Source organism: Aulonocara sp. 'chitande type north' Nkhata Bay, linkage group LG19 (assembly GCF_057382095.1).
Source record: "Aulonocara sp. 'chitande type north' Nkhata Bay isolate Kocher_YH1m ecotype deep benthic linkage group LG19, A_spYH_male_GT1.1, whole genome shotgun sequence".
NCBI classification, from domain to species: Eukaryota; Metazoa; Chordata; class Actinopteri; order Cichliformes; family Cichlidae; genus Aulonocara; species Aulonocara sp. 'chitande type north' Nkhata Bay.
Window position 1 is genome coordinate 30,187,279 of NC_141362.1, and position 65,182 is coordinate 30,252,460.

The 65,182-nt window shown below is 42.4% G+C and overlaps 3 protein-coding genes across 7 annotated transcripts; 1 reads left to right on the forward strand and 2 right to left on the reverse strand.

Moving 5' to 3' along the window:
- Positions 1–756: 756 nt before the first annotated feature.
- Positions 757–11,605, reverse strand: exoc5 (exocyst complex component 5). The gene is made up of 18 exons (XM_086274495.1): positions 11,267–11,605; positions 10,788–10,882; positions 9,389–9,536; positions 9,056–9,250; positions 7,567–7,631; positions 7,333–7,361; positions 6,055–6,164; positions 5,848–5,892; positions 5,613–5,753; positions 5,456–5,538; positions 5,153–5,362; positions 4,916–5,063; positions 4,705–4,813; positions 3,530–3,650; positions 3,358–3,444; positions 3,148–3,256; positions 2,756–2,971; positions 757–1,965 (listed from the first exon to the last, which is right to left on the reverse strand). Exons 1-18 carry the CDS (start codon positions 11,291–11,293, stop codon positions 1,777–1,779), a joined length of 2,127 nt encoding a protein of 708 aa, XP_086130621.1. The 5' UTR covers positions 11,294–11,605; the 3' UTR covers positions 757–1,776.
- ap5m1 (adaptor related protein complex 5 subunit mu 1) lies at positions 10,837–16,932 on the forward strand. 3 transcript variants are annotated; one of them, XM_086274497.1, is made up of 10 exons: positions 10,837–10,953; positions 11,403–11,526; positions 11,639–11,731; positions 11,837–12,488; positions 12,582–12,809; positions 12,885–13,024; positions 13,362–13,447; positions 13,554–13,666; positions 13,811–13,907; positions 13,992–16,932. In XM_086274497.1, exons 3-10 carry the CDS (start codon positions 11,664–11,666, stop codon positions 14,072–14,074), a joined length of 1,467 nt encoding a protein of 488 aa, XP_086130623.1. In that variant the 5' UTR covers positions 10,837–10,953; positions 11,403–11,526; positions 11,639–11,663; the 3' UTR covers positions 14,075–16,932. The 3 variants fall into 3 exon arrangements, with proteins under 3 accessions (XP_086130623.1, XP_086130624.1, XP_086130622.1); XM_086274498.1 differs by lacking the exon at positions 10,837–10,953 and having other exon boundaries at positions 11,519–11,731; positions 11,837–11,955; positions 12,106–12,488; XM_086274496.1 differs by lacking the exon at positions 10,837–10,953 and having other exon boundaries at positions 11,519–11,731.
- A 4,005-nt stretch (positions 16,933–20,937) lies between these two features.
- slc35f4 (solute carrier family 35 member F4) lies at positions 20,938–37,480 on the reverse strand. Of its 3 annotated transcripts, none has more exons than XM_086274520.1 (7): positions 37,020–37,480; positions 24,214–24,514; positions 23,780–23,999; positions 23,562–23,687; positions 23,281–23,473; positions 22,538–22,627; positions 20,938–21,988 (listed from the first exon to the last, which is right to left on the reverse strand). In XM_086274520.1, the coding sequence occupies exons 1-7, from the start codon at positions 37,246–37,248 to the stop codon at positions 21,747–21,749; spliced, it is 1,401 nt and encodes a 466-aa protein (XP_086130646.1). In that variant the 5' UTR covers positions 37,249–37,480; the 3' UTR covers positions 20,938–21,746. The 3 variants fall into 3 exon arrangements, 2 of the variants coding, with proteins under 2 accessions (XP_086130646.1, XP_086130647.1); XM_086274521.1 differs by lacking the exon at positions 37,020–37,480 and adding an exon at positions 28,520–29,037 and having other exon boundaries at positions 20,939–21,988; XR_015126364.1 differs by having other exon boundaries at positions 21,934–21,988; positions 22,538–22,742; positions 22,855–23,473.
- Positions 37,481–65,182: the final 27,702 nt, after the last annotated feature.

A 65,182-nucleotide genomic window follows, 5' to 3' on the forward strand; every position in this document is an offset into this window, starting at 1 on the left:
AAGAGCTGCTCAAACTGACGAGTAAGAGAGGACAGTCTTATCCAGCTCTCCAGTGTTGACAGTTTTACTAATCCCCTCCACCTGCTCAAACACCCACCCCAAAAAATACATCCCTCCCCCTTTTCCATGTGCCTGTGCTGGGAGTCCCTGGGGCCAGGCTGCGCCTCTGCCTTCGTCTCCACACCAGTTATCGTCTCTGGCCTGGCTCCGCTCCCCTAACCCCTTCCCGCGCCACACACATTAATCGGCGCAAAAACAAATAGTTTTCAAATGTTTGGAAAAGACCCACTGTTTGCATCAGGGCCTAACAAAATAATTTTTACAAGCTATCCAGTTGTGATTAGGGCTGAGAGAATTGAATTTATGTGGCATTGATAATATTAATATTAGCCTAATTAATTATGTTGTTTGAACTTGCACAGCACCGTGTGTACCCTCTACACAACACTAACCAGCCGGCGCTGGAACTGAGCTTTCAGCCATCTCTATCTCCCCAGCTCTCCCCCAGTCCATGACTACTGCACACAATTCATCAACTCGTAGATATCTAATCCCCTCTGGCTCTGCTCACTTCCTGAAGTCTAAGAAAGAACTTTACTCTGGTGGCAAGAATTCCTATGAATACTTGATGACTTCTATAGACAGACTGTTTCATCTCACTTTGAAAGTCACATTTGAAGAGAACTCAGCAAACTTTCTATTCACAGCTCCCCAATTTATGAAGGATATTCATAGACGGACAGTAATAAAATGCAACAGATTTTTATTGGGTCACTAATTAAGGTAAACAGCAGTACAATGAGAGCGACTTTGTATAAGAGACAGTTTTGGGCATTAGGTACACGACCCTTCGTCTTTCTCAGTGTAGAAGCTCCCTAATAAGCCCTGTGTGAAGAAGTCCCTTCTTGCTTGTTTCCTTAATCATTAGAGGTCCACACTGTAGTGTCTCCTGACCCAGAAACACTGCAGATCAGACTGACAATGTCTTTGGACTGTGTGCCCCACTGGATGAGCAAGTGTTGATCTGTGCAATTACAGTGACACATACTCAGTGACCCATCACACCAATCATCTAAGCCATAAAGAGACCACCCAAACCTACAGAGAGGTTCTCAGACCTGTTTGCAGCTCGGATCACACTACTCTGAGATGGCCTCTTGACCTGTAATTTGTGGTCAAGGGTCAAAGGTTATAGAGGTGGTCATGTGTCTCTCTTAGCCAGACAGACCTCAGATCTCATGCTTAGTCAGGCTGTCTCTGTCTGGTTTCCTACAGTTCATTACAAGGGGTAGCTGTCTGCAATGCACAGAGTGACTACAGCCTTGACTTTACAGTGTGATTGTTGACAGATTCCCTTTAAAGCAGCTTTCGGGTCCACTTCTGTGCACAGGTGCAGCCACAGAATTTATATTTTTGGCACAATAAAAAAAAAAAGTGTTTCTTTTTAGATAACCATAGAAATGAGTAATGTCCATTTACTTAGATTTCAGATATCTTTGCCATAGATTAGTATTTAAAAACAATTGAAATTAAGTCAATAGACATTTAAATTTCTTCAGCTTGGAGAAATAAACAATGGGAAAAAAAAAGGTAAAATGCACACATTCAAGGAGCACTGGCCCTTGTCTCCATGACGCACAAAGCAATCCCAGTACAGTCTGTATGCTAGGGCCAGACTGATGCATTCACTGAAGCAGTAATGGGTATCTTCAAGATGCATCATCTCATCAAAGCATAATTTACTGGACGGAGCTCAGGGAGGTGTTGAAACAGTCATTAACTGAAGTGTCTACCGAGTCGAGCTGAACGGTAATCCACTCTGAGCTGGACGAAGGCGTGCAGGAGGTTTCGGTCCAGATTGGTTAGCTGCTCACCCGAACAGACCTGCTTCAGGTTATCAGGGGCAACCACCAGGAGGTTACAAAGGGCATGGAGTGTGTCAAAGAGCTGCAGCACCAGAGGGACCTGAACGACAGTGAAGTACAAGACTGTTTACATACTTTAGGTTTTTATACATTTAGATTAAATAAAAATGTCTAATATTTGCAGACTCTCTGTGAGAATTGCCAGTTTTTCCATATAATATAGTTAATTGTGAATAGATTAATTTAATTTATTTATTTGCTACATAACATGATACAAGTTTTTTAAACCTCTACATCAGTGTTGTCCCCCCCAACCTTAACCCTAGTCCCCATATGTTTTTGTTTGAGGTAAACAAACTGCGAGCAAGTCTACAAAAATGCCAGATTTAGTAAAAATGACACAAATTACAATAAAATGCATACATGCAAATTTATATTTATAAATGCATATTCTTTTTTTAGTCATCAGAAGGTTAAAAAATCTAATTTTCTGAGAATTTTTAATGGTTCATCCTTTACGGGGTTAAATAATTAATAATTAAAATGAATTGTCTTGTGGACTTTTAACAGCTGTTCTGACAAAATAAGCAAATGTACACGTTAAACACGGAAAATTTACAATGCTGTTGGTCCATGTATGTTTAGACTGAATGTTTAACAAAGGAAAATAAGCAATCAAATAATCAATGATGGAAATAATTCTTATTTGCCACCCTTCTTGTTTGTACTGAAAGATTAACAAAGGATGCCAGAGCCTTTATTTTGGATTGGCCTGACCAGTTTATTTAATAAAACATCCCAGGTAGAGCCTTTGTAGGAAAAGCCATGTTTGCCCTGTGACCAGTGCATTCTGGACCTATGCTCCACCCCCCACCCCACCCCACACTCACCCTGAAGTCCTTGGCGCATCGTCGGTATTCAGCCACGTCGCAGATGGCCAGCATCCCTCCCATTGAGCTGTAGCTGTATTGCTGTAGATGCTCATGGATGAGCCGGTGGAAACGAATGCCCAACTCCGTCAGCACTGTGTCCACATTTTTCCCATCCATGGACTTCCGCACGTGCTCCACCTGCCGACTGACGTAGGCACATACCTTGGAGCAGGCCTGTCAAGGTGGGGGGTACACGAGGAGAAACATGGAAAACACGTTCAGTCCGACACACTATCTGTATTTAGTCGAAGAAAAACTAGGTGTGGATTTGATTTGCAAGTTTCCTTTGCTAATTTGTTTCGTTTTGAATGTGAGCTCCTTAAAGCGAGCTGAAGATTTTTCTCTCTTACTGTAGTGTACTGGATCATGACATTGTTTTCATCCTCAGGCCTGAAATCTGTCTTCTTCTGCTCTGTTGCCAAGATGTGCTTCATCTGGCCCACCATGCAGTTTAGTGTTCTGTGTGCAGCAGGGAGAAAGATTAAAAACAAAACACCCATAAATGTCTTTTAAAACTACTTGCTATTTCATTACAGACAAAGTATTAGAAACACACAGACCTGTCGATTCCTGTGTCCAGTTTCACTTCCATCTGCTCTATCACCTCTTTTTTCTTGTGCAAACACTCTGCCAACTTTGGAGATGAGCTAAAATCAGATTAGGAAAGATAAATTCAGGAAAATCTTTTTACTAGATGAATAAAAGGTTCATCATCTTTAACCCTTAACTGACCTTATCAGAGGCATGAGCTGGTCATTAAACTGTTTGTCAAACAAATGAAAGATAGAGTTCGCCTGCTGAACCACATCCAGGAAGTACAGGTTGGCATTCTTTGCATCAGGTGAGGGAATTGCTGTAGAAGAGAAAGAGAGAAAGCCAGACGATAGGAAAAAAAAAAGTGGGTGAAAGCATGAATCAACATGATTCACAAAGAGCAGAAAACCACTAGTGCCTGATGTCTACTTCTTGGCATTAGAGAAATATAATGCATGAAGCAGAAATTCTCAGTAATGCTCTATTTCAGTGTCAGACAGTGAGGAGAAAGTAATCAAACCACAGGGACATCAATGATCCATTTCCTTAATGCAGAATGTACCTAACGAATTGAGCACTGGGATGTACCAAATGCATGTTTAGTTCCACTGTAGCTGGCTGAAAATGATAAGCTGCTCCCTTATTATACAGTCCCATAGAAAATGTAAAGAAGTGCCAAAAGCGCAGCCTGCATGGCATCAAGGTAACTTGGATTTTTCACTTTTTCATATGGAACAGACATTAATGGGCACATGTAACCAACCGCAGTAAGTGATGTCAGAGCAGGTGTTTTCCTCTAGGTGTCGAATCAAAAACGGAGGATGTGGCCTGCCAGGTAACATACTTGATGGTTTCAACTCATGTGGAGCAAGGAGAATGATGATGGATCTTCCACATGCGGCTAAGAAATTGGGATTTCTTTTGTCTTTGATAAAATGATTTGTGTCTGTCACTATGTGTTAGTTCAGTGATAGACTGGTGCCTTGTCCAGTGTGTACCCTGACTCACCGAATGACAGCTGGGTTAGGCTTCCCGCCAGCACTGAATTCGACGTGTTTCCAGCTTCCTTTGTTAGTGTTTTGTTACAAATAAATGTAAGACAGAAATATTGTATTCATCTGGTTTTCCACACCTAATCTGCTCTGGTTCAACAGTTTGAGAACCACTGGACTAGACCATTATCAAAGTTTCACCAGGATGGCTGCTATTATTTAACAGTCTGCTGGCTGTTTGATTGAAAAGCTTTTCTTACAAGATGGCAAGGAAGACCTGGATCATCCTTGCCAGTAAATTAAAAGTTTTAGTTTTAGGACACAGCTATAGTGAACACTGCAGACAAACATTATGGTTTTAATGAGCTAAGTTGGATTTACCTGAGAGGCCAATCTCTAAGGCGTAATCAATGTGTTCTACACAAAGGTGGTCAACCAGTAGCAGGAAGATTGAGAAGGCATTCTTGGGCAGGTCAGACGGGTCTGAAAGCTGTGTAACATCAAAGAAAAATATGCATTTAAACTTTTTCAAAAAACACAAATGCAGTACAGTTAGCGCACCGCTAGTAAACATAGGGCAGAAAAGCCTCACCCTGTGGCATCTCTCAAAGGCATGGCGTGTCTCCTGCAACAAATTGACAACCAGCTCCGGAGAGAGAAAAGTCTCTCCGTGGGTGTCAATGCTAGGGCCCAATGGAAGATTGGTGCGTTGTCTGATCCGTTCCTTCAGATCTTGAATACTGTTACAAAAAACAAAACTTAAATTATGTTTTGTTTTTTTACCAGTTAATCTTTTCTTTGTGTAAAATCAAATGTGTAAAAGTCTGACCTGCCAGCACCCACTGGCCGTTTCTGGTGATTCTTAGAGTCGTAGTATCGCTGCAGAATCATGGCACCTCGAGTGCGAAGGTATTCTCTCTCCATGTCAATGTAACTTTCCAAGTATGAAGAAAAAATGCTCTTAATCAGCTTGGAGAGGAACGTATGCTTGTCTGAGCCCAGGTTGAACTCTGTGAGCTTTGTGGCTAATCCTGTGGTCCTTCAAAAGGGAAATAATCAGAGTCATAAACAAGAACAATGGTTTCCGGGTACCCATGAAGTGAACTGAATTAAAAGTCAGCAAGTTAATTACCTGGTGTAAAGGTCATAGAGATTCTTGAGGTATTGTTCTACATCTGAGTGTCGAGTTTCATCCAGTTTTTCTTTAACATGTGCCTTCAGACACAAAGCCAGTTAAATATAACCAAAGACAGAGTAATACATCAAACTCTTCATTTCAGTAGAAATACCTGTAATTTGTTCTCAAAGATGTTCTGGATGAGTTTGGCCATGACAGTCTCAGGACTACTGAAGACCTCGCCCACCTGCTTATTGACCCTCTGGCAGAGGACTGCCGTGTCCTCAAACACGTCATTCCTCACGTAGGCACCCTTACAAAGACAGATGACATCAGCAACATGTAAATGTCTGCAGATATTACTTGAAGCAATACTACCAAGTGTAAGAGGAACTTTACACACTCACCTCCTGACACTGCTTGATGTAGACGTCCACACAGTGTGCATAGCCCTTTTACGAAAAGACACAAGCATTACATCGCTGTGCAACATTTCAAGGAAGTGCTAAAAATTTAAATCATACATGATTAATATGAACAGAATGGGAATCACAATTATCCAATTAATTTGACCAAAGGTCAAATGTGGACACTGAACCCATTTTCTAGGTTACCTTGAAATGTAATAGAACTGCTGCAACCTCCCGCATACGTCCAATCTCACCCCTGCGCTGAGCTGCAGTGAACTCCTGGATTAACTGCCGCTCCAGGTCATGGTATTTACCTGGTTAGAAAACCAAACAACCACCAATAAATTATTAGATTTTATATTATATTATTACAAAGGATTACTAGGATTTCTGATTTGACTACTCATAAAATGTGGCCTGATATTCATCTAAGTCACAGACACCAATAAACACAAGCTGATTAAATTAATGATACACAAACAGTTGTACTTCATGTGATTTAAAAATCAACACAGTGCAGGCTGGAAAAAGGAATTAAACTCTTAAATTTAGTTATGCATCTTAATGGCAAAAACCTCCATCAGATGAGGATGGTGTGCATCAGCACACATCAGCATGCCCCCATTCGGAAGCCAAAAAAAGTTTACAGGTCACATCCTACAGCATAAACATAAGTCAACTTACATAAGTCCCATTTTCCTCAGTTTTTCCACACTCCACAGTTTCATATAGAGACACCTTTATTGTGAAATGTCATTGTTTCCCCCTAGATTGGGAGACATCCAGGCCCCGAGATAGAAAAGAGTATACCGATGATCTAAGGGTTGAGTGCTAATGTACTTTCCTCTTTGCACAGACTTTTGTGTGTATTTGTGTTTATTATTAAAAAAAAACAAACACCAAAAAAACAACTTCTTTCTCATTAGTCCAGGAAACACTGATCAACAAGTGTTCTGGGATACCTAAATGGACTTCAGTAACCTTGACATATTGCACAAAGTTGTTTTGTGAGGGCAGAGGTTCCATTTGTCCTTCCATCAGCACACTGTCATTTACTGTTTTTCTTAGACTGGAAATAACGTTACAGAAACAAACATTTTTGCAAAGTTTTGATATTTCTGCAGGTGTTTTCTGTAAGCCTTGTTTGGTTTTTTCATTCTTTATGTACACACACTTTTGCTCCTGGTCTGAACTCTGTAGTACATTCACTACTCATGACAGCAGCATCAGGCCTGGACAGATGACCACCCGGGTCTTCAGAAATACTTTTACAGGCTTTTTAATGTTCGGACCCATGAAAGTTGTTGAGACTGAGGGATGGTTAAAACAAACAGTGTTTGTTTAACTTTAATAAGGTTTTCTTCATTGGAGCAGTGACTCAATATTCAATGTTCAATAATGTTTCTTCAAATGAAGAAAACTTGGTCATTCCAAGTAGTTTACAATAGAAACACTAAATGTGGGTGACTGTCAAAAACTTACTTGCAATTTTTGCCTTGACATCTGCAAACCTGGCAGAGAAAAACAGTAAATCAATATCAATGACATTTTAATCTATATACTAGTAAAATAAAAAAGTAGACTATTTTTAGAAATCACATGATGCTGTAAAGATTTAGTGTTGCGATTACACTGAGAGGAAAAAAAGTAATACTCTGCGTTCCTCTTGTATGTCACTGCTTTTGTCTAAAGCTGCCTTCAGGATGCCTGACTCACCTGTCGAATGGCAGCTCCTGGGCAATGAGATGCAGCTTCTGAATGATATCAGCAGCTTCCTTAATCTGAGGAACAGAGAAAAAGTGAGAGTGGGTATGTATGTGTGTTTATGAGAGAGAGATATCAGGTGATGGAAAAAGAGTGAGAGCACAGCGGGACCATGTGAAGTGGACATCCAGAGAAAAAGTGGGCAGGCCGCGGGCAGTGTTTCCCCTTGGGGGATCATCATCTTAAAGCAGCCCTCCTCCACCTTCCCGTGTTGAACAGGGAGCTGATAACAGACAGGCTGCGCTCACCTGGGCATCGGCAGCAGCAGCAGTGGAAGTCCTGACTTAGCAGCACATCCAACTCTTTATTGGCATGCCTTTTCTGAATAGGCTGTAATCCCACAGGAGTCTAAATCGCCTTCAATAATCTGTCCGTCCAGGGATATCTGTCTAAAAAAAGGGGGCCCTGTCGAGAGCCGCCCCACACCCCCATACACACCCCCACCCCTCCTGACATACACGCTGGCTGAAAAAAAAGCCCCAGACCTACGAAAGGCCCGCCGTCCGCAACTCCTCTGTTCCCGCAGATGCCTGCCTCAGCTAACATCATTACTCTGCTCCCGTGAGAAGGATCCAGCCTTTCTGCTCGGCGAAGGTTTTCTAAGTATCTGTCCCCCAGCTAAGATTAGCTAAATCCCATGTAAGTAATGTAGCCGTCTCCCTGCAGTCAGGGTTTAGCAGCACTTGTCTCCACGCTGGCGGCCCAGCCCTCCCTTTCAGAAGGATTAGCAAAGCCATCCCCCTTCAGCTATTCACTTGCAGCTTTCCTCTTTTCCCCCTCATATGGAGGTATGCTCAGGAAAAAGGAATCTGGACAGATATTTCTGCATGCCTTTCCAGAAAACCAGCTCCATCTCCAGCTTTCGTTTCTGGGATTGACCCCCAGACACACTTCTCAGCATCCGCTAATGACATTCCTACTAACAAGAATAAATCTAAAGCATCTCAGTCGCTCTGCTGTCACTACAAAACTGCAAAATCAAACTTTTGGCCACTTGTCTAACATCGAAAAGGCCTCTGTGTAGACTGACACTGGGTAAAAGTGTGCATATCTTTTCCCAGGATGTATGTCACCAGTGCCCTTGCATGCACCACCTTGCTACAAGCTCTCTTCTGCTGTAACGTGACACAAAGCTGAGGGCCATCCAAATTCTCTCTCCCAGACAACCTACTGTAAATGCAATTAGTTTTGACATGAGCATGTTGACATCCATGCTAGTCAATCAGCCAGCTATTGTCAGACAGCAAATGACAGTTTATTAATCCAAATTAGTCGAGGGATCCAACTAAAGGGATAAACTTAACAAATTAATATGGATGGTTTACCTCGTAATCCTGTTCATTCTCACCTCCAGCAGTATCACAGCAGGGGGCCCCCGACAGTGGTCACGCATACACACCTCCACTGATGTGAAGGGAAAGAACATGTGCAGCATACTTACCTTGTCTGGGTTGTTAAATACATCGCTGCGTAGGTCTCCATCCAAGAACTCGTTGAAGTAGGTCATCAGACGCTGAGCTTCTACAGCTCTCTGGCGAGGCGTGTTCACCCCCTCCAGCTGGTCCCCCAGGTGACAAACCTTAGTGGCCACATAGCTGATGTGCTCGTCGAGCTCTTGGAAATGCTGAAAGGCCACCTGATATCATGCAAAACAAAGAGGATGTGAAATAAAAAACACACAGAAAAAAGTTTTTGGAATGACAGATAATATAATCTTTGACAGCTCAAGGGCTTTGCAGTGGGTGTGATTGGCTCCTTTCACCACACAACACACCTGGTTGCTTCTCTGCAAGTCTTGAACTTTGTGGGCAAATTCCTTGGCCTCACGATGACACTGATGCTCAAGCTTCTCCACCTTCCGCTGGATCTTCTCATCCAATTGCTTCAACTCCTCAATGTGGTTCTGAAACTCCTCCAACAGCCTTTAATGGGGGAAAGAATGCATGTAAGTTTCCACTTGGTAGTTCTTCAAAAAAAAATAACAGGTAAAAGATGCAGAAAATGCCCTTAGTTCAGAATAGTAATTTGGTACCGCAAGGTTAAATCTGTCCCACTGACCTCACAGTTACAGTTAATAGTTAAAGAATAGTGCCAGATGCTTAATTCCTGGGTCCCCAGGCTTAAGAAGCTCTGAAAACTAGCAGCTTCGTCAGCTGCATTTTAAGTGCCACCAGGACTGCAGAGCAAATGTTCTAAGTCAGCACCACATTTCACAGAGTAGGAAACATCCCAAAATGATGAGTGTATAATCTTCTGACTAATTCCCTCAGCACTGGCTAGAGCTTAAAGACATCTCCCATCCTTTCCCAACAGACACTCATTCCCTGGCTGGTGACTCACAGTATGGTGGCCTCCACAGATATGTTGTCTCTGACTTGTAGCTAAGAGTATCCGAGGAGGTGGCGGCAACAGTTTGTGTAGTGAGAAGATAAGCAGGATGCATCTGTGGCACAGTTAAACTGCTGTGGCATTTTTGCTTACGAGATGCAGGCCTGTCCCCAAATATAAACATCACAACAAATATGGGGAAAAAAGATGCAAAAGACTTTAATATTTATTTCTTGTTTTTCTCCAACCCGAAACTTTAAATGAGTGGAGAGGAGATCCAGGTGAGCTTTGTGAAGGACAGCTTCTTTAGAAAGTCAGTCTGTTGACTGTTATAAAATAATACAATGACATAATGTAATTGAAACACTAAAATCTAAAATATAATGAATTATTTCCAAGTATTTTAACAGGAAGCTTACCCTAAATTATTATTAAAATATGTTTACTGAGAGAGAAGAAGATGGTTTATGTGTATTTAATGGCTACAGAGAGAAAATGGTCTTGATTACAGTCTAATTAATTTAATTAACTGCTCAAAAAATGAGTGGCACTATGGCTAGAAAGACAGTATGCATGGTTAATGCTTTCCATTTGTAAAAGTTGAAATATTAATTCATGAATAAGGCATCCTTTTGAGAACATATTTATTATTATAATAACTAAAAATAATCAATTAAATTTTACTTCCTTTTCAATAAAGATAATGGATGGAAGGAGATCTTATACGCTATATAATCTAAAACTTTGAGCTAAAATGTGGTGCATGTAATTCTTATAAACTACGACCTTATATTAAGGATAAGAGAGATGCTACTGCATATGTAAATGACAAGTATCTATAGTACCTTTTGGGGTCAAACGCCTCGGCTCCTCCTTTGGAGCCTCCCCCAGGAGTCCTCCATGCCAGCCTTTCAATGTACTCATCTGCGTCAAAGGGCTCCTAAAGGGGGGAAAAAGCAATGGGAGAAAAGTCACTTGGCCCAAAATACTACAGTCGTCTACAAAAGGATGGTAAAAGATTACAATATCGGGTAAATTGTAAAAGGTTACTAAAGTTACCTGTGCTGATTTTATTGCACACAAACAGCCAACAACATTGCTATTTCCTCGAATAAGCGAACTCATACAAATTAGACAATACGTGTCCTCTTTTCCCTCACTTTAACAACAAGAAACCAACGTTTCTCCTCAATGCTTGAGTTATTATTAATTCTTAATTACGCACTCAATTGATAAATACGGTCGGCACTGTTAGGGTACCGTTAATTGTAGTTAGCCCCTTAGCTAGCCTGAAAGCTAACACAGCTACCCGTTGTCATTTTACCTCGAACAGATGAGCTGTCGTCGCCATGTTAAAGATTCAGCTGGCGGCGCGGTGAAATAAAACCTAGGAGATGGAACTCAAAGCCGACTTCTGCATTGATTTGGTGGTTTCGTACAGTTTTGCCCTTTGTTGACAGCTAGCTGGTTGGCGATCCAGCTTCCTGTATGGGAGAGAAGGGTGGGGACAGCCGCTTGGAAGTGCGCAAGCGCATTTGTCAGCTGATTGGACGTGGTTGTCACATGAAACAACAAAACCAGGAAGTAAGTAGCAAGCATCAGCGATGTTCATACAGCGAGGCAAAAAATGAATTTAACACATGCACAGGGAGATTTAAATATTAGATTTTGACGCTTTTGTTTTTCCCCCATAAAGTCGGGAGTTTGCTGTAGCCGGAGAAATGACTGTACGTGGTTTGTGGATTATTTCTCACGAGAATGGAGGAAATCTGTCAATACGCTTTTCTAGGTTTGTGACTTCTAATTATTGTCACATATATGCTAACATAACATATTTTTTTCGGATTACTTATAGATCGCTGTGTTTTGTCATGTCTTGTGTCTCCTTCATCAGGAGGTTTTCCACCGTGGAGCACCGTGCAAAGAGCCTGGCAGGTTCCTCATATGTAGCAGTCCCAGAGGAGAGTACTTTCCTGCAGCTCCTGCTCACTGAGCTGGGGCTTTCAGACTCAGGTAAGAATTATGTAGCCCTCAGAGATGACTGTCTTTACCGTCCACGGTCACCAGCCCTGGAGCTGCATGTGGATGGACCTGCAAAAGGAATACTTTGGCCTGTGTTGACTGTCTCGCAAGGGCCTCTCATTCTGGCGTGTCTGCCTTTAGTGGATGTCCCTCCTGATCCGCGGCCACCTCTGGCCAGTCTGCTGTCAGTCTCACAGGGTCTCACACTTCTGGCAGGCCTACAGACTTTTCTCCTTGGCTCAGGGAGTAAGCCTGATAGTGAAGGGCTTGGCTCTCGTCTGGCAATGGTGCCCTCAGTCCTCCTGCAGGTTTGTCCACTTGGCACACCCCTTGATGTCCCCCTACCTGGGACACCCACAGCGCCCACTTCTGTTGGAACTCAGAAACAGCCAGCCTGGAAGACAGGACTACACCGAGGTCGAGCTGTGGTTAACGTTGGACTGATAGAAACAGTGCGGTCCATGCAGTATGGTAATCGAAGCAGACAGGACCTCTGGGATGTTTATGGCACCGTGACATGCAAAGTAAGTCCGCAATGTAAAAAAAGTGATTAATGTTATAACTTCTGGAAATGATTTATTTAGGATTATTCTACATTTCTACCCTTCTTTCAACAGTGTGAAGTGGAGGGGGTGCTCCCAAATGTGACAGTGACTCTATCACTGCCACCAAATGGTTCTCCACTGCAGGACATCCTGGTCCATCCCTGTGTCACATCTCTGGATTCGAGTATCCTGACTGCCAGCAGTGTGGATAATTATGATGGCTCAGCTTTCTCCGGGCCATACAAGTTTCCCTTTTCCCCTCCTCTAGAGCCCTTCAGACTATGCAGCTATACTTCTGAGGTATGCATACAAATTCCTTGCAGATATGTTTTCATCTTGTAAATGATTTCTGCTAAAATCTTAATTTCTCACCAGGTTCCTGTTCCACCCATACTTGGTTCATACCAACTAAAGGAAGAGGAGAACCAGCTTCGCGTGTCAGTAACCCTCAAACTTCATGAGAGTATAAAGAACAGTTTTGAGTTCTGTAATGCTCACCTGCCATTCTTTAACAGGTAAACTACACAAAGTTCAAAATCACTATTTCCTCGTGCTTTATGCTTTCTTTACAAGCATAATATGATCCAGTCATAAATATAATTACTGAGAGCCCTTTTAGGAGTTTAGAAATTGTTGAAAAATCAAATGCACATATGTGTGCAGGAAAATTTTTTTTAATGGAAAACTCTTTTAAATGTTTTTAAATCTAATTTAGCAGAGTTATAGTATCTTGCTTGTGTGTGAGAGACTATTAAACAAACTGCACTGTAATTCAGCTGTGTTCTGTAACCTCTGTTAAAAAAATCCGATTTAATTGATTGTCTGCATACTGTCTCTGTGTGCACTGTGCAGGGATCAAATGGGTGTTGTAGATATGAAGGTAAGCTCTGGACAGTTGGATGTTTCAAAAGAGAAAAACCTGCTTGTCTGGGTCCTGGGTAAGCGTTATGCTTCAGACTCTCCCTATAAGAGACAAAATCCCTCTCACTGCATCTGCATACTTTAAAAAAAATGGATGACTATTTTATTCTCAATGATATGTAGGGCAAAAGTTCCCAAAGTCTCGTGAGGTTACGATGGAGGGTAAGATCAACTTTTCTGGACCAACACCAGGACCTTCTGACCCACTCTGCACAAAACTTACTGCTTATGTCAAAGTAAGTTATTATGTTTCATAATTACCAGTAGCCAAGGATCGTCACCCATACTTACTACTTTATGGTCTTCATGTACTACTCACATTAATGTAAGACGAGATAAAAAGATTTATTACTCCTCATCAGTGGCTTTTTTCTTCACAGTTGCATTTCAAAGTGCCTGACATGACGTTGTCTGGGTGTTATGTTGACCAGCATTCGGTGCAGGTTTATTCTTCTGCCAAGCCACGGATTGTAACATGTAAGCTTACAGTAAAAAAAAATTTTTTTTTATAAATATTTGTCTCTTGGGTGACCCTAACAACTGTGTCTGTCCTGCCCTCAGCCCGAGAACTTCAGTCCAAAGAGTACTACATATGGAATTCAACAGGTACAGCTCCGGTATCTTCTGGACAGATGATGATGTAGGATGGATTCACAAAGAGGGGCTTTGTGGACACTGCACTGTGTATTAAAGAGACTGAAAATACTGTAACGCACACACAGTGATGTACGACCCAGGACCCAGGTACAGCTGAAAGTAAAGAATTTTGACCCAGTTAAATTATTATTATGGTACCCTGTTTTACAGGAGAGTTATTATCTATTATCTACTCACATGTGCAAAGGCACTTCACAATATGCAAAAATCAACTGGATTACTGCTTTTAAAGAACTACCTGCACCTGCAGTTCAACTTCTTTTATCCCCCAGTCTGCCGCAGATATATCCCATTGCAGACACAAGGGCCACCCCTTGCTCTGACAGTCGCACTTCAGTGACTCTCCATCAGCCGGATAATTAGCAGCTGGGGCCTTGTCATCAGCTGTTGTAGGCCTGGAGTAGAGGGGCGGCTGGACTGTGAAAGGGAAGCCTGATTCGGCCAGTGTCTTGGCGACAAAACCTTCTCTTTTGAGCTGGCAGGAGTCCACACCCATACCAATCACTGGCCCCCACCTCTTTTGACCTCAGCTTTGCCCTGTCAACTAGTAGCTAGCTGAAACACACAAACTCTCCAGCCTGACTGTGATTGAGCGCTGACCCTCGGGCCCTTTGAGACTTGAAAGCTGTCGGTCTCATTCTGTGAGCAGGACCTGCCTAATTGGTGAAAAAGTCACAAGGATGGTAACTGTTGAGTTGCCTCTCGAGGTTACAGAGGAGGTTTTTTAACTAATTTATGGTGCAGCCTGCTGTAAATGATTTTGATCTTTTATTGATGTAACACAATCATCAGAGTAGCCCTCTATGTATGCTTCGATGCATAGATAAAACGGCTCAAATCGGCGTTTGGTTCCAAATGCTTCCCTCAGTTTATCAGCACATTACCTGAACTATGCATGTAACATTTCTACTACACAAGCTCCACCTCTGTGCATTAAGTTGAATGAATAACTAGCTGATGAAGGGTTAAACCAGAGGAGATTGTGTCCCAACTATTCCACAGCAGCCAGACTCCTCTGAGTGGCCTCATTGTCTGCCATTGGCCTCTTGTGCCCCTTGCTGGTCCAAATGCTACATTCTCACGTGGATTTCCACTCAGAAGGCTGACCATGACCAATCCTCTGTCAATTGGAACCAATTGCTCACACGGCATCCTTCACCTTCTTTTTATGTAGCAGTATGGAGTGGCAGACACCGAGACCTCTCGGCTCTCCCCCTCCACGATGATTTGGCTTTAAGGCCCAGTGTGTGTGGTTAGCGAACTGGAAAAGGAGAAGGGTTTTTTTTAATTTTTTTTTTTGAAGAGTTGGGCCACTCTAAATCTCCTCAGTGTCGCAATATGTGGTCAGTCTGGCTCCTCAAGTCTGCAGTTAGTGGCCTCTCACTGGCAGACTTTGCTTTGTTGATTGAATAGCTTGCTAAGTAGATGGACTCATTTAATGTGTTGCTCTGCTCCAGTGCCTTCTGTCCATACCTCTGGGCATTCAGCTGAATTGTTCATTTATTTAAAATGTGTTTACTCTTGCATACATGCATACAAGAAACAGATTTACACTTTACTCCTGTAATAATCAAAATAAAGATCATGTGGGCCAAACGCAGCATTTTGGATTGTTACAAATCGTTTAAAACATCATGAAGTTTGGATACTAAAATGTTTTTGCACACCCACAAAAGAATTTGCAATTAAATGCCAAAAAATGCTTCCCACTTCTCTGTGGATGTTTGAGTTACTGTGTGTCCCTCAGCCCAATAATGACACCCAGTGGCAGATTACAATAAAAGTCACATTAGCATGTATTTATGTCTTTAATACATTTAATAAAGTGAATTTCTTCTGTTTAAATAGTTCTACCCAACCACTGCAAGATTATCACTGCTGATTAAATTCCTCCTGCTGTGTAGTGTTCATTTAACACGCTGGGCCTGGGGACCAAGCAATTGAAAGCTTCTGTTGTTCCAGGTGTTTGGTAGGAGTCCAGTTCCTCTCAGCCAGTCTAAGTCTGCTTAGAGTCGGCCTCAGGGAGGCCACTTCATAAATAATGGTAGAATTACTAGCTTCCTGTTTTCAGTCTGAGCGTGCATTTGCTTTTAAATAACAGAATATATCTGCAGACTGAAAGGTTGTTGTTGTTTTTTCTTTTGCACTAACTTTTATCCCAAATGTCTAATAATGGACCAGAAACCTAAAAAGAAAAAAAAAAGTCGATTCAAACCTCTTTTAGCTAAATAGTTCATTTTTGGATGTTTGTTGTCAATATTGCAGGGAGGCTGAAGTCAATGTTCCAGCAGTTTTTCTCACGTCATCGCATTTCTTTCACCAATAGAGGGCGCCATAAACTCAGTCATGAAAGCCAGAACATGCAGTAGCTTCCAAACATCAAAAAGTTTCATCATATTGTTAATAAAAGTTGGTTCCAGAACACGCATGGCAACTTTGTTATCATTTCTGAAAACTGAAATTTGGTATGATAGCTTAAAGATCCCGCTTCTGCTTCTTATCCTGCCTATCTGACCGTTTCATCCTGTGACCTCTGTGCACTTTACTTCAGTTCTCTGCATCAGTTTCTCTTCAGTTGTCCAGTTTTCCATTTTGTTTTGCTGTTTTCAAAAACATCTGCCATCTCCAGTTTGTTGTGTGTGTTTTTTCCTTTAGTCTGTGCTACATCATGAACTCTTTCTTCTTTGACTGTATGATCTAGCTTGCGTTGTAGCTGTTTTTCTGGACAGGTTACACTTCAAAACCAAAGGAAGGGAAAGATATTGGCTCCAGAAGGCAGCCGGGGTTCCCATTTCTTGTGGTCTCATTCCAAAAGATGTCTCTCTCAGTGGGTTCTCACGAGTTTCAGCTTCTGGATGCCTTCTGCATTTGGATCTCCATCGAAAAGGACAAATAAAAGAAGGCAAGTTAGGTTGGAATACACCGCATTCAAACAGAGTATGTATTAGATCAACAATTTCCAAGCCTGAGGTTAAATGTGTAGACTGTATCTTATGTCTTCTCTGCTGCCTGACATTTTAGAGGTGAGCTTGAGAGGCAGCTCTCTGAACCTCCAGAAACCTGCCCTAGAAAGGGTTAAATAAACTGGATATTGAAATCAACTAAGTTCATTTACTCCAGCACTGTAGTGAATTATAATTATGAGTTATTTGTACTTTACTGAAATATTTCTAGTTTGCTTTGCTGCATACTTCTGCTTCACTGCCAGGAAAATTCCTTTAATGTCTCTACTACTTATGTGCTATTAAATGCTCAGTATTTTCATATTGTCGTAAAGATATTTATAATTAAAGGAACTGACCCATCAGTTTTCATTGGAATTGGTGTTTTGTAGGTAATGGAAGAGTGGATGCTGGGTTTAAAGCCAAACACTCTAAAAAAAGAGAAAGAGTAACACAATTGTGGAGTCTATGCTTTTATTTGTTTCTGCAAGTTTGCATCTCCTGGTGGGAGCTTTTCTGTTCTCTGTAGCCTGAAAATAGATCCCGTTGAGGGCCAGTCATGGCTGTAGACCACCCCACTTTCCACTCTACTGGCACTTTAATCAGATCCACTGGGAGACAAGAGGAAGGGCTCAGACTCACAGCTGCCTCTCTCTCCCTCCTTTCCCATCCACCCCATTTTTTCTACCCTCTCCCACTCGCTCTTAAGCACCGTTGCAGACTGTTAGTAAAAATGTATGATTTAAATTATTGATGCTAAAGATGCACTTCACCTCTTCCATACTTTGTCAAGATGCTTTACTTTGCTCGTGCCTTCTTGGCAGGTTGTAAAAAAACGGTGAATATCCCCATCTGTGAGGTCCCTGTCCTATAAAAAAAAACATCAAAATTCCTTATTGGAATCGTTTGACATAGCATGAAGGTGACAGTGGGTTAGCAGTGATATTTTTATTTATTTTTTTATTACTTTGGCAATTTGATTGGCAGTGCTTGTGTGGCCAATTTTAAGGGCCAGCAGTTGCAGTGCCTGAGGAGAGATAATGACGGGATGTCTGGGTAATAATCACAACCAGTCAGAAACAATAATGAATGATGTCTCCCAGAGTCCCAGCGCAGATGTGAAATGTTTTAAAAATGAACCAGGCAGCACGACCAGTCTGTTTTAGTTAAATATATTAGGCAGCTAATTTTGCCAAGCTAACCCAAGGTCTTCTGGGTGGAGGAGAATAAATGATGCTTAAATTGCACACACAAACACAAAATCAGTAACACATAGTGATGAGTAACAAAACAAATAAATCATAACTGGGAATGAAATTTGGCGCAGACTGACCTGAAAGCAAAGAAAGAGTTATTTCCTGCTTCAGTGGAGGAAAGGTTGTGCTTTTCTCTCCCACAGATCCTGGTGGCAGCTCCACAGCGTGTGGCAGTGCAGGGACTGTCCATTGTGGTTTTGGCTTCTGAGTCTTTTCTTGCAAAATATTACATGGGGCCACTTTATGCAATCCTGGTCTGGAGTGTGTAGAGCCCATTGTCCTGCTGTCGGTCCAAGAAGCTGACACTTGCAAAATACTTCTCGGTCCAAGCTATTTATGTAAAGTTTAATGGTTACAATATCTGTCTTAAAGTTGGGTGTTACAAATGACCTCAGTCACATGATGGCTCTGTGAGCGTAGACCCACTTGTGCTAATATTTCTTTTCCTTTTTGCCCTGTCCTATAAAAATGTCAGTAACTTCACTTTTAAAGGAGTCTTTTCAATTTGCATCATTTGCTTCAGCTGCTTCCAAGCAAACCCAGTGGTCTTCACATCCTCAGCGGCTTTCAAACTTATGATTTGTCCTGGAGCGTTGTTGTGTGGCACCCAAGTAAAAATGTGGTTAAAAGAGTAGGTGTACACTCCATCCCAACCTGACTTTCACATTATAATGAGCTAGGTTTCTATGGCAACTCTCCCTACAGGTTACTTTGTAACTCATAAGTTAATGCTTGAAAGAGCCTGTTATTTTCCTGCACCCCCTTTGCTATCTGAAAGCCCAGAGGGAGCAGAGAGGGAAATTGTTTTCTGACTGAAAAATATGACTCCAGTAGAGCTCATAAAAGCACCGGGGTAGGAAAAAACTGTTACAGTCCTGGTTCCTATTACACTGCATACAGGAGTTGTTGTGCATTTTTTTTCTGTGCTTGGTAATATTTGGAATTTTTTTAAAGACTGGTATTGTTTTTGTTATCATGCTAGCAGCATGGATCTAGGGATGGCAGTCCCAGTCTGTCAGTGTGTTGGTAAACTGCTTTCACCTGACTGAAATATTGTGTCAAACAACTACCCAGTGTGATTTTGCAAAGCCACTTGCGGTACCCAATTGCATGATTATAGCGCCACCTTGAGATGGATAGATGTTTAAATAAAAGGTATTGCTAAAATATCTTAGCAATCAATGACAGCAGGTGCCCGTGTCCCGTGGCTGCTAAACAAGCCCAAATCACCACCCCTCTACCACCGTGCTTGACAGCTGGTATGAGGTGTTTCAGCTGACATGCTGCATTTCTCTTTTGCCAAATGTGGCGCTGTCCATTATCACCGAACCCCTCCACTTTGGTCTGGTCTGTCCAAATTGTCCAGTTGTTCCAGAAGTCTTGTGGTTTGTTCAGATGTAACCTAAGCCATGCGACCAGGATTTCTCCTGGCAACCCTTCTAAACAAGCCATACTTGTTCAGCGTTTTTCTAACTGTACTGCAATGAACCTTAATATTTAACATGCTAATCGAGGCCTGTAAACTCTGAGATGTAGCTCTTGTATCCTCGGACAATTGTCGAATTGTATTGATGCACGCCTGAATGCTCCATACAAGCAAAACTGCCAAAACTTGTGCTTTTATAGAGGTGCTCACACTTGCTGATGATCAAACAATCAAGTGCGTGTGAATAGCAGTACCTGACTGCTACTTACCCTCTTTATTTCAATACAGGCATTATGGGTGTTTTCACAGGACTGCATATAGTTGTACTTTTTTAAGCATGACTGTATGTATTTTACAAAATACTTTTTCTGCAGCTAAAGATTATAAAAGATCCCTCTGATTAATGTGTTTTATCAGTTTCTAGCTGGATACCAGTGACCATTATGAAAGTACAATTTGAACATTGCATTTTTTTCCTTTTGCTTCTTCGACATCATTTATTTTAATATGTTAAAATGCCACCACAGTCGTTTAGCTGAAACTGTCATCTCAGCAAATGCTTCATTAGAGGTTTCAACTCACTGACTGTGCTCCACCATAACAGCACTGTAGTGTGACTCTTGGGATTGTCTGTTTTTCAAATAGTCCTACTGATGATCTCAGTAGGACTATTTGAAAAACATGTTTCTCACCATGTTATGAGATATTAAAAAAAAATCACAGTGACAAGATCATAGCATATGGTCTGTAGGAAACCATGTCCCGTGAGCTTTGACCATTGTTAGACATTTTCACCATTAATTGTGTGTATCTGTGAAAAAGGAAAAATTACAGTTAACTGTCAGTTTTCTGTGTATTGTGTATTTGTGTGTGAGAAAGCGAAGAACAGCACGGAAAAGCATTGTAATTCTCAAAGAGAAGAATTCTGGAAAGTCATCACTGCTGAATCAGAGCAACACAGAGAATACTAATACTGAATGAATCACACTACTTAATTTTGCTAAAAATACTTGTCCATGAGCAGTTAATGGTCAAAGGGACAACAGTCTGCTTTAGTTCATTCTGATAGGTGTGTTTCCATCTTTATAGACTAGCTTGACTAATATTATATATTCAGTAAATAATTTGTAATGGCAGAGAAGATTCGATTAAATAAAAAAATGTTTTAATATTACTCTGCTGATAATGTGATTCAGGGTGCAGTCATTTGCTTTTTTTATTTTTATTTTTTTTACATTTATTTGTGTCAAATAAATATACAGTCAGTTTATCAGTTCTAAAATATTAGTCTAATATTAATACCAAAAATGTGACCTCATGTCAGAGCTTTGCTTAGAAACAGTGGAGCCGTTGCTTTGGTCTTTGGGATGTGAAGCTTTTCCAGCACCATTATCTGTATATAAATGTATACGAATGCTTTTCAGTTATCCAGGCAATAAAGTTCTGAAGCTAGAAGTTTTTCCAAAAATATTAGAAATACATACATGTGATTCTCAGTTAGATGCAGCTTTTTTGTGGGTTTTAAGACTTTTATTACAAAATCAAAAGATCCTGTACATTAAGCATAGTATAATCATCATTCTTCTATATAACGCTATTCAGTAAGATTTAAAATTATTACTCTTATTGATACAGATCTAAATAAATATCATAAATATGTGTAAGACTGAGCCAAACTGGCCCCGCTGATAGTTATATTCACAGAATACAGTCTGCAGAGCATCTCAAGGGGAGCCAGTCAGCTCTTGGTTTGGGTGCGTGCGAGGGATGGAGCGCGGCAAGTATGTCAAGAAAGTAAATAACACTTTCAGCTCTTTCAAGTTGCATGATCCATAAATGTTTTCAGTTTCCCCTGTTGTTGTGAAGTGATAGAAACAGTGCGTCTCCAGAGTGAAGTTTGAAGTTCAAGACGTTACTGCCTCACTTCCTGATAGATGAGTCCACAAGGACTGAGCGTCCCACCACACCTCCAGTGTGGGCTCTGGAGAAATGTGGAGTTTCCAGACTGGTTAACAGAGGTTACTATCAGAGCATGTCATGCCAAGGGAATGGAGACAGTGCCATTTGCGCGACTGCGGCTTCGAGTGTGGGTGCTGGAGTCTGTGAGCTCCTCGCCGTGGTCCTCTGACTTTTTGTCCGCAATGGTGGCCAAGAAACGCAGAGTGACTGAGTCCCATTCCTCTGGTAGCAGCATGAGCAGGAAGCCCAGGCAGATGATGCAGGTGGCAGCCAGTCGCACCACACTGAAGATCACCTCATGTTTCAAAAGATCTACAGCTAGAGTGAGAGGGGAATAAATATGGGTGGGAACAAAAGAGGGAGCCAGAGAGCAGGATGGGGATAGAGAGTGTGAAGGATGAGAGAGAAACACAATCAAATCGAGATTAATTACATAAAGTAAGATAAACCACAGGACAGTGCGGCTGTAGGGGGATTAGTGTAACAAATGCAGCTTATAATCAGCACAAGCAATCCACTTTATCCTCTGTGTCTTTGTGGTCTGGAGCCCTGGGACAGGTTCCCGTAACCCACTGACCTTCATACAGACCATTAAGGAAAAGAACTCGTCTGCAGGCATTTGTGTTGCCTTGGGAATCTGATCCTCCCTTAGCAAGAGGATGGTTGCAGGATCTGTGGAGGCACACTGATGATTGGGTTTCCGGGACAAAAGAGGCAGACTTGCTGTGTAATCTGTTTGCTACAGTGGCCCTAAATGCTGACCTCTCAATACAGCGCCACAGTATGTGTGGCCGTTTACTCCATTTTTTACAATCATATTATTTTACATCAAAATGATCAGTGAATGGCAGATAATAGAAACCTTACCTGCATTTCCCGGCACACTGAGCAGTGTCCCTATAGAGATCAGAATGGGGTAAGTCAGTACCACACCAACATGGACCAGGATGTTGAACACTGCAAAAGAAACAGAAGACTCTGTGAAGGTTCTCAGTCATCCAGGTCATCGTTGTCTAAGGAGCTTGGAAAGAAAAGCGTCTGGACTTCTTTAAGTTGCTTGAAGACGTTTCACCTCTCATCCGAGAAGCTTCTTCAGTTCTAAGAGTCAAATGGTGGGCATAAATCTGGGACTGTCCACCACTGACTCTAAGAACCGAAGAAGCTTCTCGGATGAGAGGTGAAACGTCTCATCTGGGAACCCATTAGCTTAGTTATCTGACCTAGCCACTGGGGATGGCGGCCAATATTTTGTAGCTTATGGTCTTGCCAGGTTATCTGGAAAGTGGATAATGGAACACTTCCTTCCACTCACCATTATTTATGAATACACATATATTTCAAAAAGCGAATAAAAAGCTAAATTGTTGTCAGTCGATAGCTAACGTTCCATTACTGGGGCTAAAAGCAGACAACAAACGGAAAGTGGAAAATTTCCGATACTTAAAATAATGCCCTTTGCCTACAGATCCTGTATTCAGACAATATAAACATCATATCCACCGAGTGGTAACTATAAGAAATGAATCCCTATAGTTATACTAAAAGCCTTAAAATGATCCAAAATGGTTTGTACATGTGGATGAAACCATCCGGTGTATATGCACTCTCACCCAGCCACAGTCCTGCCAGTCCACACATGTATCCCCACGGCAGTGAGGAGAGTGAGCCCCAGTGCTCTACCCTGGTGAAATACAGGATGAGGGGCACACAGGAGATGAAGATGAGGTTGAAAAAGCCCATGGTGGAAAGAAAATGAGCCACTTCTCCAAGGTTGGCGCTGCCTAGGAACATCTTGAACAGCACCTGGATGGTGAGAAAACAAAGAGTTGACACGATGCAATCAAAAATCAAGCATAGCTCAGACTGGAACGGGCTTATGAGGAAGTCTGACCTTATAAAGAGCTGAAGTTGAGGCTGAGCCCACAGCCAATGCCACACCCACAAAGGAATCACCGTGGAAACCGTCAGCATAAGCCATCATGACAATACCTGTGATGGCCATTATGGCAGCCACAATCTGCACATAGACACATAGATGACACATTTTGAAGTAGTAAAAGCTTGTGTTAAACAGGTAATAAACAATCTCCTTCTTGTTTTCATACAGACCCGAACACCCATGAACCGGTCCTTGAGGACAATCCATGAGAGGAGAAAAACAAAAGCTTTGTGGCAACAGTAGAGGGCAGAGACATCAGTGGCGGTCAATTTCTTCAAGGCTAAGAGGTACAGGTAGTTGGTCAGTGTCCACAGGATTGAGAAGGGTGCTGTCCTCTTTACAAAAAGCTTGAGAGTCATTCCATCCTCCCCAAAGAGCTTGCTGCACTCCCTGTTAGAGAAAAACACCAGTAAAGTCTTCTGAATGGAAATGCTTCATTGTTTGGAAGACTGTGTTTAGAGAATGGACATGATGGTTGTTTGGCTCTCACAGGCTTGAGGGTGGTTTAATACTGGTTCCAACTCACCAGAGGTAAAATGATAATAGATCGGAACCTCCTCAGATATCACACTTGGCTTCTTAAAACTTCTTAAATGAGGTTTACCTGAATTTCTGGATGGGGGTCTGCTTCTCCCGTGTGGTGACGACATGTCCCGAGTAGTAGATGGGGAAGATGAGGATGTTCCAGTTGCTGCTGAACCAGGAGATGAAGAAGGGACAGGAGAATGACTGGAAGGTCAGCTTCACCACCTGAGTGGTACCCACCCAGGAGGAGGAAACACACAGCACCATCAGCAAACCACCCAGCACCTTCAGAGCCGTGTTGGCGCACGTATGGAAGGACTGGCTCTCCATACTGGTCTCACTTCCTGGTGTCTCTGCGTGAGATTCCGAGCCATCCTCTCCTGATGAGAGTCAAGAAGGGGGGAGAAAAATTAAAGGAAATCCACAGCTAGCATCAGATTTCATCTGAATAATTTTGATTAGTATAATGAGTTTAAACTTAACAACTTTTGTATTTTTTGCACCACTATATATAGACTTCAGTGCTGCCTGCATTGTGGCTTCCTGTCTGGGTTCCAGCACATGAGCTTCATCGATCAGTCGTCCTTAGTGATCACTGCCTCAGTTTGCCTTTCTTGCTGTGGTGGCACAATTGAGGCTCCGTTTAAAATGCATCGGGTTAACACGGTGCATGCTGCACATGCCATAAATAGCTTGGTTGCCTCATGATGCAGCATGTACTGTACTCCCTTTGTAGCCAGATGTGCACAGAAACCGGATGCCCAGAGAGCAAAAGTAAACCTAACCACATGACAGTCAACATGAAAGTCAGGCCAACCTTGGTGCTCATGGGACACTGTTCTTGTATCGCTGCTGTGAAAAGGAATTTACTGGAACTTTACTGGAACATCCAAATTGCAAAGGTTAAATGATACGTATGTCCCAGTGCCTTTATGGACGATCAGAGAAAGCAAAGTGGGATGTGTGTGAGCTCAGATCTGTTCTTTACCTCTCAACAGTGTGATCAATTTACACCAGGGCAGGAATAAAAGATGACATGTGCTGGCTGTTTGCTAGCTCAGCACCTAAAGCTCTGCCATTTCCGCCACAGACACCAGAGCCCTGCAACCACACTAGAACGTGTAGCAGTAGTAGCTCTCCTCTTCACAACACAGGGGTGCTCATTATTGCATGCGATAGTCTTCTGTTTGTTATCTGCAAAAAGACCTCAGCAGGATGTCAAGCAATGGGAGCACAAGTCAGTGACGTGTACTGGAAATGGATTGTACCAACAAGTGCAGTAAATAATCATTTCTTACATCAAAAGAAGCTGTAACACAGTGTGTGAAGAGCAAACTCTTTGATCAAACAGCCATTTTATCAGTAGGACAGCTGGTAGAAGTTTAGTTTTTGTAAAGTTCCTTATGTGATCAGATGCCAGTATGTGTTTTAAAATCCATTCCTTCTTTTTACAGGATGCAAACAGAGGAAAACGTCACCAAACTTTGAAAGTAAGTTGATGAGTAACTTCATAAAACAATCAAAAGTCTTGCCAAACGTGTATATATCCTTTATAAGTGCATGAGATCATCGCCGGCACTCAGTGGCTGAAAAACTGCCCAAGAGATTATAAAATTGCAGATTGGACACAGTCATTACTGGCAGCCGTCTTCAATCAGTTCAAGGATAGAAGTAAAAAAATAAGAACATAAAAATGCTCCTTTGCAATTAAAAGTCCTGCATTTAAGATCGTATCAGTGTATTATCCTCTACATGTACTTAGCATCACATGAAAGGAGGCACTCTGAAGAAAATTGGTTTCCCTAAACTGAGTATCAGTATCAACTTTTGCATTAGTGATACATCAGTGCATTTTAACTTAACTTTATATGCATTATACTTTGTGTTCCTTTAAAGATTTTAGTTCACTGCAGAAAAAGATGCTAAATGGGGTTAGAAAGAAGAAAAAAACATGTTTTTCAATGCTCAGTACACTAAAACACAAAGTAATGATTTAAAGTAAAATGTAACTATAATAAATAAAAGAAAAATATATGCTAGTCAAATTTCATTTGACCTGGTTCCATTAAATTTAACATTTCAAATTGTAAAATTTAGATGTAATCAAATTAATTAAAGTCAGAATTAGGGAACAAATATTTTTTTGAGTGTAGTAGTCTCTAGGCAGGCTAGCTGTGCTTTAGGGTACAGGTAATGGGGAAGTTAACAAATATATATTTTTTATAGTAATACAGTTTTATTCCAGTCTGGGCCTCAAACAATTATTTAGATGAAACCAAATGAGTGTTTTAAAAGAAAAAAAGCATTCCTCATTATAGACAAATAACTTGTTTTTCAACTGCAAAGCACCAGTGAGCTTTCTAGTTAATGTATTGGTGTAAAAAAACAAACAAAAAAACTGTGGAATGAGGCATATTACAAATTTAGCATAAAATGGAAACACCCGAGTAAAGTAGCTCCAATAAAGCTCACGTGAATGTATTTTCCAACACTGCATTGCTGCAGCACTGACCATCTGTCCACGGTGCAGAGTGGAAAATTCTTCAATGACCACTTACACTTTGAAGGCTTTTACGAGCCTTCAAAGTGCAAAAGAAAAATATTATTTAGCACCCAACAATTCAAAAGTAATAATGAGTTCAACCCCCACCACAAAAAACGCTCGCGGGAGAACAGCACTTAAACTGTTTCTATTCAGGGGATGTGTTAAAGGCAAAAAGCTCACCGTCGATACAGTTTCTGCAGGATCATCGAGGGATTTCATTTAATTGCATTCTGTCACAGCAAGGGTTCTTAATCAAACTAATGAACCTGGTGGTTGCTAAGTGGAAAAAACTGAGATCCGATATTTCTGCAATAGAGAAGCAGCTCTTTTATTTATTTTAATTTTTTTTTTTTTTTTTACTTTAGGTCTGTTTTTCTTCATCCACACAGCAGGATGGTTTGTGTTTCACAGCACCGACAAAACCTAAAGCTTTTAGTGTCAGATGCAAGCTTTTCTGTCCTGAGGTAAAAGCCACAACAGGCTCATCTGATGCCAAGACGCAGTAATATTATAACTCTACTATTCCCCTGTCTCATAAAAGTTGCTCCCATTGCCAAAATTGTATTCTCATAGCAGACAGTATTATTGCTGACAAATATTGGTGGTAAAATTTTGCAAAGGAAACAATAATCTCTGCTAAACACAGGCTGACAACACAGTACTGCAGGAGTGAAGGTAAATTCAGTCCAACTCAGGGCAAGTTTTATGAAAAGCTCAAATTTAAGGTTAGTAGTGTTAAGGTATCTGTATGTCCATGATGAATAATTAGTTACTTAGTGCTGGGGTGGTTTTTTTTTTTTTTTTTTTAAGTGAGTGATGATCAGTTTTGGTGCTTTGGTAGGTAAAATGTGATTGGATAAAAGAATGAATACATGCACAAATATTAAAATCTACAAGTCAGGATAAAATGAACAGTGTGTTAAATGTAACCCAAGAAAAGCTAATTTCCTCATGTCAAAGAAGCATCCACTGCAGTGATACTCGGGATAAAAAAGTGTAATATTTTGAGGTTTTTTATAGTTTTATAGGTTAAATGCACAGTAGCTTATATCGGTTCAGACATGGAGTCAGAGTATTTGGAAGTGCTAGAACACTTCATTGCAGAAAACCCAGTGCTGCATAGCATCAGTCACCACCGGCACCCATTTATCCATTCATCGTGATGCAGTATGCTTCTGGAACCTCACATTTTAATCCATTTTCTCCTTTATCGCCACCACTAATGTTGCACGGCAGTGATTGATGGAGGCCCGTTGAATCCAATAAGAGGCTCATAGTCTTGTCTGCAGTTTTTAGCCAGCTTAGCTCAGGTCAAAACGCATTAAGTCTTTATCCAAATTAGGCCTGAAGATGAGACATGGATATCATGATGCTGATGAAAAGTTGATTAGTGGCATCACAGTAATCTCTGTTAACAGAGTTAAAGGTGGGGGGCTAAAATGTTTAATCAGATGAGGGGGAACAACAACAGGCTTTACACACTCCATTACCATTACACTGCTACCAGGAGGCTGAAATAATAGAAAACATTTTTTTTACAGTATTCAAATTCAAACAGTTTTTAGATCCAAAGGCTGCTCTCATGTAAATGGAGCAGGATATAATTTGGAAACGTCCATATTTATTAAAATCTCAATATTTCCTATGAAGACTTATAGACTCTACATGGCACTTTGGTGTATTTGATGCCTTGTAGGAAACAAAATGTCACTCGTGACCCTGAAAATAAAAGTTAAGTACTTTGTCGTATCTTATTTTTCTATTTACACACACAATGCATACAGTATACTCCAGTACAGTATAAATGGCATCTTGTGTCTCTTTGGAGCTTTCAGTTTACCTTCAGAGTTAGGGCAGGTCAGGACCTGAGTGCTGTATGAGCTGAGAGGAGCCACTCGGGCTGAGTGCTTCTTCATCCTCCACTGGGGGCACCACACACTGTCCTCCCCTGGAAGTAGTGTGTATTTGAGTTTAGAAGTGTTGCTTGGCTGCTGCTGCAAGCTCAGCAGCTCCTTCAGCTCGCTCCGTGCATCCTCAGACTCCCGACTCCTCCGCTTTTTCTTCACACTCTTGACTGCCTCCTCCTCCTCTTCCTAGGTCTCTGTCAAATCTTTAGTCTCCTTCCAGGACTCAAGTCCTGACTCTCTGTTCCTCTCTAGCCCAGCACGTCTGTATAGTGCCACAGCTCAGTGGTGATAGCGAAGTGGAAGTGTAGCGAAGTGGAGACCCTACAGTTGCTCTATCATGCCGTGATCCAGCTCTGCCAGTGTCTCCAAGGGAGACTGAGCTTCAAGTGTGTGTGGCATGGTGCAATCACTCCCCTCATCTCTTTCTATCCTCCCCCTCCTCTTTTCGTGTCTGTCTCACTCACTTTTCCCTCCTCTTCCTTTGCTCCGCAAATCAGCAGCTTTGTTTGGAAGGTAACCAAGCAGCTCAGGCAAATTTATGCTGTGCTAGCTGTGCTAGCTCTTTTCCTCCTCCCCTCTCTTTTCTACCTGACAAGGCTCTCCTTACTTTTTCCATCTCTCTCTCTCTTTAATCTCCCCCCCTGTACAAACTCTTGCCCTCTGTCTTGCAATGCCTCTCTCTTTCCTTGGCACCTCTCCTGCTCTTGACTACCCCTTGAGAGTCATATTATTAGTAGAGCTCTCTCCGTCTTGTTGCCTCAAACCCTGACACATTAGTCAATTGAACGACGATATGAAAAAGGCAAAAACCATGTGCATACTACAAAAGAATACATGACAATCCCAGGCATTTAAATCCTGTTGTGCACAGAGGTCATCTTAGTTCTCTCAGAGGGAAAATAGGCCTTTTTACCCACATAATCCACACTCCACTACTATATGTTTGCATTTTATTATTGCACGGTACTCACGCGTTATTTCCATATTCTACAATCTGAATCTGAGTTATTTAAAGCAGAATACATTACGAGTTAGTAAAACAATCACTTACAGTGTTCTGTATCTGTTTACTTAAATGAAGAATCACACTGGTTATCTGTTGCTGACTTGGATGGAAGTCAAGAGCTCCCCTGTTATTCTTATAATTTCATGCACGTAAGAAATCAGGTTAAGCAAAGCAGAGGTACTTCCCCTCTGTGTCGTTCCATTGTACCAAATTTACTTGAAGGCAGAAGGTAAGAAAAGACTCTACATAACACATAGATCACCAAGATACGGTGGGCCGGAGAGGTCAAACGCATTACAACGTAAGAAAAGGCCAGCAAGTACAGAAACTCTACAAAAACACACAAAACAAGTTGAAGAAAACAAAGGAGAAATGGAAAAGAAAATGTACGAATCACAACAGAAGTGTGTTTTGTGTATTATATGAATCACATTTTTCTCCCTTACAACACAAATGAATCCACAGCGTCTTTTAAGTGCGTCTCAGTGCGATCCTTTCCGTGTTTTGGTTTCTGTCACTTCAGAAGCTTCTCAGTTTGTATTATGTTTGACCTCTCAGGGCCACCTTACCAAGAAAATGAAAACACTTTCCTACAAGTCAGTCCTAATTTTAAAAATTCAACAAATGTCCATTTATGATAAATCACTGTAGTGTGGTTCTTAAAAAAAAATCCATAATCACTGTAAGCACTTTTGATAAGAATTTCTTTATTTATGCAGAAATTTCTGTGGATGTTAGCTGTTTATTTATTTATTATATGCTGGTACTTTAACGAAGGATTTTAATATTTTATCCGTCACTGCTGCACAGTCAAGGGAAACCCTCATCAGCAGCTATGTTGATGATCGGAATAGCGTTTGTGAGTCAGGCTCAGGATTATAGTTGGTCAGGAGTTTCCATTTCAAGGAAAGCCATGCAGTTATTCAATCTGATGCTGTGGTTTATCTACCTGAAGATTTAATGGACCTAAATATCACTCTGGCCTCTACGTCAACAACATATCAGTGCCAAAGTATATGCGGTCAGACACATGAGGCGATGCAGCCAGTAATAAATATTACTATGAAATCTTACAGTAAAATCTGAATTGGAGAAGCAAGACCAGGAGCAATGTGACCTGAGAAACAGGAAACAGGGGAACCACTCAGTACAGTAACTGCAATGTGATTTTTGCCTAAGTTGGCTGGCTGTGAATACTGAAAGCTATTTGCAGCATGTCTGCTCCAGGATTTCTGTTAACGTCTGCCTCCCGTTTCAAATGCTGATCAGCCAAAGATCTGGCAAAGCTACAAAGGGCATAACAGATCAGAGTATTTGTTGTGCATTCTTCAGGCTGCGAGAGAATAGAAAACAGCACAGTTATTGTTTGGCTGTTTCTTGCAAGTGACAAAAAGACACTGAAAATTTGGGGCCACGTTCCAGTAACATTATGGTAATTCATCTGTTAGAGTTCAACACTTTGAAAAAAGCACTTCTCTACTTTCAGTTTTAGGATGACGTTGTGATGCAGGCACATTTATTCCCTGGGGTCACCCAGTTACAGAATGAGTGTAACAAGAATACTAATGCTTTAAATTATGCAACCAGAATCAGCATTGTTTTAAAATGTTTGCACATTTAATGTGTGACAAGCAGGACTGAATACGTAATCCAGGGACAAGCTGGAGGGTTAAATGTAAAAATAGACCTGCTGATGAGAGGAGCCAACACCTAGACACTGAGGGGACAGAGGAGCGACCCAGTCAGCAAATCCTGGGATTCGAATCAGTATCGGATTAAGAGAAATACCTCTTGTCACAGTTCAATCTCAAATATTGGACTAACAACTCTAAGTTTTAAGAAGATTATTGCTTTCTCTATCCTGCGTTACTATACTGTTCGGCCTACATCTAACTTTGGATGCTTTCTTTTTTGTTACTGCTGAGAGGAAAGTTACTGATCATTCATTCCCATCAGACCTTTACAACATATCTGCATTTTATTCTACAATTCAAGCAAACCATACATGAACTTCAATCATTCAATAACTCTCTAACTAAGAAAGAAAGACAGAAAAAATTCTAATAATAATCCCTTTTTAGAGTAGCTAATAAAATGGAAAGTGTGTCTATATAACAAAATGGTCTGCAAGCATAACTGATCAAAGCACAGTATACCACAGCATCCTCCCTCTTTACCTCCATAGCAACACAGTCTCCTGTGCACACTGACGCACTCGACCCATTCAAGCTCTTTTGTCATTCAGATTAACTAATGCTCGACAGTTTGCAGTAGACGGGTCTTTGTCTTTAGCACCTCTCTGTTACTCATCACATCTCAACAAGGTCCGGGAGCAAAGACGACGAGCACAGGGCGCTAATTTTAGCTGAAAAGCCTTTGAACAAATTTCAGGTGTGTATCCAGACACGGTACCTCAACAACTCAACCCAAGGTACTGAGAACATTTGAAGATGAGGACATCTAGTGGTAAATATGATTGGCTGCATTACAGGTGGGACAGGAACACGGGGAAAAAAACTCTTAAAGAGACAATTTTCTCCAAGCCTTAAAGGGTTGAGTCACTCACATTTCTGCACTACGCAGTCAAAGTTATGGTGATTTTTTTATATTAAAACAATAACAAAGTACATTTTAAAATATCAACATCAGTGTGTGTTAAACTAGGCCCAGTTAGCATTCACAATTAATAGGATTTGTCCTTCTGAGCCAACTGAACAAAGTGGTAAAAAAATGGTAAATGGCCTGTATTTGTATAGCGCTTTACTTAGTCCCTGTGGACCCCAAAGCGTCAAAGCAAGGATATGGCTATTACTGTGAGTTTAGTGGGTTCAGTCTGTTACTGTGGGAACTATTTATTTTTTGTCTACACAGACCTACACTCAATTGGTTTGGTTTTGTTCGTTTTTTGTTGGGGTCTTTTTGCTTTGTTTTATTATATTTTGTTGTTCTCATTTCATGTAGACATTGAAAACCTACACGAGTGTTAATGTTCTTCTATGTTAAGCAAGTTGAGCTTGTTTGTAAGTAAATGTCACCCCCCTCCCACACACACACACACACACACACACACACACACACACACACACACACACACACACACACACACACACACACACACAAAACAGACACCCAGACCCATGCTGCTTTCTTCTTTTGTTTGTGCTCTATCACTAAATCCAATAACCAAGTAAAATGCACCGACATCCCATACCTGTGGTGTATGGCCATTTGACTGTGGAAACTTTGGGTACGCCTGATTAATAACACCACAGATACTGACTTTACTAAGTAGATCAGTTTGGGAATTTAATAACACTTTAATAAAATATGGCTTGGTCATTATTTCTGGGGTTTGTTTTGTTGGTCCAGTTCACAAACAAATAATCCCACTGACTTTTTAAAAATGATGGAAACATTTTTACAAAGATTTATTGATGTGATTAGATTTACAGACCACAAGAGGGCAATGTTTGGCTGCAGCTCATACCTCAGTGTAGCAGCAATGCACGCACACACACACACATACTCTCTTCCCATATTATGTAATGTTACTTTGCATGACAGCAGTTGGCTGTAATGTATATGCTCCTTTATTTCTTACTGATCACTCAAAGGGCTTTTACACTACAGCCATTAACCCGCTCACACAGTGACAGACGCATCCAGAGCAGCTGGGGTTCAAGTGTCTTTGTGGGCGATAATCTCTGCAATAGCCCCAAGATACTTGCAAAACAAAGTTCCTAACCATAAATTGCTGAGGTGAGCTAAAAAAAAAATCTTTCTTTTTTTTTTCTTCAATTTTATCACCTGAAATGGGCTGCAATACTACAACATCGAGTGTGCAGTCGCACAAGAATAGGTCAGCACTTCTGTAACTCTCATGGAGAAATATTGCACCCATTACTCCCAGGTTAGTTCTGTGCTTTTGCAGGAGCATTGAGGACTAACAGCACTCCAGGAGTCATTCAGGCAAAGCTCATATCCCATTCGTTGGCCTGGCTATAAATAGCACAGAGTGAGCAGGCATGGGAACGGGACGGTCCAAAATAAGTATGTGCACATACAGAATGTTTGAGGAAGAAAAGGGATATTCATCTAGTGTGAACACTGTCTGATTTTAAAGCACACTCACAGGCATGTATAGATTCACAATCATCATCTGTCTTCTTTCCTTATGTTTCTAGACTTTGTCTGTGGACAGAAGTAGACATAAAAACACACTGCTCTGTGATAAATGGTTGCCTTTCCTGCCCTTCCTCCATATAATTTCCTTCTGAGTGCTCAGGTGTGCCCCTGCTTTACTGTGACGCCTGCAGTGAAAAAGATATAGGTCCAGTACTGAGTGGGACTTCAACTACAAGTACCTGCAATTTCTCTTGCACTGTACCTATTTACCCAGCGGGGAGCGCACACGCACTACACACTTTTTCTAAATTACCACCTCAAAAAAGACACCCAGCAAATTACAGCAATGTTTTCCAGGAGGTGCTGGGGAAGCATTTGCCTCACACACCATTGTTCTGTTAGAATTTACTTTCCTTTTATTTTCTCATTAAAAAATTGATTCCGTTACAGCTTCTCACTGGAGCACGCGTTCATAGCTGTGCAACCATGTAAGTAGCGGATCAAGAGATATTGCACCTTGCTTGTTTAGAAAAGCATTTACTTTTTCCCTCTCAGATTCTGTCACTGCATGCAGCCATTGTGTCATGACTGTACTGTATGCATTAGAGTCCGGACCTTGTCTCCAAATGTGGTCCACAATTCCCCTCAGAGGCATCTTCTAATTCAACACAGATGGCAAGTGGCAATACGAACAAACTGGCAACAAGATCTTACTAAATATATCATTACGCCATAGGCTTGGCAGGACAGGCCTTCTGTTCTATTTAGGTGCTCCTTTGTCTTGTCCTTTATGGAAAATGATACTCACCAGCTTGAGGGACATGTGATTCAAAGTGTAAACAAACTACAGTACTTGAGTGCAATGCTTTCAGGCAGCAAGACGCAGCAAAGAAAGAGAAGAAGAATTAGCAGGATGATGATGTGCAAATAAAATTTTGTCAGATTAGCAGCTACGTGTTTAAGAGCTGTAAACACAGGAAAAACACTGACAAGCTGCACTGGAGAGCACCTTGTATGGACTTTCATTCATTTGATTGATAGATGGAAAAAAACAGGGGAAACGGATTTATCTAAAAAATGGGAAATGTCTTTCAGGTCAAAAAAAACCTTCTGACTGATCTTTTATAACCTTGGTACGGCTCTTGTAATCCACACCTGCTCCCTATATTTCAAATAATATCACAGACAGCACCCCATCTTTCATTTTCACAAGTACAGAATATTATAGACGATAGAATAACAGACTCAAGGCTGCAAAAACTGGAAACCAGAGCCTCACCAGACACTGATCTTCATTATTGTTTAATTTGATGATTATTTTTTGTTTTTCTTTTTTTCTTCTTCTTTTTTTTTTGCAGAAATAGATGATGAATAATTTAGCCTGTGTTGTCAGAAAATAATGAAAATGCCTACTGTTCTTCATGTTGGCATTTTTATTTAAAAATAGCTAAAACAATCTTTCAATAATCAGAAAAAAAAACTCTTTTTACTGGCCAATCAGTAATCAGCAACAGCACCTTATCATCTCAGCCTTCTGCGATATACATCGGAATATTTGCACTATTTAAAAACTAGAAGTAAATATCAATGATGCCAGTGCTACTTCAAGCTTCTAAAATACAAAATACTTTATTTATTAGAGCCAGTCATTCAGGACTGGTTACATAACTCTGGTGCTGTATCAGAAGCCTCTGAACTGTTCAATCTGTCTTCAATTGAAAGTTTGGACTGCTCCTGATTAATCAGGTGTTCTTTCAATAGATTAATCCAGACAAGTAGACACATTCTCAAGTAAAATGTGTGATTGCGTTCATGGTTAATCTACTGCAACTGACACCCCTGATAAACAGGAGGCGGTTAATGAAAGACAGGCTCATTTCGCTTTTTCTTTCCGCAGCCTCTATCTAAAAAGCCATTGAGATGCTCCGAGCTGATCTGAAAGAGCCTCAGCTGGAACTGTTCTTGATTGAATGAGACCCTATCAGCATGGCGGTATTTCCTTTGAGATTTCAAATAGATTTGTCACCGTATATCACAGAGCAGGGAAGCCATAACATTGAGAGCACATCGTTTTCCTGCATGTGTATTTAAGTCAGGAATTTATGTTTGAACTTTTATGTAGCAGCCAGAGGGAGATGTTAGGGAGCCGCTGTTGCGTGCCCAATTTAATTGAGGTTAAGGGTCTCAGCATCTGAATGTCAAGACACTCACATGATGGCCAGCTGCATTTTGGGGAATTTGTTTAACGGGAAAAAATCCCTTTAAAAGAGAAACGACATAAAATCGTAGTGGTTAGGCCAATTGTGCAACACAAAGGTGAATCTGTGCCTGTGCTTTAGGCCTTGTCAAATCCTCCTCCTCTCACCTCACTTCATTACTATAGAGCCATTTATGATAGCACTGATTGGCTTTTCAAAGAGCTTAGTGCTTTTCTCCCCACTTTTCTCTCTCATAATCCCGCTGCCAATGGCAACACTCGAACAAAACCGGAGGGCAAGTTTTCTAAAGATCATCCCTGAACAAAGTGCACCATCAGCTCTCTTCTCCAATCACAGCCATTGTCTCAATGTCAGCAAATTCAGAGCAATGCCTGACACAAATCAAAACCTCTTTGACAAGAAGAAAATTATAGAGAAGCTTAGCTAACACATACACGCACTGCTGTATTTGAAGCATGCCAGGAGATAGCTGGTAATATTCCCATCCATCACAGGAGAAGCTGTGAGATTTTGAATAAACAATTGATTGGGAGTGACTGTTCACAGCCTTCGCCAATGTGGGGAATGTGAGCGCTCGATAGCTGGCAACCTTAGAGTACAGTTCAAGCAGTCACTTAACTGCATGGCTCTTTGCTGTGTAAGTGCATTGTCTCGCAGCGCTACATTTGGTTCGTATGCCTCTCTCTGCCCCCTTACCCCCACCTCCCCCTCACTAACAGAGATGGACGGGCCAGCTCATCACCCACCCTCCAGCTGACAGTGGCAGAGATGGACACTCTGCTGCTCCTTAACAGCCACAATTAAAATCCAGTTTTCATTAACCAATTTTGCACAAGGCCTAATTAGAATTTAAAAGATTTGGCAATTGTATACTGTTTCTTCCAAACACCGAATTACAAGCATTTTTGCTTTTGGCAGCTATAACATGCTTTGATAGGCAGCACCGTTTTCCCACAGTCTTTAATTTACGCAGTATCACACTTGCCTAATAAATGCGTGAACCTGTCACATCAACAAATGACTACACCAGACTACTTTCTTTTTCTTTTTTTTCTTTTTCTTTTTTGGCATCTTTTCACTCACTTCTATGACTGGAGTATCCCGGGTTGTAGCCGTAGTAGCCGGTGATCCTCAGAATCCGGTCCTCAATGTCGTGCAGTCCGTTGGCTGTCGCTTTGGGGCTGCTGTCCGTGAAGACAGCGCAGCTGCCACCGGTCGGCGTCGACTTGCCCGGCAAGTGTGTGCTCTTCAGGGGCTCCAGCCGAATACAAGGCTGGTCTCCACTCTCAAAAACAGTCTCGGTGCTCATCATTGTAGGTCTGAGCGGGAGGAGATGAGATGAGACCGGGGACGAGCCTTGATAACCATGCGAGAGACCTCCGGGGCTGCATCAACAATTAGCAGCATGAGGAAGGCATCCAGACCCACATCCACATTCCTTCAGTGATGCTCTCGGACGCAGAGCAAGGTTATCAAACTCAAGCAGCCTGGCAGCCGTGAAACACCAGGGGGCGTGTCACTACTATCACATGCGTTTTTATGCGTGTTTAATAAAACAAGAGACGGCAAACTTGGCTGCGATCAGCGATGAAGAGCAGAGTCCGCTTATAGCAGTATCTATAAAATGAAATAAAAAAGCAACGTGGTTAAAATAATCAGTAAAACGAGTTTTCAGTAATTAGTTACTCTAATGCGTTTTTTTTATTTCATGATATCTCTATAATATACCGTATTGCATCGGTCATTTCAGTTTAATGAAACAGCTAAATTGTATTTTTCAATTATTTGGGGGTAGTGGATCTTTTGACTTCCCCTTGGTATCGCTGTTATATTTCAGTTGATGGCTGGCATGCGCTTTTGTTTCCTTCTCTTCTCCTTCGTCTCTTTATCGAGTTCTACTGAAGAAAGAAGGGGCTTTATTTTAGGAATATAAAAAATCAATCGGTCTACAGCTGGGTGCCGGGGGACACATCAGACAGAAACTGATTCAATAAATCGTAACTTCTCGTTTAACCCAACACAAAAATATCTTTTAAAAGACCACAAGCAGTTTATTTTTGACGCTCTATTTTCAGCACGTATTCACTACCCCCTCTGGCTCTCTGTTATTTGTGGACTAATCCTGGACCTCTCACTGACTTTTGTGTTTGTTGTTAATAAAACATGCGTGTGTGTTTGGCACAGGTTTGTCTCACTGCTGTGGGCCCTTAAATGTGTGTTATTTTTCTTATTGTCAGCCTTTGTGTAAAATGTTTTTCTTTTAGTGTAAAAGCTCACAGATTATGAAGTTTGTGCACACTGCTGCTCACCATAGCCAGTCAAGTTTTTTTCTTACAATTTTCAAGCGCTTATTATGAATTTTATTCTAAGGTAAACCCCCAGAACAATCTCTTTTCCTCAGCTGGCCACAGGTTCTTGTGCTGGCTCAGGAAAGCTCCACTTGACTGGATCTCCCAGCTTGCAGATACTTGGGGAAAAAAAACATTCAGAAAACTGGGCTCCAAATCCAGTAACACAAGATGCAGTATTTCAGTGTCTCTGCGATACGCCTCTTTTCCAAGTCCTCCCCTCTCTGTGTGAAATCGATTCCCAGTGTGTGGAGAATTTGTGCCCCTGTTGGCATTGTTGTGCAGACACATGCTGGGGTTTATGATGCCCTTGGACGGCAGAAGTGCTTCCTCCCCCTGTCTTACTTACTAAACCAATCTCCACCTCATGTTCTTTTGTTTCAGTTTGTTTGCACTCCAAAGCACTTATCTCACACATTCAGTTCATGGACAGCTTTGTGGCTACAACAATGAAATGCCAATGCCCAGAAACTTTCTCCTTGCCTTTTTGTGAGAATTGCTAATTTATTATTGGACACTTTCTTACAAGTCTGTGCAGCTCAATCCAAAAAAAGTTTAAAAAAAGTTTTCTTCATGTGTCTACTTTTGTTACATTACTGTATAGTTTATGCAATACAATATCTAAACGGCTACAGTAGCAAATTTTGCATTAGTTTGTGCCCTTTCATGTCTGAGGTGCTCGTCAGAGTTACTATTTTCTGTCAGCTGTTAATGCATGAAGAAGAGTTCAGCTCAGGGGGAAAATTGCTCTCTGACAGCAGCAAGCTTATTAAAAGTCTTTGCAGCTATAACCCACATTAAGAAAGCAGTTTATGCATGAACTGTTACAATGCAAGGCCTGGCATTTTGGATTTTAAATGCTCGTGCTCTGTGTTTTATGAAAGTGTCATCGCAAAGTGATCTCTAAAGAAATCACTCCATCCTTGAAGCAATATCTTAAAAGCTATTATGAAAAGATGATCCTCGTATCAACTTTAATAGGATTTCTAATTGTCCCCCAGCAATGAGGCTGACCTCAATCTCAGACAACATGATTATCATTCAGAGCATCTCCCTGATGTGAATCCTCAGTGCATGATAAATTACTGTCTCACCTTCCTTTCCTTCCACCTCTAGTGTGGGAGAATATGTGAGAGAGCCCGAGTCTAAAACTCAGATTGTCTTATTAATCAAATCTTCAAATGTTTCTCACTTTTTGGTGTGCCGGAGAGTTTTTCATCTGTTAATATACAACAACAGCATGTACAACCGGTGTGTGCAAAGAGCACAATATTTGATGTTGAGAGCTGAGAACATCAATCAAATGACAGTTTAGCTATAATAGCACTCTAATGGCTCCCTGACTCTTCTCCTCTGTGCTTGTGGTAGGCAGTCTACCACACAATATAATCCTTTACCTAAGTGGAATAAAAGGACACACCGAGGAGACAATATGTCCCATGTGACTTCATCCCAGACCAACCCCATCACACCAGCACCTCCCACAGAGGCTCAGCAAGTCACCTTAGAGATCAGTGACTGACTCCCCAGCCACCTGCTGTATAAATATTCAATGCGCACTAAAGATAAACCCGGCTCGTGCACGGAGAAAGAAAAAGAGGGCCGTTCAACAGAAGAGGAGGGTTAGAATTTCAATATAGTTAGTCCAGCTGTGATTGGAAGGCATGTTGGCCTGAAAAGGTCATATTTAAAAGCTTGGTAAACGTTCAATAACTTTCTCAATTGGAGAGAAACTGGAATGTAAATGCAGCAAGAAATGAATATTCATACCAGAGCCAGTTTTTCAGATTGAAAAATCACATATTCAGACATTGAGATAGTTCTCTTCCAACTACAGAAACTATCCTGTTGCACAACAACAGTGCTTAAGATGAAATATCGTTATGTCCTTTGAAGCCTCACATGACCTTTCTTTGTTGTCTCCATGCAAAGAAAAACACTTGCGTCTCACAGAGCACTCTCCGGCCTATAGGATTTCCTCTTCCACCTCCTCTGTCTTCAGCCACAAAAGTTGATTTGTGTCGAGAGGACAATTGGCAAGAGAGAGTCTGCTTGCTCTCACTTAACGATGCCAGTCAGTGTATAAACAAAGTATGCAACGACCACGCTGCATTTTTAAAAATAAACGATCCACAGAGCCTATCCTCTTCCTCGTGCTAATCCACTCCAAGACACGGTAAACATGCTTTTAGTGGAAAAGGGCATCTTGTCACACATTTCACTCATTTTTGAATAATCAGAAGCCTCTGCAGAATTATTTACTCGAAGGAGAAAACAACATAAATCAAAACGCTCCAGAGAGCAAAAAATAATACGTTAGTGCTAACTCCAGTTCACACATTGCTGCGTTCTCCCACTATACATCAGACTTCAGTAAATGCAAAAAAGGTACGTTCACCCTGCAGGCAGCTCCCTCTGGTGTTGAAAACAGGACCAGTGTGACAATTTAACTGTGACAAGACAGAGTGTAATTAGTGCCTCAAGTCACTGTCTGTCACATTGACTCAGTATAACGTCTGAAATATGACGCTTTCATCAACAGTTGTCTTGTTATCCACATCACTGAAGGTCACTGTCTCCATATGACTTGTAAAACATGTACACATGGTTTATTGTTGCCTGACAGAGGACGCTGGAAGTGCGTCACTGAAAGAGTCAGCAAAATGGATATCACAATACGTCTTTAAGCATGTGGACTCGTACACGAGAAAGCACGTAACCCTTGACCTTTGTCCTGTCGTTAAAGGACGATCAATAAACCAATCCATACAAGGTTGAATTTTGCAGTGAGCATTTGCATGTCATTAGAAGAAGCTGTCAATAAGAGGATAAGAAGTGTTTTTGCATTTGTTCATTAGATTCTCTTTAGGTGTACTGGATGTATTTAATGCATAGCAAGATATATTGTTAGATGAAGAAACATGTTTACTTGTATTTACAAGGCTGGGTTGGAAAACTACATTTTAATATCAAAATGATAAATATATATTTTTTTAAAAAAACTCCCTTAAGAATTGGATGAAATGGTTTCTTTCCATTAAGCCACACTGTTTGTCAAGTTAAGAAGCTGACTGGACCAAATCTTTAAATCTTGATAAAGTTCATCTTTGAAATATATTAAAAGCGTAGAACTATGCAGCACATTAGGGTACAGCTCTATAGCCGAGGTAAAATATCACAATAGTGCCACAACCACAATTTCGGTAATCTCAGTGAGAGACTGAGATTACCGAAAAGCACCACTGAACGACACAGGAAATCATTCCTGCCTGTGGCCATCTCCCTGTACAACGCATCCACTTAACACACTGTTTGCTGCTACAACTACACATGTTTCTTTTCCAACTATTTATTTATGAGTGACTTATGTATGTATGTATGTATGTATATATATGTATATATTGTACTATTCTTAGTTAGTGTATTGTCTGGCTTGTCTTAATGTTGGTTTAAAATGGAGCACTGTAACAAAAAATTATTTCCCCCAGGGATCAATAAAGTATTCTGATTCTGATTCTGATTCTGATTTCTCATTCACATCTATGCATCCTTTATGTTATGTCATACATTTAATCATGTAACTGTAGAGCAGCTCTTGGAGGCAGCCGCTGTAGATTTATGGCCTCTGGTGGTAACAAAGTTAAATCCCTCAGTGTAGCTTTTCTGCATGCTCCATCCCTTTGCACTGCAGGCAGGATGATGGATTAGGCCTCCGGTGTGAGGAGGGGGCTGAGGAGCAAAGGCTGGATGACAACAGCAGCGATGGGGACATTTAGCATGATTGACCAGGCGGGATTGTGAGTAATGGTCACACTGATATTAGCTTAGGGGTCTGCCTCACTCTCACACGCTCTGAATTTTGATGATTTCAGGGTGTTTATTACAGCAGATGCTGTTCAACAGATTGCAGATTTGCCGATCTCTATTTCAACAGCACCACGGGGGTTTTGACGGAGACACATCTGTACAGGAAAATGAGTTTTCAGTTTTAATAGAAAATTCTGTAATGCACATACAAATTGACAGTTGAAAATGGCTCAGGCTGCATACACTACAGGACCAGGGTTATGTTAAATTCCACACAAAGGGCATGGCAATTAGTTCAGTACTGGCTCAGCCATTTCATTCAAAAGTGTGAATGAGGGCTTCACCAAGGTGCTCCACAAGGTCAACCTACTTAGCAACTGCTGCACGCTACAACAGAGGTCACCTTGCCAGTGCATCTGACTTTTTTGTTTTGCAGTATGTACATTTTCATGTGGATTAAAAAAAAAAGTTTGTTCAAGAGCCTTTGAAGAATATCCAGGTCTTTCAGTTTTAGAAAGTTTTCAGCCCCAGAAGCACAAAGTTAGATAAGCTGCAACTCGACAGCCAGTCGATGAGGACTTAAGCTTCAATCTATTGAAGCAGAGCTCGATGAACTCTTGGTCAGACTTGCTTTTGTGTGTGGTTAACCTCCATTTTCAGCACTACATAAACTCAGTTGTTGACTATCGACAGGTTTGTCTCTCTCCTGCTCCATAGGCAGATTTTTGGTCGCACTGAACTCTGAGCTCATTAATTACATCAAGTATTAGATAGAGATGGCACGATACCACTTTTTTATGTCCGATACCGATACCGATATCATAAATTTGGTTATCTGCCGATACCGATATGAATCCGATATAGTGTTTTTTAATCAACAAAACTGTTTTTTAAATATCTTGCCGCATTTTGTATAAGTTCATACTCAAGTTTAAAACAACAACTACACTAAAGCTATTCTGTTATACCTGTATGCAAAAAAAATTATTTCATAGTTCAGCAATACTGATCAATCTAATAAACTTAAACCTACACCATCCTCCCTATTCTGGTATTTGAAAGAGTACTTAGCATAAATATTAAGCAACCTAACTAATAGGGTTCCAACTCCCAGCAACAACAAAAATAAATAAATAAAAAATGGGGAACCACCCCTCACGCTCCACCTCATGATGCTTAATCAACGTAATCAACCTTAATTTGATGCAGTGTGAAAAAAATGCACAGAAATCAATTATTTTTCAAGAAATATTAAATAGATTCAACATCTTTCTTCAACAGAATTGCAGACTGCACAGATGGTACCTTCCCAAAGGAAAAAGTACTATAGCTTACTAGGGTATATATATTAGACTTAATAGTTACTATATACAGTAATGGACTTCTATTCATTTTGCATCAAATTAAAACTTTGGGTGTCAGATAATTATTTATTAAAAGCTCGACATTTTAAATGAGAATAAGAAAGAAAAGTATGTCTTTGTGCCCCCTTTTCCCTGTTAATGCCCTATCGGCCCCCCTGGCTAAACTTTGCTAGATCCGCCCCTGCACAGTTACCAGCGTCAGCTACGTAGAAAAAGATCCTCGAGTAGAAAGTAATATTAAATACATTCTAACAACAGCTGATCAAGCTTAAACGTGCTTCTGTTGTTCAGCCGCTGGTTTCCTCTTTCTGGTGCAAAGTGGGCCAAAAACAAACCAGAGAGACGGACTCGCGACAGAAAAGCCGATCAGCTGATCGTTAAGCAGTTTCATGATTGAAGTAGCAGCGAGAAGAGGCAGTCGCTCCATATAACGCTTGTTAAGCTTAACGCAGGAATGCTTTACAAACATTCAGAGATGGACTTACACACTTGCTTTACTTCTCTCGGGATAACTTTGTCGGAGATGAAATGCCGGGTTGCTAGCAAAGCTCCAAATGCTATCCAGACCACCACAGGTCCCGCATGCCACAGCCGCTCTATCACATGATGCATACTGCTCCGACGTGCTAACGTTCTGAGGTGAGTTACGGCGTGTTGCAAGTTTTGTGAGGTGCTTTCGTGATATTTAATGGATCGGATTACATTTTTTATTTTTCTCCGATATCCGATCCAGTAATTTAGGTCAGTATGGACCGATACCGATACGTAATATCGGATCGGTCCATCTCTAGTATTAGACAAGACGGACAAGACTCTGATCCAACAAAAGCACACAAGGTGAATAAAGACATGGTGCATGAAGCTCTCGTTGTTGTTTCCTTTGGCAGGTATGAAGAGCGAAATAGTGGAGAGTGTGGCTCAAATCATCCTCTCCAAGAAGCCTTAGGGAGGATGAAGCTGTAGCTCCTAGTGTATTCACTGTCATATATTAAAATGGGGTTATTTATGGTTTCTCGCCAATACAAAAAAAGTGTCACTGGGAAGTGTTAGTCAGAAAACACCACCTAAATAATGCATAAAGACAGCCTTTTTCAGGATATAACCAAAAGTACACAGCTTAAATTAAGGGTGATAAAAGAGCTGATGAAGATATATTTTTTCTCTTTGTGCAGAGTGACAGAAATATTGCAGTTCATGCTCATTTTATAGAGTCTCACATTCAGAATCCATTTTTTTCATCGAGATAGCTGATTCAGCTGCCCTGTGCTAACTTATATTGTTAAGGGAACAATGGGAACAATGCTACCTGCACTTAGTTTTTGGTTTTTATGTACAAATGTAACAGCAGGATCATAATTCAACTCCAGTTCTAAGCTTATTTCATACAATGTCCGCCTTTAATTTACCCAGGGGCATATTCATTTTTTACAAGTAGCTTATTTTTTGGCTAGAAGGGAGCTAAAGATGCACATCTGCACTGTATTGCCAATGCTGTGGGCCCCTTAAATATTGATCATCCACTCTGACCCTATGCACCCTTGAGCATCATCCCCCATAAGAGCCCTTATCCCTCAAAGACCCACATTGATTAAACCATTTAGGCCATCAAGCTGTGTAGGTGCAGGGTCACACTCTGTCTCAAGGCCACTGTCTCAGCAAGAGGAGTCTACAGGGAATTGATGCTCACTGATAACTAAGTCCCTGAGGAGTTTTTTGAAACAGGAAATGCTCCCAAATGATGCCTCATGTTGATGAAACTCTTGATAAATGACTTGTTTTGGCTATGTACTATGCTATTTCATCAACACTACCATGCACACTTGGGATTCAGTATGTAAACTCACACTGAAGCTCTTTCTTCTAGTGTGCAAATTGGAAAGTTATTGTTGATTTTGGGGGGGAAATAATTATTTAAAAAAATCCTTTTTAACTGTCCTCTTATGAAAAGCTACAGTGAAATGCATGACGAAAGGAAACAAAATCACAGCAGCACTTGTTTCCTGTTTGCTTCACATTTATCCTTACAAGTCAAAAAGAGTGAGCATGTGGAGTGTAATCGATCTTGGATCCCAAATTTAAGCAGGACTTTAATAGACTATATTTTGTGTAAATCCTTTTCTTTCTTTTTACAAAACCTGAATGTTAAATAGTATGAGATGATACAGAGTTGCTATAACTTAAAGTCTTAGTGCTTTAACTGCAGATTAAGCTGCAGGTCTGTATGGCAAAGATATTTACTAAATATGTACAGATTTATTTGCTTTGATTTACATCTGCCTTTAAACTAACTGCAATCACTTTGACTGATGAATCTAGTCTAGTCTATTTACATATATTGTCTTAAAAAAATTCCCCAAACTATTTTTGAAAGCATCATACTCCGTCTGTCTTATACAGCTCTTGATTTTGAGTGCGATATTGGTGCTATACATATCCAAACAGCCTCATATAAAAACATGCGGTTTACAACCATTTTACTGCTGTTACTAGAGTGCCACCCTCTGGTCATCCTGCCAACAACACAACTGTGATGAGACACGAGAGAGGTTTTTTTCAGATGCTGAAAATCACTCAGTTGTGTCTATTTAGGCTTTGATGTGATTTTGCATCTATTATGGATAGAGCATGAGGCTGTAGCAGTGCTACAAACAGCACATTACATACAGATATCACTTGCATGATAATCCTTCAAGTAAGTCGATGAAAAACTGTATGTTTTACTTCTTTAATTAATCTTTATAGATTTAATGTATGTATATTTATGTATAATCTGATGGGATCCCGTACAGCCACCAGAAGGATGTAAGAATTGTTTTGTTGTCCACAATCAAAAGCAGCAGCTACTAATGAGGAGGTCCCGCTGCCACGCCGTCTTTTACACATATTAAATTTTAGTCGTTTTCACTTCTGTTACATTTTCCAAGATGACACTCTGATTTTCATATGAAAAGGGAGGCACTGCAAACAGAGGAACCACGCCGAGCACAAAATTATCTTGTCTCTCTCTCGCCATTTATGTGTAGTATTGTTATTATTTATGAACATCTTTTGTTTGGAATCTAAGAAGGGGAAAAAAGTACTTCAAAAGCATAAGCGCCTTTATTACAAACGCTTTCGCTTTGTACACACTGTTTTTCTGAGACTGTCTTTTTCTCTGCAAACTCCCAGTATTACCAGCATTATTCATTCACGGCTGTAAGCATCTCAGAGTCTCAAGATACGTGTTGTAGTCTGTTGTACAAACAGTGAACTTCCTAATACTGTCATATCGTTCCACGTTGAAAAACCTCTTTCTGCATTTTGCTGATTTATACATAGCTGTATTGATTAACTCTTTGATATGAGCATAATTCCTTATGAGTGGCCTAATGAGACAGTTGCATTACAGTGAACCCTGCAGCAAGCTGCAGCTGTAAGACCCTTGAGCTAGCAACTAATTCATTCATTCTGCACCGGGGTGCTGTCATAGCTGGATTTAAAACAACTCAATCAGTTTTGTGTATTATCATTAATATGCCCGATTCTCACATTTTTAACAAGGTGTTCGTATCTCCAGTGTCAGGCTAGGCTGCACACAAAGATGTGTCTCTGATCAACTCTCCTTCTAACTCAATCCGCATGATTAGATCATTGCAGCACAGCAGATATTCTCATGACAGAAATAAAACTTTTATCTTCGCTGTTGCAGACAAGTCCAAGTGAGGCTCGACATTCTTCTGAAACAACTTAATACAGAATAGCAGACTCACTGCTTAATAAGCCATCTGTTTAACACTTCCTTTGGTGCGTTCAGATTAAAACCTTCCTTTTTTTTAAAAAAAATATTAACTGCAATAATTATTAACAGCTAAAAAAGACGGATCACAAAAAGTCACATACACAAAAAAACATGGTAAAGAATCAGATTTAAGGTAAACGTTCTGGTGTTCAGGTAGTCTTTATGTTCTTCCTTTGGCAACTTGCATCACACATTCAGAAGTCTCACTTCCTTTCCTGTCTGCTCCATCTGATTAAAATCCAGTTTGGGGCCTATGACCTTTTCCAAGGGCAGATAAACCTTTATCTGACTTGTAAATCCAGGAGTCTCATGACTTTGGCATCCAAAGGAGGAATCCTGCTTCTCGCTTCTCTGCCTAAGTCTAAGTTTTCAACTGTGGATTGACAGAAATTCCTTAGGATTCTAAAAGCTATCAACTTGGCACCTCACGAAGCATCTAATTTAGCGAATGAGTCAGATTACTCCAACTGCACAGCAAGACAGTGTTTCCCAAGGTTTTCTGGGAACTGAGATTATGAGTAATTTCAGATGTTATAGCGATTGCCTGGTCTCCCTGAGCTGAACTGTGTCCAAACGCCACTTTATAGAGAGACGAAGTTTGTCTATAAATCATGCCACATGGAACTTACTGAGCAGTTCAATATGATTACTATTGCTTGTGACAGACTAGTGCAATTAGATGTAATAGTCAGTCTATGTATGGTCAAGCAAGTGACCCAGAATACTATCGTTTAATAGCTGGGGTACTCTGGGAGTGTTATTATCCATGATAGCACAGTTTCTGGTCCTTTGAGTGTGATGCATTAAAACTGCCATGTACAGTATGTTCTTATCATCTTGTGTTCAGCCTCAGGACCTAACTTTTGGTATAGGCACTGAAAATAGAAGTCTCTCTCATCAGAGAAAAGATGGTACAAGATCCGCTATATCGCACATATTTAAATTTAGATTTTTATACCTTTTTGCAGCAAAGCTTATAAACTGCTGAACCTTGATGTGTCTCTCGTGATTTACTTTGAATTATGCTAATAACTTCTGATTCATGATTCCTTGGGTTTGTGTGCGTGTCTGTACCTTTCTTCGTGTCTTGAGAAAAACACTTTACCAATCTGATAAGGGCTTTTTAAGCTTTCATGTCTTCACAGCTGCTGCCTTTCTTTGAAGCGATTGGCTTTGCGGTACTTCTAAGATCACACACTTTTTCATTCTTCAGACAGATGCGTGTTTCGCGATAAAGAGAATTGCCAATATGTCGCTGAAGCGTTAAAAGATTTCTTTTAATAAAAGCACGTACTTTGACTTTAAAGTTTCTGTTGCAATAAAACATCTGGGGTTTTTGTGTGTTTGTGTTTTTATTAATTATACTTGTGAAATCCAATAAACAGTTGCAGTGTGCATAGTATGTTTCCCATTTTGTTTGCCATTAAAGGTAAATACAAAAGAAACACATGCTGTTATGATGGCTGATTTAAAACTGACAACAGAATAAGGCTGAAATTGTCACGATCTGGTACAGGGATTCAACGCAGAGCGGTAAGGTATCTCCAAGGTGTGGTTTATTTACAGTGCAGTGCAATATATATACAGTGAAGGGATCCAAAACTCCGAGGGGAATCACAGGGTAATCCAAAACTCCGGGGGGAATCACAGGGTAATCCAAAACTCCGGGGGGAATCACAGGGTAATCCAAAACTCCGAGGGGAATCACAGGGTAACTCGCTCACGTCTCCTTCGCTCACACTCACACACTTTCCCGCAGCAGGGAGGTCGCAGGTCCGGGGGGGGGAGATCTGAAGCAGACGAGAAGGCAGGTCACCAACTAATCACAAGTCACGGATATGAAGCACAAGAGCTGTGAGAACACTAACGTTAGGGGTACAATCATCCAGCGACGAGAGGATCTGTGTTCCAGCCTCAAATAGTGCTCCCGGTGATGATGGGTGAGTGTTGTCAGGTGTGTGTGTGGGCCAAGGGCGGGAGCCCACAGTGAGCTCCGCCCAGGCAGAGAGGGAGAAAACAGCAACAGCAATTGTAGCCTTGTGGGGCCGACCGGGCAGGCACGGAGACCATGACAGTACCCCCCCCTCAACGGGAGCCTCCCGGTGACCCACCAGGCTTACCTGGATGCCTGCGGTGGAAGTCCCGGAGCATGGCATCATCCAGGACAGCAGCTCGAGGCACCCAGGAGCGTTCCTCTATCCCGTAGCCCTCCCAGTCAACCAGGTACTGAAAACCCCGACCCCGGCGCCGGGAGTCCATGATGCGGGCGATATTGTAGACCAGCTGACCATCCACGAGCCGGGGGGGCGGCGGGGCCCTGGAGGGAGGGCACAACGGGCTGGAGAGCACCGGCTTGACCTGAGACACATGAAAGACATTGTGAATGCGCATGTTGCGCGGCAGCTTGAGGCGGACAGACACAGGGTTCACAATGGCCTCAACGGGAAAAGGGCCAATAAACTGAGGAGACAGCTTCTTCGACTCAGTCCGTAGCGGCACAAAACGGGTAGCCAGCCATACTTGTTGACCGATGGCGTACACGGGGGCCGGTGTCCGGCGACGGTCAGCGAGGGTCTTGTTCCGCTCCTTAGTACGGAGCAGGGCAGCCCGAGTCGTCCGCCAGGCACGACGGCACCCGCGGAGGTGAGCCTGTACAGAAGGAACGGAGTGCTCACCTTCGATGGCCGGGAGCAAAGGTGGTTGATAGCCCAGGGACGCTTCGAAGGGAGACTTGCCCGTGGCGGAGGATGTGTGGCTGTTGTGGGCGTATTCGATCCATGGAAGCTGTTCACTCCAGGTCGATTGGTTGTGCGAAGTGACACAGCGGAGGGCAGCTTCCAGCTCCTGGTTGGCCCGCTCCGATTGCCCGTTACTCTGTGGATGGAAACCGGAAGACAGACTGACCTTGGCCCCCAGTGCGGAGCAGAACTCCCTCCAAACACGGGACGTGAATTGCGGCCCCCTATCCGAGACGATGTCCTCGGGGATCCCGTGAAGACGAAACACATGGGAGGTGAGGAGCCGGGCCGTCTCCAAGGCCGAGGGGAGCTTCGGGAGGGCGACGAAGTGTGCAGCTTTGGAGAAACGATTGATAATGGTCAGGATGGCGGTGTTACCAGCGGAGGGCGGCAGGCCCGTGACAAAGTCCAAAGAAACATGGGACCATGGTCGAGCTGGTGTAGGGAGAGGCTGCAGAAGACCCGGTGGAGGGCGGTTCGAAAGCTTATTCCGGGCGCAGGTCGAACAGGCGGCTACATACTCCTTGGCATCCCTAGTCATAGCAGGCCACCAGAAGTAACGTCGGAGGAACGAGCAGGTGCGGAGGACCCCAGGATGGCATGAAAAGCGGGCGGTGTGAGCCCACTGGAGAACCTGAGAGCGGACGGCTGAAGGAACGAAGAGGCGACCAGGTGGACCAGTGCCAGGATCCGGTTCGGTCTCCTGCGCCTCTTGGATGAGCCCCTCGATCTCCCAGGAGATGGCTCCAATTACGCAGGCGGCCGGGAGGACAGGCTCAGGGTCCGAGTCCTCCCCAGTGATGGAGAATTGCCTGGACAGGGCGTCTGGCTTTACGTTCCGTGTTCCTGGCCTGTAGGTGATAGTGAAGTCAAAACGAGCGAAAAACAGTGCCCACCTGGCTTGCCGGGAATTGAGACGTCTAGCCGAGCGCAGGTACTCCAGATTCTTGTGATCCGTCCAGACGATGAATGGTTGTGCTGCTCCCTCCAACCAATGTCTCCACTCCTCCAGGGCCAGCTTGACGGCCAGAAGCTCCCGGTCCCCGATGTCATAGTTACACTCTGCTGGGGAGAGACGGCGAGAATAAAAGGCACACGGGTGCAGCTTACCGTCCATCTGTTGAGACAGAACTGCCCCAACCCCGGAGTCCGACGCGTCCACTTCCACAACGAACTGCCGTGTAAGGTCCGGTTGCCGGAGTATGGGAGCGGTGGTGAACCTGTCCTTGAGCAGGGCGAAGGCTCGCTGAGCGGCAGAATCCCACTGGAAGGGAACCTTGGGAGAGGTGAGTTTAGTGAGAGGGAGAGCGATTCTGCTGAAATCACGAATGAACCGTCTGTAAAAGTTGGCGAATCCCAAAAAACGTTGCACTTGGCGGCGATCAGGAGGAGTAGGCCATTCCACCACAGCCCGCACTTTCTCCGGATCTGTCCGCAAGTCCCCCTTCTCGATAATGTGGCCCAGAAAACTCACAGACGACACGTGGAAGTCGCACTTCTCCCCCTTCACAAAGAGCCGGTTCTCCAGAAGGCGTAGCAGGACCTGCCGGACATGGACCTTGTGCTCCTCGAGCGTCTTAGAAAAGACCAAGATGTCATCTAAGTACACAAACACACAACGGTTAACAAAATCACGAAGGACATCATTAACCATCGGCTGAAACACCGCGGGGGCGTTAGTCAGCCCAAACGGCATCACGAGATACTCAAAGTGGCCCCGATGCGTATTGAACGCGGTCTTCCACTCATCCCCCTCCCTGATGCGCACCAGGTGGTAAGCGTTGCGCAGATCCAGCTTGGTAAAGACGGTCATGCCCTGAAGCAGTTCAAAGGCGGAGGAAAGCAACGGCAAAGGGTATTTGTTCTTAACAGTGATCTGATTAAGGCCCCGAAAGTCAATACACGGCCGCAGCGAACCATCCTTCTTATCCACAAAAAAAACCCCAGCCGCGACAGGGGAAGAGGAGGGGCGAATCAACCCCGCCGCCAGCGACTCCGAGATGTAGCGCTCCATAGCATCCCTCTCAGGCCGGGAGAGGCTGTACAGGCGGCTAGACGGCAGCGGAGCTCCAGGAAGAAGGTCGACGGCACAATCGTACGGGCGGTGCGGGGGAAGGGACCGCGCCCAATCCTTACAAAAAACATCCCGCAGATCATGATAATCCCGCGGAACCATCGAGAGGTCCGGGGCGTCTGACGGCGAGGCCGCGGGCGGGAGCGAAACCGGGGAAGCCGCAGCCCGGAGGCAGTTCATGTGGCAGGCCACACTCCAACCCAGCACGGCACCCTTCTCCCAGTCGATATGCGGGTTGTGGAGGACAAGCCAGGGGTGACCCAGAACCAGCGGAGTGAGAGGAGCCTTAAACGAAAAAAAAACAAATCCTTTCTGCGTGATTGCCAGAGAGAGATAATGAAAGGAATTCAGAAACATGAGTGATGTCAGGCAGGCGCTGACCCGACAATGCGTGAACGCGAAGGGGGCGTGACAGAGGCTCCAAGGCGATGTTCAATTTGGCGGCGAGTGAGGTGTCAATAAAGTTCTGCTCAGCCCCAGAGTCAATGAGAACGGAGAGAGAATGAGAAACAGTCCGAACACGCAGAGTAGCCGGCAAAAGAAGTCTGGGGAGAGGGCTTTCACTCGACAGATCGCCCACCAGCACCCTCACGATCACTGGTGAGCGCGCCCTTTTGCCAGCGTTGGGCAGGAGGAGACAGAGTGGCCTTTACGGCTGCAGTAAACGCACTCACCGGAGGCAAGGCGGCGCTGGCGCTCCGCGGGCTACAGCCGCGAGCGCCCAAGCTGCATGGGCTCTTCCCCATCCCCGGCGTCGGCGTCACACAATCCATGGGCCGCAGTAGGGGTCCCACAAAAGTCCAGCGGGGCATGCCCCGAACGCGCGCGTGCGCTCCGATGTGCGCGCACCTGATCGTCCACCCGCATACACAAAACCAAAAGCGCATCCAGGGAGGAAGGTAGTTCTCGGAGCATTAGTTCATTCTTTATTTCCTCATTAATATTAGTGAGCAATGCACTTTTAAGGGCCTCTTCCCCCCATTTCGCCTGTTCAGCCAAGGTAGAAAAGTCAATAGAAAAATCAGCCATGCTGCGTTTACCTTGTTTAAGCGCAAGCAAGCGCTGGCCGGCGGTGGCAGTTGTGGCTTTCCTGTCAAACACACCTTTAAACTTAGTCAGAAAGTCAGAAAAGGTGATGTCCGGCTCCGCCTGAAGCACAGCTTGAGCCCAGGTTAGAGCACGGTCCTGGAGTAACTGGACGATATAAGCGATTTTAGCACCATCAGTAGAAAAGGCTTGCGGTTGCTGGCGAAACTGAAGGGTACACTGAGTGAGAAAACCAGCACATTTATCAATCTCTCCCGTGAAAGCCCTGGGAGTAGGGAGGAATCTGTCAACGTGAACAGGTGAGGGAACAGGTGGCGCGACACTTACAGCTGGAACTGGCGCCTCCAACGGAGGAGCGGCGACCAGAGGAGCGGCCGGTAGCGGTATTAGCTGAGCCACGGCCTGTGTGAGGTTCGCGAGCTCTGCTCGAAGGTGAATGAACATCTGCTCGTGGCGTGCCAGCATCGCGGCCAAAGTGGCGAGGGTGGGAGTCGAGACCGCTGGGTCTGCTGAATCCATTTTCGTGGCTGGATGATTCTGTCACGATCTGGTACAGGGATTCAACGCAGAGCGGTAAGGTATCTCCAAGGTGTGGTTTATTTACAGTGCAGTGCAATATATATACAGTGAAGGGATCCAAAACTCCGAGGGGAATCACAGGGTAATCCAAAACTCCGGGGGGAATCACAGGGTAACTCGCTCACGTCTCCTTCGCTCACACTCACACACTTTCCCGCAGCAGGGAGGTCGCAGGTCCGGGGGGGGGGGGAGATCTGAAGCAGACGAGAAGGCAGGTCACCAACTAATCACAAGTCACGGATATGAAGCACAAGAGCTGTGAGAACACTAACGTTAGGGGTACAATCATCCAGCGACGAGAGGATCTGTGTTCCAGCCTCAAATAGTGCTCCCGGTGATGATGGGTGAGTGTTGTCAGGTGTGTGTGTGGGCCAAGGGCGGGAGCCCACAGTGAGCTCCGCCCAGGCAGAGAGGGAGAAAACAGCAACAGCAATTGTAGCCTTGTGGGGCCGACCGGGCAGGCACGGAGACCATGACAGAAATTGCATAACTTCAAGTCGTCCATCAGCCAGTTCATGGGAAAGGCCTCTTTTATTTTTTGTTTGTTGCTTTGAGGTTTATCACTTGTTTCACATTTCTCAAGCACCCTGCATGCATAACATCATCTCAGATACCAGATGCTTGGGACTGGACACTGCCTGTAGTACTTTATTTGACTGCATCCTTGAAACAACTTGCTCTTATCTCTTCTCCTGCTTCGCTTCCCTCAGCTTCCATCTCATTTCCACCAAAGGGAATAAATATGCTGCATATAAGGTGCCATTCGTGCCCCTTTCAGATTGAGTATATGGGCAATTTCTCAGAAATATAGTAGAGACTGCCTCCACTGTGCCACTCCATTCAGAAATCCAATTTATTCATTTCAGCTTCACGCAATAGGACTCTCTTACACAAGCTATTGGATGTAAAACACAGCAGTACACCCGGGATCCCGGGATCCCATATTTCAGGATAACTTATTTCCCATGCAGATGTCTCCCAGCTGTTCAACATCTGCAGATTTGTGTTTCCTGCCCAGAGTAATAAGGTCTGTCCATCCATGAGCACATTTCCCAAGCCTGTGTGCTCAGCCTGTTCCTGTTGCTTCTACGCTCTCTGCCATGTCTGTGAGGCCTGTAATCTGATCCTGGAAGCACCAGGGTGCACAGGTCAGATCCTTTAGCACGCCAGCCACAATGCCACGAGGCACCCTGTCTAATAGTTGCAAGCCATGTCCGAACCCAGCAGTGGCAAAGCAAATCTTCTCATCGCTGTAGACAGGAGATGAAGAGCGGTGTGCAGGCTCTTTAAATTAAGATGGCATTTCCTTCAGTGACTTCTTCACATTGATAAGAGCTTTCCCAGGAGGCATGGGGGGCTAAAGGCAGTGGGCGGGGTGGCATAACGTGAGTGTGTAAATCCCACTTACAGTTTATCTGTTATGTGGAAGACTAGGGCTGTCCCTTGGGACGGTGAGCCCTTTGCCCCCTCTAACCGTGCCCCTCCTTCAAACCCAGGGAGCTTCTGGGTATCTCTGCGACGAAAGTGGACAAAGTCACGCCAGAAAGAACCAAGATTCCTTCTGGTTACAGTGTGGGAATATGTCCTCTCAGGAGGAAGTAGGAATAATAAGAAGAGGAGGAAAACCACAGCGAAGAGGTCAAGAGGGAGGGTGGGGAACTACTTGCAACTGCACCATCAAAAGCAGCAGATGTGGAGCTTCTCTTCCCTCACTTCTCCTTGTTAAGAAGAAAGAAGAAGCCCTTTTTGGTCTGAATACTGCTGAATGCCAGATGATGGCCCATTTAGCCCCCTTTTGTACTGGTTCCTCAGGCTATCTCGCATATGACCACAGGGCCGCAGTTTCCCATCAATCACAGCATCCATTTGTAGTGTGATTAATCTCTCTATCTGTGGTGTTCTGGATCTGCAGGTGTGGTGTTTCTTTACAGCCAGGTGTAGCATAGTGTGAATGGAGACACCCCAATGCTTCACAGAGGAACATTAGAGCAGATTTGCAATTGTTGAGTTGCAAGATGTGTCAGGATGACAGATGAGTTCAGTACTAAAGTGCTTCCTCTTGTATATTGAGAGAATAGCATGGTAAACAATAGACTGCAATCTTCTTTGATCACCAGCACAAAGACACTTGATGACTGACCACCGGAGCCACCCTGCTGATATGAAAGTGTTGCGTACAAGCCTGGCATCCAAACCCCCATCGACACCAGTTTGTCATCTGCGTGCGTGCCTCCGTTTAATCCCGGATCATTCAGCTCTACTTAAACACAGAGGCACATAGTATAAACAGCCTTATTAACACCGCCAGGGTCAGTAATCTTCCTCGAAAACTTTCGACCGTGACTCACACTTTTACCCTGACATGTGCTTCGCTCATTACAGCATGATGTATTGCAGGGATTTTTATAGTCAACATTTGCCAAGATCTGTTTGGTTTCATTGTTTAATCTGCATCAACATTTTGACACTGTGATGGAGCTGTTATCAAAAAAATCCGAAACGTGTTTTTCAAAAAAAGGAGCATCGGTGAAGAGATGGCTGTAGTGTATTTACATACTCTTTAAAAGGAATGTAACCAAGATTCGCTCTGTGCACAGATGCTCATGAGGGTTTTTTGATATTTCCTGATGTTCTGCCTCAAATGCTGTTATGCTAAAATGTCCTTCTAGAGTTATTCTCACTTTTATGCCACGAGTATCGAGCAGCTATCAGTCTTTTTAATTCCACAAATTCTCCAGTGTTGTCGACATTTCACTATGCAGTATCAACAAAAAATGCACACATGGAAAATAAGTGGAACTTTTTTTTTTAAATAACTTGTTTATTAACACATTCTTTTTACTGAAGAAGGTATTCATTTATCTCCAGAAGGATTAGTCTCTTGCTTGCTCCCTCCTCTTAAACTTCAAGGTCATGGAAGGAGCAGCCTCGTAGGAATTCCGGTATCTCACACATTTTAAACATTTTAGCATTTAGATTTTTGTTAAATTGGGTGCTCTAATCTAAATGCTTTGGTTGAAGGATGATCTTGGCCACCTAAACAGTCTCATACCAAAAACCTTATCTCAGCCGATGGCAAGGCAACATGGACATTTAGCAGACAACTATAAGCCTTGTATCTTGTCCTTTTGCTCTCCCGCCTCAGGATAGTCAGTCAGTCTCATCTCCACTGGGAGTAACTGTTCCTCCCCCAGCTGATCTGTTTACAAACCACAGCCAAACAGCCAGCAGTTGACCAACTGTTTGTCTTACGCTGCAAGCCGTGGTATTCACGTCATTACTGAGCCGAAGAAGCCAAGGCACCGGGCTCTGGGGAAGCCATAGGGCCCATGGGAGTCGCAGGTGCACTACACAGAGCCAGAGAGGATATTTGTAAAAGTACAAGTTCCAGAAGGTTCCCGATGAGAAGAGGGGGAGTGGTCTAGTGGGTCCCATCTGATATCAATGATTCTTCTTCCTGGCAGAAGTCAGGGGTCACACCCTATATCAACATTGGGAACAAAATAGTAAAGCCCAGTCCACCTAGAAAAAGCGTGCTGGTTGTCCATCTTAAGTGGGAATCGTCAGAGCATGACGCTTTTATCAAATTTTCTTGTTTGCCTTTTTCCATGAGAAAGTTGGGAGCTCTTGGACTCGCTCCATGTGCTCACAGCTCTGTACCTAAAGCCAGTGCCTCCCACAAAAAGGACTCCCCCGTCATGTGACTGGGCTCAAGGACAGCTGCCCTTCCCATGGTGCTCGTGTTCCTCCCCCATCCCTTGGGGGGGAAGAAGGCCCAGGTTCGACTGTATGAAGGAGGGAAACAAATACGGAATCTGTGTGACACCAAAAAAGAGAGACATCTGCTTCTCCTCATCTCTATGGGAAATTTCCCGCGATCCTGGAGATCGGGATGGAGTCCCCCAGTCAGAGTACACTGGCTCCTCTAAGGCTCACAGCTTGTGTGCAGACTCTCCAAGGCATTGTTGGCTTTAATCCAGAGTAATCCATTTGAGTGAGTGACCCTGTCTTCCCCCCAACAAACCACAGATACACATAAACAGCGTAAGTTATTATTGCTTCCTCATACAAGTTTTATTTAGTGAGGAAATGCTGATATCCAGGTAGCAAAACTAGCACGAACACGGGCTCACTGTGGTGTCTAGGCCTCAACATCCTGCACTCATTCCTCTCATTACCATGATGCCTGGGGGTGCGACTCTGTTTATTTTCACCTGATTAGCGCTGCACATTTTCACTCGTTCCCGAATCGGGGTGTGGGGGCTCAGTTAGTGGTCTGTGTTCATTCAACACCATAACTTTCCACGGTGGTTCAAAGCTTATCACAACACCTACTAATTCTTTCACATCTGCCCCTGCACATGGAGACAAAACGCATGGTCTGAACTTTGTTAGGCTTACTGCTGGGATCGGGTCTGATTTCAATTTTAATCACTTTTCAAGCAGATCATGCAGTAGTTTAAAAAAAAAACATTTTCCTTTGGTAGCAGTTTTTTTTATAGTCTATAAACACATTTAATATTTCAGGGATGTCACAGCCTTACAGACAGTATGTCTGTGTTCTGTTCTTCATCAGAGATGGATACTAAAAGGACCTCACGGTTTGTTTCTAAAGAAAAAACTTCCAAGTTCTGCAACAGATCCTTCAGCTAAGCGCTGTGGATTACTAAAATCTCTGCAAATGTGTTACAGGAATTTAAATGTGTTGTGGTGCAATGTAGAACTTGAGGCATATGAGTGGCTTAGCTGATGCTTTTTCCTCTGTGATAGAGACTAAATGAGAAACTGCAAAGCATGAAAAGAATTACATCTAACCTCCTTTCTCACAACCCCAGCCTCACCGTCCTGGAAATTGTGTGTTTATTTGATTATTTTCCTTTTCAGGGCAATGGAAAATTACACTTCAGCTACTGAAAATGTTTCCTTAAAAAAGAGAAACATGCCCAAACGCTTTCTTTTTTTGAGTCCAGAGGCTCGTTATGTTGACTAATGTGAGAATATCAATCAAAAAGCGTTGGTCAAGCTTCTCTACATTTGTTCTAACTTAAGTTAATAAAGTCCACGATCATCCTAGACCCAGTTTCGCTGGTTGTTTTATCCACCCTGGTGGTCCTCATTTATCTGTCCCCTCAGGGCAGAGCGCCATCTGAGATTAGCTGTCTCCACCATCTTCCTGACGGCAACACTTTAAGACCAGACACTTAATAGCAGCAGTAAAACAATAAACATACACATTGTCCTAAGTAATTGAAACTTTTGTCCCAGAAAGTATACAGCGGGCATATTTTGAAACAAAGTGGATCATTTGATGATAATTTACTGCGCTGCTGCCAAATTCCCATCAGCTGGATGTATATTTACTATTTCAAGTTATTAACTTTCCCCAGCTCTTTGACCTCCACCCACTCTCTCACTGCTCTGCTCCAGTTTCCTTGTTTCTTGTTCTACAAGCTATATCTATTTGAGTAAATGTATTTTTCTACATATAAATAAATCTCAGCGCACAATTTTGCTTGGCTACAGTTTATATAAACAGTTGTGCACAGATGAACTTCACCTAACGCTTGCGCAGGTCACCGCCTGCTTGCTTCTGTACTTTTCAAACTTTAAAGGTCTGTCATGTCTGCTTCTAAAGTTTTAGCTTTTGAAATTGAGTCTCCGTGGGTTCAGTAACTGAGAGGAAGGCGTCGTTCCAGCTTTCCTACGACGTTCCTGATATTCTGCATATCAGGTCCAATGATAATTATCCACCTCCACTATGCCTCCAGTCTTTGCTTTTGGGGATTTTTATAATAGTGGTATTGATTACATGTATGCTTCTAATTAACAAAGCAAATAAGTCTATCCCCCACTTAATGATCAGACATCACTCAGCATGGAGACCAATCATCATTAAAGATGTATTTTCTCTTAAGACTGAGCAGAAAAAGCATCAGAGGTTGTGCTGACTGTTTTCTATTTCACAGTGTCAGAGATGAAGTCACTTCTGTCTGTTTTCATAATTTAGTCATTAACCGTGAGCTAGGATGATCAGTAACACAGAGCACATGCAGGAGACAGAGCGATGAATATCAGTAACAAACTCATTTGTGTATCCTGTGAAGGGATACCGAATAAACCCTATAATAAACTGTCCCTGATCCCCGAGCTGCCTGTGCTGGTTTATACTGTTACTAGTTGACATCAGTGAAGCAGAAAGAGAAGCACTGAGTCTGTTTTAAAGTCAGCTGTCACTGATGACCACTGTCGAAGTGCTTATTTTAGCTTATTAAAAGATTAATTCCTAAACTACTTGCAGAAATGTTATACAGCTACCATCAGTTTACTAAGGTTTGCTTTATTAATGTGAGTGTGTATTTTGTCAGCAAACCTTTTAAAACTTTTACACATAGCCCCCAAGGTTTTAAAAAAAAACATGCAGTAACCTGAAAAAATAAACGGCAGTGCTTGAATGTGATTTCAGTCCAGTAAATCTCGCTGTCTGATTGAATTTACGTTTGCTTAAGTGTCTTTAACCCCCTTTACTTAAGTGCTCCGTCTTCTAGGAATAACTCTATTCTCCCTGCCAGTCAATTCAGATTCAACATTCACTATTCAAAGGTATACTCCATTAGTCTCCCTTATCTCTTTTAATAACATGTCAGATAGCTGAAAATATCGTGTAAGCTCGCAAGAAAGCGTGTTTACAGAATAACTCGAGGCTTGCAGCAGCACACCTGCTGGAGCTTGAAGAAATGAACATTTGATTTACATTAAACATAATTTTGTACTTATTATTTGAGGAGAGTGTTTTAACATAAGGGAGATGTTAAAAGCATCTCATTTATCTGTTTAATGACACAGCCTGAACCGCCACCAACAGTGTCGGCCCATGAAGACGTGAATGCGCTCCACATGTGGGACCTCTTAATGGAGTTTAGAGTATGACTGCAAGCCTGAATTATAACCTGCTCTCTGACTGCGGGACCACTTCCGCGCAGTTTGCACTGCGTGTTCTTCATTTATAATGCTTACAGCTTTTACAGCTGGCAATGACAGAAGCCGAGATAACTCAATCACAGTGTTGTTGTTTTTTTCTTTCTGTATTACACAAGGCCCTTTTTGCCTCCAGCTGCTGGAGGTGATGAAATTTTATCTTAGACAAACACTTTGCTTTCCTTTCAGAGTGCTGCTGTGGCTGTGCGCCTGTCTCTCAGTGGAAGTTGTTGAATATGAGCTAGTCTTTATATTATATGTAAAAACAATAATAATAATAAATTAATGAATTATAAGGGTTTTTTCCCCCATCTGCAGTAACCTATACTGTATCTGGCAGCACAGCTCTGCCCTAGGACCTCCCCTCCCTTAAAACAGGTATACACAGAAAGCCCATAGACTGTATTAAGATGATGGAAATAGCCATTGTGAAATCACCTCTTGGTGATGTAAAAAATGCATTTTAGCATGGTGATATTTTTATTTTATTTTATTTTTTAGAGCCAGTAGTGACCATAATAGGACAAGATGGTAACATGTCAATTTATCGGTAAACAACAGATAACTTGTTTATCAAAATGCATCCTAAAAGTTTAAGGGTGTAGCACACAAACACAGATTACTATTTAGCGCTAAGTAACTGACTAATAAAATACTAGAATTTCTCTCACCATAACCTCACTGACATGGTATATTGGTCCAATTCAGCAAGTTAAAGTAGCAAAAATGAAGCCTGTGAGGCAGTCGTAGCTACTTTTTGCACACCTGTCAGTCTTAGAGATTATATAACTAACTTAAAGCCTCAACAAAATCGAAATGGGTGCCTTTTAACTCTCAAGTGGAAATAGCTATTCAGGCTAAAATCATCTTTTATGCCAGGCTGCAAACATGATCATTTTGCAGCTGAAGTTGGATATTTGGTGGGTGTCAAAGTGGTGAATGGACTGGCACTTAGTATTTTTCCACTTTAAATGAGCACTCTTTAGTGCAAGCCATTCACACATGCACTTTTTCCTCCTATACCTAAGCTTTTCTATACCTTGCCTAACGTTTGTGCATAGATTCACACTCAACTTGGGGTTCAGTATCTTGTTCATACTGGACAGGCAGGGAATCAATCGGTCAACCTTCCACTTGGCAGACAACCCACTCTACCCTCTGATGGTAATGCAGTGACTAGCCCCCAGTGATGCAGTGGTTAGCACTGTTGCTTAACAGCAAGAAGTTAAGAAGAGTGAGTCTGTGTGGGTTTGCTTCTGGAATTCCAGCTTCCTCCCAAAGACATGCATGGGGTTAGGTTAAATGGTGATTTTAAACTAGCCATATGTGTGAATGATGGTCTGTCTCTATATGTTAGCCCTGCGACAGATTGGCAACCTGTCTGGAGTCTACCCTGCCTCTTGCCCTGTGATAGTGGAGATAGACTCAGCCCTCCCTGTGACCCTGAATCAGATAAGCAGAAGAGGATGGATGATGTCTGGGAATACTGACTGGCTTTTGACTCCATCCTCAAGTGGCCAGTGGAGGAACTGCAGGTTTTAGCATTTATGTGTTGGATTCATTTTTTAAAGCATGGGCATTGCTTCTTCAGAGAGCTGGAGGCAGGGAGGGTACCAGCAAAACCTTGTGTACAGGCATCACTGACAATGGACTGATTAAGTCAGACACGGTATGAAAAGAAGGACTTTGATGTTGGTGAGTTGTAAACTAGCTGTGACAGACAGACTAAAGCCTTGTGTGAGATTTGCCATTTGGATGCTTCGTAACACATCGGCTGAGCCATCAGTGGATTTGTATTGGCAGTGACATCAGCTGGGATTGAGCATGGCTTTGTGGCCTGCCTGAACAAAGGCTATGCTCATTTTTGAGCAGGGCTCCTGTAGGAAGTTAAGAGCTGTCCCAAGTTGTAAACCAACATGTTTACCCATCCACCATGATTATCCAGCACGGGACTTCCTGCAAAACCACTAATTGTCACTTATTCGTTCCTTTTTGATTCCCACAGAAGACTTTTTGCTACTTAGGCTATTCGGTTCCTAGCTTCACATTGACTTGAAGCGTCTACTCAACTCACAGACCTAAGAGTGTTATCAGCAGTGTTATTTATATTTATATTTTAAAAAAGAAAGCTATAAGAAATAAGTACGGTTCCAAACATTTAAATTCTTTCAACTCTTTTGGTACGACCGTTGCAGCCAATGAAAGCTTGTGTTCATGACTGATTGAATGCTGGATGTTTGACTATAATGGCCCCAAAAATAAATCAGTGAGAACAAATGGAGTCACATTTCCTTCTGACATCAAGAATTAAATCCTCATTTAGCCTGCGGTTGCCACAGCCAACTGACATTGTGATGTCCAAGACACAGCTGTGTAAAGTTAAACAGCATCTAGTGGAGATTTTTGCAGTGACTGGTTCATGAGACATACAGACCAAAATAATTCCCATTTGTCTGTTAACATGTTGACTGACTTCCTAAAAATCAAACAATGCTCACACATGAACAGACAGGAGAAGAAAACAGGAAAGCACCTGACAAACTTGGACCGTGCCTGAGACACAAATATGTCAGTGTAGCGTAGATGTGTAAACAGGATTTGACATGTTTGAAATGAAAGAGTGTGTTGTGATATAACAGTAATCACCTTAGAGGAAGGTAAGCAGCTTTTTACTCATAGCTGAAGCACTTCCTATTTTCCACTTCGTTCAAACGTACTTTACAATAATACAGTTGTTGCAGGCAAAAAAATAGCCGTAGTTCGTCACAGCTAATTTAATGACAGGAAGAGGGAGCTTAAGTGTCAAATATTACCATATCCTGTTTGGGTCTGCCGTCCAGGTGGTCCATCGTGAGTAAAATCCTGTTACATCATCTCACAGAATCCTCTTGTTGGAGCTGTCCTCTCCGCTCTCATGCATCTGCTTTTTTCTTTTCTTCTTCGTCCTTTTTCAGGAAATGAACTCAGCAACATGTACAGCAACATTAAGTTACATCATTTAAATCAAAGATGATCACCGAGTGATGAATTAATTCACAAGATTCACTGTGACAGTGCGACCAACTTCTGTCTTTAGCAGAAACATTGGTCTCCCTGTAGGCCTCTAATGAGATCCTTCAAAGTAAGGGGCTCTCTGCCTCTCAGCGTTCCCCTTAAAGGCCTCACTGTGGAGGAAACCAAAGTCGCCCCAACAATGATGAATGGACATCATTAATGTTGTTCATCTGTTTAACTTTTACTCAGCAATCTTGGAAAATGAGGGGTCAACAGCAACAGGGAACTCTTATTCGCTTTTGCACTCCAGTTCCTGAGAGCCACCCATTTGGTCCTCACAATTTCAAAAGACATTTGGGCTTATTTGTTCGAACAGCCTACCTTCTTTCAACCAAGCAGCTAGATCACAGTTAGAGAGGACGTTTAGCTCACATTTTAGCCTCATTCCTTGATCGTCATGAGTCTAACTACAAAGAAAGAAGAAAACAGCATCTCAGTTAGTTTTAAAACTTAATTTCATCAAATTAATAATTTAAAACACCCACCCTTCAAAATAAATCTTTAAATGAATGAATATTAAATCTTCTCCAATCACATCGTTTATCTCAGAATTGAGGAGACATGTGGTTACCGCTATCAAGCTTTGTGGTTTCAGCAAAAGCAACGGGGGCCTCAAAGTTGTTTCACTTTCAGACAGCAGACAGATCCATCTCCACTGGACTGGACTGGAGTACATTATCAGTAAAACCTTGTTTGCTCGTCTTATCAGCATGTATTTATAGTCCAAACTGTTTGAGTGAGCTTATTAGGTTCTATCAGCTGGTGCACCTTTCAAAACACAGATAGATCACTGAGTAGATGGCGAGATGATGGTGAGAGTCGCTCTGACTTCTGTTAAAATGCATGCTGTCCCTGCGCTATAGCAGGGAGGAGATGCTATGACCCTTAGCTTTTCTCTAAAACATTTTTAAAAAGGCATGAACATCTCTTGTACTCTGTTATTATAGCCTTACGTAGAACTTTTTCTAAATTGGAGGTATCTCTTTCTCAACTTATGAGGGAGAAACAGCGTCTGAACATCTGCATTTGGAATATTGCAGAATATTTTGGATAATTAGACAGTCTGAAAACGATATTGTTTTAAAAAAAAAACCGCTGACTATCAAGACAATGACTGCACATTTAAAAGCAGCAGAGAACAAAGTAATTGCAGAGTCAAGTTCCCTGAAGAATATGTTTGCTTTTCTTGTCATGTCCCTGAATTTCAAGAGACATCCATCATTGCCATCTGGAGATACAGTTCAGGAAAAGACGAGCGTGAAACGTCTTTCATCAGCTTTGATAGTTTGCTCTTACTGATTCTGTGGAATAGCCGGTAGCTGGTGGGTGGGGGGTGTCTAAGTGTCTAAGATGTTTAGAGACACCACACTCCTGAGTGTGGTCTGTTCAATAGCAGAGCCAGTGCGGCCATTGAGCACTGCTGAAGGAATGTGTGGAAGCCCACAAGGAATCCTCTCGTTCCAGTGTTTCTGCAAACACAGA

Excerpts from the sequence above, each read along its gene's own strand:
- exoc5 (XM_086274495.1), bottom strand. The coding sequence starts at position 11,293 with ATGGCGACGACAGCTCATCTGTTCGAG. Across the intron at positions 5,363-5,455 it reads CTCTATGACCTTTACACCAG|GACCACAGGATTAGCCACAA; the intron begins GTAATTAACTTG and ends TCCCTTTTGAAG. Across the intron at positions 3,445-3,529 it reads CAGCTCATGCCTCTGATAAG|CTCATCTCCAAAGTTGGCAG; the intron begins GTCAGTTAAGGG and ends ATCTGATTTTAG.
- ap5m1 (XM_086274497.1), top strand. The coding sequence starts at position 11,664 with ATGACTGTACGTGGTTTGTGGATTATTTCTCACGAGAATGGAGGAAAT. Across the intron at positions 13,667-13,810 it reads AACTTACTGCTTATGTCAAA|TTGCATTTCAAAGTGCCTGA; the intron begins GTAAGTTATTAT and ends TTTTCTTCACAG. Across the intron at positions 13,908-13,991 it reads CAAGCCACGGATTGTAACAT|CCCGAGAACTTCAGTCCAAA; the intron begins GTAAGCTTACAG and ends TCCTGCCCTCAG.
- slc35f4 (XM_086274520.1), bottom strand. The coding sequence starts at position 37,248 with ATGATGAGCACCGAGACTGTTTTTGAGAGTGGAGACCAGCCTTGTATT. Across the intron at positions 23,688-23,779 it reads ACCGGTTCATGGGTGTTCGG|ATTGTGGCTGCCATAATGGC; the intron begins GTCTGTATGAAA and ends GTCTATGTGCAG. Across the intron at positions 23,474-23,561 it reads CAACTTCAGCTCTTTATAAG|GTGCTGTTCAAGATGTTCCT; the intron begins GTCAGACTTCCT and ends CTCACCATCCAG.